General features: G+C 49.5%; 3 protein-coding genes across 11 annotated transcripts; 2 read left to right on the top strand and 1 right to left on the bottom strand.

The window, feature by feature from the left end:
• Positions 1-9,583: 9,583 nt before the first annotated feature.
• Positions 9,584-25,643, bottom strand: LOC127030125 (uncharacterized). 7 transcript variants are annotated; one of them, XM_050916126.1, is made up of 6 exons: positions 25,514-25,643; positions 21,600-21,705; positions 18,161-18,292; positions 13,090-15,055; positions 11,550-12,445; positions 9,584-10,448 (listed from the first exon to the last, which is right to left on the bottom strand). In XM_050916126.1, the coding sequence occupies exons 4-5, from the start codon at positions 15,017-15,019 to the stop codon at positions 11,574-11,576; spliced, it is 2,802 nt and encodes a 933-aa protein (XP_050772083.1). In that variant the 5' UTR covers positions 15,020-15,055; positions 18,161-18,292; positions 21,600-21,705; positions 25,514-25,643; the 3' UTR covers positions 9,584-10,448; positions 11,550-11,573. The 7 variants fall into 7 exon arrangements, with proteins under 7 accessions (XP_050772083.1, XP_050772081.1, XP_050772082.1 ...); XM_050916124.1 differs by having other exon boundaries at positions 9,584-12,445; positions 21,600-21,708; XM_050916125.1 differs by having other exon boundaries at positions 9,584-12,445; positions 13,090-15,077.
• A 110-nt stretch (positions 25,644-25,753) lies between these two features.
• Positions 25,754-46,200, top strand: LOC127030173 (zinc finger protein 707-like). 3 transcript variants are annotated; one of them, XR_007768317.1, is made up of 3 exons: positions 25,754-25,926; positions 26,408-26,611; positions 32,482-32,564. XR_007768317.1 is itself a non-coding variant. In XM_050916239.1 (3 exons), coding segments are annotated over exons 1-3 (342 nt in total). In that variant the 5' UTR covers positions 26,091-26,418; the 3' UTR covers positions 45,677-46,200. The 3 variants fall into 3 exon arrangements, 2 of the variants coding, with proteins under 2 accessions (XP_050772196.1, XP_050772195.1); XM_050916239.1 differs by lacking the exons at positions 25,754-25,926; positions 32,482-32,564 and adding exons at positions 44,784-44,930; positions 45,675-46,200 and having other exon boundaries at positions 26,091-26,611; XM_050916238.1 differs by lacking the exons at positions 25,754-25,926; positions 32,482-32,564 and adding an exon at positions 44,784-46,200 and having other exon boundaries at positions 26,091-26,611.
• LOC127030099 (zinc finger protein 84-like) lies at positions 45,704-46,861 on the top strand. The gene is made up of 3 exons (XM_050916052.1): positions 45,704-45,708; positions 45,758-46,645; positions 46,717-46,861. The coding sequence occupies exons 1-3, from the start codon at positions 45,704-45,706 to the stop codon at positions 46,859-46,861; spliced, it is 1,038 nt and encodes a 345-aa protein (XP_050772009.1).
• Positions 46,862-61,863: the final 15,002 nt, after the last annotated feature.

The raw sequence follows: 61,863 nt of genomic DNA, 5'->3' as shown, positions 1-61,863 counted from the left end.
AGCCCCGACCAGGGTTATTCTATCTACTACCCAAGATCCACAAACCCGGAAATCCTGGATGCCCCATCATCTCAGGCATTGGCACTCTCACTGAAGGACTGTCTGGATATATGGACTCTCTACTCAGACCCTATGCCACTAGCACTCCCCGCTATCTCCGTGACACCACTGATTTCCTGACTAAACTACAATGCATTGGTGACCTCCCAGAAAACACCATCCTAGCCACCATGGATGTAGAGGCTCTCTACACAAACATCCCACACACAGATGGAGTACAAGCTGTCAGGAACACTATCCCTGATGATGCCACAGCACAACTGGCTGATGAGCTCTGTGCCTTTATACTTACACACAACTATTTCAAATTTGATAACAATATATATCTCCAGATCAGTGGCACTGCTATGGGCACCCGCATGGCCCCACAATATGCCAATATCTTTATGGCCGACCTGGAACAACGCTTCCTCAGCTCTCGTCCACTCACACCCCTTCTCTACCTACGCTACATTGATGACATCTTCATCATCTGGACCCATGGGAAGGAGACTCTGGAAAATTCCACCACGATTTCAACAGCTTCCACCCCACCATCAACCTCAGCCTGGACCAATCTACACGGGAGGTCCACTTTCTTGACACCACGGTGCAAATAAGTGATGGACACATTAACACCACCCTATATCGAAAACCTACCGACCGCTATGCCTACCTTCATGCCTCCAGCTTCCATCCCGGACACATCACATGATCCATTGTCTACAGCCAAGCACTGAGGTACAACTGCATCTGCTCTAACCCCTCAGACAGAGACCAACACCTACAAAATCTCCACCAAGCATTCTCAAAACTACAATACCCGCACGAGGAAATAAGGAAACAGATCAACAGAGCTAGACGTGTACCCAGAAGCCTCCTACTGCAAGGACAAACCCAAGAAAGAAAACCAACAGGACTCCACTGGCCATCACATACAGCCCCCAGCTAAAACCCCTCCAACGCATCATCAAGGATCTACAACCCATCCTGGACAATGATCCCACACTTTCACAGGCCTTGGGTGGCAGGTCAGTTCTTGCCCACAGACAACCTGCCAACCTGAAACATATTCTCACCAGTAACTGCACACCGCACCATAATAACTCTAGCTCAGGAACAATCCATGCAACAAACCTCCGATGCCAACTCTTGCCCACATATCTACACCAGCGACACTATCACAGGACCTAACCAGATCAGCCACACCATCACTGATTCATTCACCTGCACATCCACCAATGTAATATACACCATCATATGCCAGCAATGCCCCTCTGCTATGTACATCGGCCAAACTGGGCAGTCTCTACGGAAAAGGATAAATGGACACAAATCAGACATTAGGAATGGCAATATACAAAAACCTATAGGAGAGCACTTCAACCTCCCTGGCCACACTATAGCAGACCTTAAGGTGGCCATCCTGCAGCAAAAAAACTTCAGGACCAGACTTCAAAGAGAAACTGCTGAGCTTCAGTTCATCTGCAAATTTGACACCATCAGCTCAGGATTGAACAAAGACTGTGAATGGCTTGCCAACTACAGAACCAGTTTTCTCCTCTCTTGGTTTTCACACCTCAACTGCTAGAACAGGGCCTCATCCTCCCTGATTGAACTGACCTCGTTATCTCTAGCTTGCTTGCTAGTATATATATACCTGCCCCTGGAAATTTCCACTACATGCATCTGAGGAAGTGGGTATTCACCCACGAAAGCTCATGCTCCAAAACGTCTGTTAGTCTATAAGGTGCCACAGGATTCTTTGCATGTTTTAAGAACCTGATTGGATTTCTGTGTCTGAAGAGGTTTGTGCACATTTTTTAGTTAGCTGGTGGCAACACCTGAATCCTCCCCTCCCCTGCTTTCTCAGCTCTTCTCTGGGGCAGGTGGTGGTGAAAGGGTTTGAGGGTACTCTCAGGTTACCCCTTCCAGGGCTCTCAAAGGGATTATGCACTTGGGTGCTGGCAGCATTACCAGCCTGGAGTGTGTAATATTAATCTTTGGGGTCCTTGCAGGCCCCCACCTTCTGCACTTGAAATACTAGAGCGGGGAATCAGCCTGTGACAGGCCCAAAAAAGCCTGAACTGAAGTAGTTAACCAGGAGTAACCCAAGATGATAAGAGAGCAGAAGCTAGAATGCTGTGCTGACCAAACTGCTGACAGGCGACTTATAATGCTAGTTGGGATATTTTAAGTTGGAACATAAGCAGATGTCTGACCACGGGAATGCCATGGTAACTACAGCTGTATATGCTAATGAACTGGAGGTAAGAAGATTAGTGACGTATGGGAGAGGGCACCCCTACATTAGTGCGGTGAGGAAATACAATGAGGAAAAGGGGCCAAAGCCCTACTGACTCTGCATTAGGAATCAGCTGTGTCTTGGCCTGGGTGCTTTGAGAGCCATAGCTCTGGGGAGGTGCCAGCGCGACGACCACTGATGATGGTGACAAGGAAGAAGCTGATGAGAAAAACAATGACTCATCAGTGGGGTTGTTCTGAGGGTGCTGGTGTGACTATGTGGCGGCTCAGATGTACATTCTGTGTTAGGCCCGGCTACCCGGCTGGGTTGGCAGGTTTGTAACTTAACTGTAGTAATAAAACGATTGCAAATTGCAAAGGCTTTTTCTGAGCGTGTGTGTTGCAACTCAACAGTAATTCTAATAATCCTGGGCCTGATCCCAGGCTAGAACCTACCGAGCCAGAAATTCTTAAGGCATCAATATAATTGATGCACAATCTCTAGATGGTGCAGCACAGGGCATAACTTCATGTGTGCTCACAGGCTGTCCTTGCATTAGAACCCGTTACCCTGAAGTGAGGCCCCAAGAGACAGAGAAAAGGCTTATTCAGGACAGCCAGGGAAATGATATACCCTGCGGCTCTGCCAGGATGATGTCATCGGCCCCACCCCCACAATCCGCCTAGCCAGTACAAGTGTGGAAGGGAAACCCCAGGGAAGGCTGCATTGCCTTGCAGCCCAAATGCCAAACCACAGCTCTCCCTCTTCCTTCAATTCTTTTGTATTACACCTAAAGATAGGCACAAAGAGCACTGCAAAAGGAATCGACTTGTGCAGAGGTTGGTCTGAACTAGGGCTGTCAAGTGAATACAAATACGAATTGCATGATAAACAAAATACCAATTATTTAAATATTCTGGGGTGTTTTCTACATTTTCAAGTACATTGATTTCAAAGACAACAAGAAGACAAAGTGCACAGTGCTCACTTATATTTATTTTTGATTACAACACACAGCGGCGGCAGCAGGAAGCAAAGAGCCCAGATCACAAGAGGAAGATTTTGGGGAGAGGGTGGGGATTTAATGACGGGGAGGAGAGAGAGGCCACATAGAGGAAGACTCACTGGCAGAAATGACAGAGGGGGAGGAGATCCAAGAAATGGTATAGGAGGATCCTGGGGTGGGGCAGAAGGGAGGGATCCAGGAGCAGAGAAGGCTGGAGCCAGGGAAGAAAGGGAGGGAGGGATGGGGAGAGGTCTGGGCCCTGCCTGAATTCTCACTCTTGTTCTGGGAGCACCACTGAGTGCATAGTGGTTCCCAACACCCTCCGAGCACAGCTGGGCGCTGCAGTGTAGACAAGACGGACCCAGGTCCCCTTTGAGCCCCAGGGGGTGTCTGTAGAGCCCTGCACTACTTGGGGGAAGTGGAATATGGATCAGAACCGGGTTCTACTGCAAACCCCACTCAGATGTTTGCCGGGCCAGAGTTGCTCAGACCAGGGATCAGAGTCTGTGGCGGGTGGTCTGATGGTGCAGACGGGTCCACAGAAGGGGAAGGGTGAGGAAGAACAGGCCACTGATGGGGAAACAGGATTGCCAACCGAGATGTTCAACAATCATGAGTCAGGCTCACCAAAACCCAGGAGACTGGCTTTAAAATCATGAGATTATGTATGAAGAAGAGCTTTGGGGTTCATTTTATTGGCCTTCTGCTTTTTGAGCCTTTAGGGGGCACTGGGGTCACATTCTGAAGCTTCCTCCACAGCCACAAGGGCTAGAAACGTCCTTTTCTTTGAGAATGAAGGCTAAAATAATCACATCTTCACATGCCTCCAGGAGCTGGGGCTTTAAGGAAAACAACCATTATCACGAGTGTTGGCAACACTGGGGAAGAGGGAGTGACCAGCAATGGGGGCAGCCAACTAGCAGAGAATGAAAACAGGACAGAGATAAGGGAGTTACAATGGGATCGTGCAACACAGAAACGCCAGGGACAAAAAATTCTCCCACCTCACTCCTTTCCCCCAGGTTCGATTTCTCTGTATCAGGAGACATGGGGGCTGCCGGGGGAGACATGGCTTTTGCCGGCAGATGGACCCCTCTGCCCCAGTGAATTCTCCCACCCGGCCATCTCAGGCCCCCTCAGTACAAGGAGCCCACCCTTCAGTTTTGCCCTGCACTCTACGTTGTCTAAAATGGGTGGAAAATGAGGCACATGTGTCTCATGTTGCAAATGTTTCAGATCCAATTCTTTCTAAAACGAGTGGGAGAAACGCTGCCCCCCAGCCGGGACTGCACAGAGAGCTGTGAGCAGCGGGACCTACTGTCCACTAGTCCCCTGCCAAGTCACTGCAGCCCGTCAGCACGTGCTTCCCGCCCATGTAGGGTGACCAGCTGTCCTAGTAAGTGGGACTTTATCTTATATAGGCGCCTATTACCCCCTACCCAGTCCAGATTTTTCACACTTGCTGTCTGATCACCCTAGGCCCATTGAAGTGAAACCACCCCCGTTACACACAGTGACCAATGGGACAGAGACCTTTATCTGCCCTGATAGGGTCCTACGCAGCATTACCTGGCGGAGGGAGGGGGGGCAGTGAGAGCGGGATTAGGGGATTTCCAGGTCCCATCAGGGCTACGAACTATGTTCTCAGACTCTCAAAGAAAAGGCAAACCCAGGAGCCTAGTGAGCATGATGGAGCCAGTGAGCGACAGGTACATCCCGGCCTTTCCTGCCCTGGGGGAGTCTCTGCCCATGGAGGGGAGTGAAACGGCCCCAGAGAGCAGTGCGGGGGCAGGAGTGAAAGCGTCAGGGTCCTGCTCTGCAATGCAGACTCAGCTGCATGGGGGGAGCTGGTCCCAGCACGATGGAGGGAGAGGTGGGGAGAGCTGGGGGAGAGGCATTCAGTAGCTGGGCCGGGGGAGGGGAGTGAGAGCCCAGCCCCAGCGATGGGCCCACTTTTCACCCCTGGACCCTCAGATACGCTCTACCCCGGCCACACAAACACACATCTTCTCATCTCTGCCTGGACCCTGCTCCCCCAGCCTCCACCCTCCTTCCTGCCCCTCCTCAAGCCTTCTCAGGGACCACTCAGTCCTTCCCTCTGGGCCTGCACGGATCAGTGCCCCAGGCGAGCTCCCTGGGCAGGGCCGTGTCCGTGGGGCTGTCTGGGAATCACAATAATCCCACCGGCAGCGCAAAGGGTCTGCGAGCTCACAGCGCAGGCTCCTAGCTGCCTGTCCTGTGCTCTCTGTGCTGCTCGTGGTTCCCAAGCAGCGCAAAGGGGGATACAAGGCAGGAAGAAGCAGAACCCAGAGGAGGGGGTGAGAAAAGGGCCCTCAGCATCGCAGAGCACAGACCGTGCAGGGAACAAGAGGGAGGAATTCAGCTCCTTTCCGTGCGTTACTCACCCAGACACGGAGCACAAGGTTCCTACGTTTATTTGTTATTCCAAGGGTTTTGCCAAATCAGCCTGGAAACAGTGCGAATGCGCGAGCTGCTTCTGACTGGCTCGTGTCACAAGCTGTAATCCCTGCTCCCTGACGGGATGAGTGTAACGCTTAGAAATGAGGTTTACCTCATGGCAGGGGAGGACGGGCCAATGACAATGGGCTGGGTGCCGGCGTATCCCACACACCTCCTGGCTGTGAGGCTCTGTCCCATCTAGGGGCACTGAGACCGGGGGCACAGGAGTCTGCTCTAGGCCCTTAGCTAACAGCCGGTTGGGTTTTAGCTCGTGCTGCAGAGGCTCCTGCATTAAGCTCTGGAGGCCCCAGGTTCGATCCCAGCTGCTGATGAGCGGGATCTGTTGGTGTGATACCTGCACCAAGGTTCTGCATCCCTGAGCCCCCTCTCCTAGCCCAGGGAAGCTTGGAAAACACCAAAACCCTTCTGCCCTGGCCTAGGGGAACAAGCGGTGGCACAGGCTAGGTCCTTGCTGCTCTACTGCTCTCTGGATGCAGCATGGAGCCCTGGAGGAACCAACCTCGTGTGATTCCTGTTCTTGTTTCCCCAGGACTCCAGCTTCAGCCCAGATGTCGGTGGAGGGGAGGCGGGACCAGGTCCTGGAACGTAATATCTCAGGAGATACAAGCAGGGGATTTCCAAACAGGAGGGGCCCAACTGTGGTATTTTAGGGTCAGGCCCAGGGGACAGCAAGGCAAAGGGGGGAATTCAGAGGAGACATGCTTGCAATAGCTCCAGCAATAGGTGACCAAGGTGGGACTGTGGCGAATCGCTTTATCCTAGGGGACTGGAAGGAATTGGATGGGAGGGGTCTGAGAGAGCAGGGGAAGGCTGGCAGGATGTGGGGAGCGGGGCAGAGAGGAGCTAGGTGGGAGGTGAGGAATCTGAGTGTGAATCCCAAGGGCTGTATGGCTGGAATGAACTGTCCCAGCTCCTCTCACAGATGGGCTGGGCACTGAAGAAATAGATTCCAGATGTGTCTGTAGGTTTTCTTCACCAGAACAAAGCATAAGGAGAAATGGCTGGATGATGGTTCTGGGAGAATGAAGACCTGGAGTAGAGGGGACAAAACATCAGGCCCATGGATCAAAGAGTAACTCCATTTGCTGAGCCCCCTGTGACCAGCGTGTCACCACGCAGGGTCTCACTGTGCCCTGCCCTGTGTTTGGAGAAAAGCCACGTGCACGACATTTATAGGCATTTTAAGAAGTTTCATCAGGCTGGTTCCAAGGAACAGAAATTAACTGTTGCTGGGGACTGTTTTCTAGAGTGAGAGACTGAAAAGAAAGGGGACAGTAACTGTGTTTTAGTTAAAGCAACAAATCGTCCTGTGGCACCTTATAGACGAGGGGTCAGCAACCTTTCAGAAGTGCTGTGCCAAGTCTTCATTTATTCACTCTAATTTAAGGTTTCACATGCCAGTCATACATTTTAGCGTTTTTAGAAGGTCTCTTTCTATAAGTCTATAATATATAACTAAACTAGTGTTGTATATAAAGTAAATAAGGTTTTTAAAATATTTAAGAAGCTTCATTTAAAATTAAATTAAAATGTTCATCTTACACCGCCGGCCTGCTCAGCCCACTGCTGGTCTGGGGTTCTGTTCATCTAGGCCGGCAGTGGGCTGAGTGGGGCCTGCAGCTGGGACCCCAGGTGGGAAGGGTGTGGCAGCCAGAACCCCAGACCGGCAGCAGGTTGTGTGGGGCTGGTGGCCGGGACCCCAGACCAGCAGTGGGCTCTGCGGGGCCAGCAGCCAGGATCCCAGACTGGCAGCAGCTGAGCCCACTGCTGCTCAGGGGTTCCATCCGCCAGCTCCTGCCAGCTGGGATCCCAGCTGACAGACCTGCTCAGCCCGCTGCCGGTCTGGGGTCCCGGCCCTGCCCACATACAGTGGGTACCTACCTTCTCCCTGGTTCTGGCCCATTCTCTTCCTCTCTCTGCACTGAGCTGAGGGTGGGAGTGGACCGAGCACAGGGCTGGGGGTGAAGGGTCTGGCCAGGAGCTAGAATGGGGGAGGGGCCTCAGGGTTAGGGTAGGAGGTTTGGGTGTGGGGGCACTTACCTGGGCAGCTCCCGTTTGGTGTGAGGGGTGCAGGTGGGGTGGGGGCACTTACCTGGGCAGCTCCCATTTGGTGTGAGGGGTGCAGGTGGGAATGTGAGTAGGGATGCAGGAGCTCCCGTTTGGTGCTCAGGGTGGGGATGGGGATGCGCGGGGTGCATGGGATATGAGGGTCCAAGAGTTAGGGCAGAGGGCTAGGCACATGTGAGGGGGGTGCAGGTGTCAGGGTAGGGGGGCTGGGTATGTGTGGGGGTGTCAGAGTCAGGGCTGGGGTCATGCGAGGGGGTAAAGGAGTCAGAGGGCTGGGTGGTACAGGGCTCAGGGCAGGGCTCAGGGCAGGGCCCTGGGGGGTAGGGCAGGGCTCAAGGCAGAGGGCTGGGTGACTGCCCCCCCCCGCACTCCCAACCGCCCCCCCCCCCACTCCTTGTCCCAACTACCCCCTCTTGGGACCCCACCCCCATCTAAGCCTCCCTGCCCCTTGTCCCTTGACTGCCCCCTTGAGACCCTACCCCCTACCTGTCCCCTGACTACCCCAACCCTTATCCACGCCCGCGCACCCAGACAGAACCCCCCAGACTCCCATGCCCCATACAACCGCTCCCCACCCTCTGACAGGACCCCCAGAACCAGAGGTGGCTCTAGACATTTCACTGCCCCAAGTGCGATGGCATGCAATGGGGGACGCTCTGCCGGTCGCCGGGAGAGCAGCAGGCGGCTCCGGTGGACCTCCCGCAGGCGTGCCTGTGGAGGGTCCGCTGGTCCCACGGCTTTCATGGTCTACCAGAGCTGCGGGACCAGCGGACCCTCCACAGACACACCTGCGGGAGGTCCACTGGAGCCGCCTGCCGCCCTCCCGGTGACCGGCAGAGCGCCCCCAGCGGCATGCTGCCCCAAGCACACGCTTGGCGCGCTGGGGCCTGGAGCCGCCCCTGCCCAGAACTCCTGACCCATACAACGCCCTCCTGCTCCCTGCTTGCCCAACCCCTCTCCACACCCCTAACTCCTGATAGTCCCCCCCGAATTCCCAAATCATCCAACCCCCCCAGCTCCTTGTCCCCTGACCCCCCCCTCCAGAAACCCCCCCACCCTAATTGCCTCCCGAAGACCCTCCTTACTCCCTGTCCCCTGACTGTCCTGACCCTATCAACCCCTCACCCCCTAACAGACCCCGGGACTCCTATGCCCCATCCAACCCCCCCCCCAGCTCCCTGATTGCCCCCTCCAGAGACTCCCACTCCTAACCACTCCCCTGGGATCCCACCCACCCTGCTCCCTGTCCCCTGGCTGCCCCCACCCTGACCCGGACCCCTTATCTGCTGGGTTCCCGCTGATCCGGAGCCCTGCTGCCACGCGCGCAGCACTCCGAGGGGCGGGGCAGGGCTGCATGCGGCAACGGGGCTCCAGATGACCGGGGAGCGTCTTTTCCTCCCCACGGAGCCAAAGGCTGCCCCGCGGGAGCGCGCACCCCGACTCCCAGAGTGCTGCGCGCGGCGGCAGGGCTCCAGGGGAAGGCAGGGCAGGGGCCGGCGGCTTGCTGCGCTGAGCCCGGCCCTCCAGCCCAGGAGCGCGGACCCTGCAGCTTGCCACGTCGGCAGGATTTTTAATGGCACCCTGGGGTCCCGGCAGGCCCCAGGATGCCATTAAAAATTGGCTCGCGTGCCATAGGTTGCTGACCCCTGTTATAGACTAACAGACGTATTGGAGCATGAGCTTTCGTGAGTGAATACCCACTTCGTCAGACGCATGTCATGGAAATTTCCAGAGGCAGGTATAAATATGCAGGCCAGAATCAGTGTTTTATTTAAATATCCAAATTACCTCCTCATCCATTGATATAATCCAGATCCTTCACACACACACCCACCCACCAACCCACACACACCCACACACGACATCACGTTGCCAGCCCCAATTGCAGAGAATTACTTTAGAACTGCGCCCTCGTTGCTCTTGACATTTCTTCGCAAGGCAGAACCCCGGCCATTCGTTAATTTCCCTTTGAGTTCACTGCACTCTGTTGGCATCTTAACCAAATGTTAAAACCGCCAAAGAGCGCGCCAGGGCTCTGGCTGAACTCCCTGAGCTGAACCCCTGTCTCACTCCAAGCTGCTGGCCGCTCCAGGGGCTGCCAGCTCCCTTCGGATTGTGACGGTGAGCCAGCTGCAGCCGGGCAAATGCTGTCTTCGCTTCTCTGGGTGCTGGCTGCAGCTGCTGCTCCTCTTTGTAAGGATGAGCTGTACTCTGCTAGTGCAACGAGTTCTCCAGTCTCAGCGTGCTCACCATCACTCACTGATTCATAAACTCAGTCCCAGGGTTCCCATCCCTGTGCTCAAACACAGGCTCCTCCCTGCCCATCACCTGTCTCTTCTAGTCCGTAAACACTGGATGGCCCCAGGTCGCTGGGGGTCATGTGAATAAAGGGCAGAAATGGTTCCCCGGCTACCCAGTCCATAGGACACTGGCTGGGGAACCAGGTAAGATGAGGGAGAAGATTCCAGCTGGGACAGGGACTCCCAGCAGCTGGGAGGGTGGACAGGATGATCGGAGCCTTTCCTTTGATAACCCAGGCAGAGCCAGAGGAGGGTGGAGAAGACTGGAGCTGGCTGCTGTCTCCTAACACCAGAGATGGGTCACCAGATTCTGAAAAGTCAAATGGTCAAATCTATTAACTGTCCAAAACATTGATTAATGCAGAGCTAAGGCTGCCCAGTGCTGCCTTGTGCCCTTCCCCAGTGCGGCGAGTGGCTAAACCTACACCTGTAAAACCCAAGAAATGAAGGTAAATGTCATTCCCACAGAGCAACCTTAATTCTGCCCCTTGGAGCTGGCAATAGCCAGTGAGAACGGTTCAGTGATGGTGTTGCCATAATAAGCAGACATGAAGGACTAAGAAGATGGACCATTGCTCATGTTGTATTCCATAGATCCGAATCCTACAATTCATCTGCATGCACTCGACTACCTTCGCTCTATGAGGTGCAGCTGTACTGAGTGGGGAAGAGATTCGCTGGAGTGGGCTGGCAGAGCTGACCCTGGGATAGCAGGAGAAGTGCAGGTGTACTTTAAAAGGGTCAGTTATGCTTCATTGCAGTGCTGAGTTCTGCAGGCTCTGCCAGTAGAAATGCACATCTGACTCCGGGGCTTACTGCGGGGTCAGCGAAAGCCACATCTCCCAAGGAATCCTCAGGGCAAGGGTGAAGCCGTGGGAACATTTTGCTGTTCTAGGGTGGTTTGTGTGGAGCAGGCTCGGTTTCTGAGTGTAAGTGAGAGCTGCTCACTATGCCTGACCTACCCCAGGGTCCTCCCTTAGTAACAGAAGGTGGCCAGATTTGTCCTACATTGCTCATCAGTGCTCTATCCTGAAGTGTTCTGTAGCATCTACAAAGGTAGAGAGCAAATGTGTATTATTGGCCCGTTGGGACTTCACTCAAAGAGGGCAGAGTTAAGGTTATGTTGTGGGAGTAGCGTGTACACTAATGTTACATTTCCTGCTTTTCATGGGGGTTAAATTGGCACAGGGTTTCAGAGCAATCTAAATGGTAAAAGCAGCTTCTTATTGGGGGGCTGTATCTGAGGAACCCCAAGACCAAACGGCCACAACCCCCCACCCCTAGCTCTGCCCCCAGCCCAGATGAGGCACAGCAATTTTCAGGACAATCCAAGTCCATATGTGGATTTTAAAGAAAACAGAAAACTGGCAGTTAAAAGGAAGCCAGTCTCAACTGCTCCGGTCTAACTCACTTCAGCCAGTTCTAGTCGGGGTATTTACTCGTTTTCTCCCCAGTGGGTTCTCAGATGTCTGCTGCGGGTTGATTTCTGACTGAAGCTTTTCCCGCATTTGAGGCACTTATAGGGTCTCTCCCCAGTGTGAACTTTCTGGTGCCTGGTCAGGTTTGAGCGCCGACTGAAGCTTTCGCCACACTTCAGGCAGTTATACGGTTTCTCTCCCGTGTGAGTTGTCTGATGTCTAACAAGACCAGTCCTATCCCGGAAGTTCTCCCCACACTCGGGGCAGCTGTAAGGCTTCGCTCTCTCTCCAGTGTGGATCCTCTCATGTCTAAGAAAGGATGACCAGTTACAGAAGGTTTCCCCACACTGAGAGCATATGAAGGTTTTTGCTTCTCGGTGGACTCTCTGGTGGCCAATAAGGTGTGATCTCTCACTGAAGCTTTTCCCGCAGTCAGGGCACTTATAGGATTTTTCTCTCGTGTGGATTTTCTGATGTTTTTTCAAGGTTGGGATGCCAATAAAATTTTTCCCACACTGAAGACATTTATGAGGTCTTTCTCCTGTGTGGGTTCTGCGATGTATAATAAGGTATAAACTCCGACTGAAGCTTTTCCCACATTCGGTGCATGTGTTTTTCCCCTCCCCTTTGGAGGATCTCTGGTGCATCATGTTTTTGCTAAGATTCTTCAAACTACCTTCACATTGAGTGGATTTACCCGTGTTCTTCCCTGGCTGGTTTCCCTGCTGTCTCTCTGGGCTGTGCTGAGACCCACCAGCTTTTCCATGCTCTGGACTCCAGGACACAGTCGCTTCAGATCTATCCAATAAAGTTCTGTGAGTTTCAACTTGCTCAGGATCTTCCTGCTGAGGATTCTCTTCCACATTCTCACTCATCATCTCCTCACCTGCTGGGACAGAGAGAGAGAGAATCCAGACATGAGTCATTCCCTGCGGTGGAGAAGGACAGGAGAGAAACAAGCCCAAATAGCACTGGAGAAACTGAAAAATCAGGAGCAGAATCCTCCCCAAACCCTTTCCCAAGGGAGAGAGAGAAGGGGACAAATCTGGTCACCACATCCCATCTGAAAAATCAGAGGTAGTGAGGGCAGGAGAGAGGGAGCTACTGCCAAGTGTCTAGAGTTCTAGGAACAACTCTGACCTGGCTAAGATGAAGCAGACCCTGGAGGACTTTAGAAGTAGGGTTGCCAACTTTCGAAATGCAGAAAACCAAACACCCTTGTCCCGCCATCTGCCCGGAGGCCCCACCCCTGCTCACTCCACCCTCTTCCCTCCATCACTCGCTCTCTCCCACCTTCGCTCACTCGCTCAATTTCACTGCAAGGCCCGAGCAGGCACCAGGAGAAGGCCAGGAGCTGCAAGGATCTGAATGTGGGAGATGGAACGTGTGACTCAAATACCCTTCGCCTCCTCAGGGAGAGATTTTAAATGCTACTGTCAATTAAACTTTTTAACTTCTTCTGCAGTGTAAAGAAGATACAAACAAAATAAAACAAACCCAGGTTTAAGGAGCGTGGCAATTGAAACAACTTACATTTATACTTCTGTTCTTTTCTTGCTGCCACCACAAGCTCCTTCGCTGCTTTTGTCTTCAAAAATCCAGCAAACTCGGCACATGTCATTTTATAGTTGAAGTGCACAAATAACTCAGCTTTCACCATGTCCACATGGAGCTGATTCCTTTCGTTAGTCCACAAGTTCTTCATAACACTGAAAATGCGTTCCACAAATGCGTTGGTGGGTGGTATAGCAAGCACGTGCTGCACAATTTTAAGTAAGTTCGGGGCCTCCCAGCGCTTAAAGAATTCTACCCATACCTCAGAGACATTGATTCGCTCTTGTTGCTGTGGGGACAATATCGATTCAGTACCATTTGTCAAACTCTTTAGGGTTGGTAGCGCATCATTCAATGAGCACATTTCTGTAAATAGTTCATCTCCGTCTACTTGAATGTCCCAGCTTGTAGTCAAAGCACACAGTTTGTCTAGCTCAAGAGGTCTGTCCAGATTGAGTGGTGCACACAACACATAGAAAGAGTTTTCGCTGAAATCAAACCACTTTTCCAGGTACTGTAGCATGCGTGCGTAAGCCTGTTGGGCATCGCCAACAAATTTATTCTGCCCATCAGGTGGCAGTTTTTTCAAGAACTGTGTCACCTTGTACCCATAGAAGCCTTGCTCTTGTCGATTCTGAATCTCACTTCTCAGCCTGCTGAATACGCCATACAGTTCAGTTACCTGAATGAAATCACTTTCAAGAACCTTTATGGTGTTGTCAAACTGGCTCAGAATGTTGTGCACAAAGTAGATGTACAGCTCGGGAAGCGTAATAATGTCATCATTGGATGCTGCATCCTCTTGCTCAGAAAGAAAGGTCCATATTGTGCAGCTCACTTTTTCCTCTCCTTTGTTCACAAAGTAAGATTTGAGGGCAGGCCAATGCTTCAGTAACCTGTCTACGGCAGTGAAAAGAGTCAAAAAACGTGTAGGTACATGGCGCAAGATTTCCGAATATTCTGTCTCCAGGAAGTCAAAGAACTCTTTAAGTTCACTAATATTCTTTGCACTGGATGAGAATTCACTGAAAACCTTGATGACCAAATTCTCTACATCATAAGAGAGCATTTTCAAGCCATGTTTCGCTGTATTGTGCACTATCTGAGTGCTGCAATACCCTGGCACAAGGTTTGGTAAATCCAACATTTGTTTTAGGTGCACCAAAACAGACTTGTGTTTTCCAAAATTGACAGATGCGTTGTCTGCTCCATATGCCACAATTTTATTATGTATCAGACCAGCATTTTGAAGACAACTTCTTAAGTTGTTTGCGATTGCCTCTGATGTTTCATCTGCATCCTCGAAAAAGTCTACGATACATGTGCAGGTTCCCTTATCTTTATTAAAGTAGCGGAGGGCAACTGGGAATAATTTTGTGTTCCCTTTATTAGAAGCATCTGTCACTACTGAAAACGATGTAGAGCCAATGTCTTGCATAGCCAGTTTTAATGAATGGGGTGCCAATACTTTCTCAATCAAAGCCTCCGCTTTTCTCCTTCCACAGTGAATTTTGGAAGCTATCTTGGAATCAGTGAAAATGGAGGGGTACAGTATATTTCCACAGTCTTGAGAATGGTAGCTGTGGTGGTGTTTAACTCCATGGTATGTTAAGAGTAATTCAGCCATGCACACCTGTTGTTCTTCGGAAGTATCAGTCTTTACGAAGAATTTATCGATTGGACTGGACTGGACTTGTCCTCGTACTTTGATTTTGTGACTCGCTGTCTCTGCATGATGCTGGATAGCTTTTACAGAATCAAAGTGAACCTTGAACTGAACACGACAAATAGAACAGAATCCCGACTCTTCATTTGCCTTTGTAAGCCAATCTCGATACTCTGGGAGTTCCAACCACTCATCTTTAAAAGGGCACAGCCTTTGAATCTTTTTCTTTTCGGGTTCCGCCATTTCACATCGCACTAGTGTGACTGCAGCATAGTTTAGCTGATAGATAAAACAGTGTTGACTGTGGATGGCACAACGCTAACTATGTTGCTGACCATTGATGCCAGCTGACTAGATCCTTAACTCTTTAAAGGCTAGTTGGTCCCTACTGCTTCTGACTGTGCACTGAAAAAGTTATTCAAGATTCAATCAAATATATTGTTTTGACAGATATATTATGCTAATATCTGGTTTTATTTTTTACAGCACACTACAAAACTAAAGAAAATTATGGTAACCGGACTTATGGTGTCCGGTCAATACTGATGGCACAGGTCCCCTTAAAACTGGACTTTTTCTATTCTATTCCATTGTATCATATTAGCTTCTATAATTTGTCATAAGCTATTTTTTCTGTTTTCAATGGAGCTAGAGTTAACACAGGTGTTTTGAACAGCGTGTGTAACATCCAGTTCTGCAAAGACCTCTCTAGATTTGCATCAGCTCAGTTAGCACCACCCTGGGAACAGCATGAAGTGCTGCAGCTGGCACATCAAACTGAAAACGGCATGCTCACAGCGTCACCATTTTTCATGATTAGTACAGTTTTATTAAGTCATGACAAAATGATGTGAAATAGGATAACAATATAATTTACATTGGATAGCAGCTACTCTCAAGATTAACAAAACAAGGCACTAGCATGTTAATATATTAACTCAATTGTATTAAGATAATATATTCAGAATTTTGTTTGAACCTTTCAGATAATTAAAAGACCCACCCAGAAGAGAGCAGGGCATAGTTTAAAAAATATCAATCTGCCATATATTTGTAAGATGAGGATTTTCAATGGTCATCATCTTGTCCTGACGCTTACCTTGTCACCTCATCTCAAAATATCCCCATATTGGTGATGGGCACTTGCAATGGGGTGCTACTTTATATGGGTGCCAAGTGACCTTGAGACTTGTGACCATACCAAAAACGGTGGTTTACCTGCACAATCTGGAGTAAGGGCAACTCTTGTTTTATAGGATTTGGACCTTTTATTAGAATAGTGGTTATTGCTAAATGTTGTACAAAAGAGGTCACAAGCTAACTGGAGAAAATGCATGTAATAATTAAACCACCCCCACCCCCAAAGCCATGTTTTAAAGGTTTTATACACACACAGATAAAGGAAAACAATAGCACATTACATGTAAAATTGGTTATAAATGGCCCTAGGTAGATTTCAGTAACATCAACTGCATTCTGCTAGCTAATTATCATTACTATTAAACATCCACCTTAGTGCAAAATACTGCATAGGCGCTTTAGGGCTCAGACTAATCAAGAATCAAGATTAGCAAATGATGCAGGTCATCTTTTCCATAATCAGTTGATACAAAGCTGCCACTCACTGCTTTTTACCACCGAGTAATTTATATTGGAAAAAACAAAAGGATCTGAAATACTGGATTAATTACATTCTTATTACTTGGGGACCAGCCACAAGTCTCGCCATTCCAGTGCAAAAAACTAGCTGTATACAGGACAGAGAATTAGATTCAATCCAGTGATAAATCTTCTAGGTCAGTGCTTCCTAAACTTGGGAGGACGTTGGGGAAGGGAAAGCCCCTGGCAGGCCAGGCCAGTTTGTTTACCTGCCCCATATGGAGGTCTGGCTGATCGCGGCTCCCACCGGCCGCGGTTTCGCTGCTCCAGGTCAATGGGAGCTGCTGGAAGTGGCACGGGCTGAGGGACGTACTGGCCGCCGCTTCCAGCGGCTCACATTGGACTGGAACAGCAAACCGAGGCCAGTGGGAGCAGCGATCGGCCGGACCTGTGGATGGGGCAGGTAAACAAACTGGCCTGGCCCACCAGGGGCCATCCCTGCACAAGCGGCGTCCCAGGTTTGGGAAACACGGTTCTAGGTTACACCTTTTATAAAAAGTGCTACATGGTTCCACCTTAAATGCTCACACATTGAAGTAACGTTGTAAACATTACTTACTTGTATTACAAAGGCACTTTCACCAGACAATTATGCTAAGCAATGTACACATCTCTAACATACAGTCCCTGCCCCAAAGATCTTACACTCTACATATTAGCCGAAAGGTGGATCTAGAAAAAGACGGGGGGAACAATGGCAGTGCAAGCTTCTCTGTGCTGCCCTCACCAACGTGCCTCAGCTGTGCAGTGGAGCCTCCCAGCCACGAGAAATCTTGATGCTCGATTCCCACTTCTGTCTCGTTGCTGTGAGTGCCAGTTGGAACGAGAACGTGGGCCTGTCACTAGGGCATGATGCTGCAAGTGCTTCTTCACCTGAATATTCTTATGGAACCGAATGGGACCAATTACAGCTGGATTCACACCCTTGATCTGGAGAGGAAAGGGTGTGGCTCCCCTTACCAGTTCTCTGAGCCTCCTCGTTTCCCAGCCCTTCACTGCTGGGAGACTGGTCTCCACACTAATCGATGAGGCTGCGTTTTAGTCATGGGTATTTTCAGTAAAAGTCATGGACGAGTCACGGGCAGTAAACAAACATTCACAGCCCCTGACCTGTCCATGACAGTAACATTATGATATAGCCCCAAGCGAACTGACAACAGGAGCCCTTGGAAGAAATTCCATCCAGGGAAAAAAAAATCTCAAAAAAGGAGAAATGTTCAGCAGATCAACCTCAGGGAGATAAAAACAGCTGGTGAACCCAAATCCCTCCAGCGTATTTCTCACAGCCACTGGAGCGCCCCTACAGAATACAACTGAATTGGTTGGAATTACTTACCAGCTGTAAACAGCTCACAAGAATGAACTTGCATACAAGATAATGAGCCGTACCACAAGGCCACGTTACTCCTCATCCATCGTTAGCCTTTCCTCTGCTCTGCCACCTGGCTATCAAGTACCCCTCTGCCTGCTGCCACCCCCTTCCCGACAAAGGTTCATATTTAGCTCCTGAGTTTGGAGTTAGATGTTATCATATCTGGTGTGGGCAAGGTTTTCCTTATATAAGAGCTCTCCTTTACCAAGAGTCCTCAAAAAGAATTTCAGAAATTAAACCTACATGTCCTAGTTGTTATTAAACATCATGTATATTTTCTTAATCATGTATGATTGTACATGAACGTCTTTTTGGGTACTAGAAACAACTTTTTCAACATTAATTTTACTTACATTTGCTGTTTCAAATTTAGAAGCAGAAACACAAATCCTGAATGATTCAGCTTGAATTGTTCTGTTCTTCGAGCTGGACGTCTCCACTCTGTAGCTACGCTTCTTTGTCTACGTCACCCATCACAGTAGTATCTAAGCACATAAATGTTAAATTAGTGGACTTTTATAATCCCACTGTTATTTTTACTTTGTAATATCACTTCTAAATATATGTGGCAATTTTAGCAATGGTGGGACATTTCATAGACTCATAGACTCTAGGACTGGAAGGGACCTCGAGAGGTCATCGAGTCCAGTCCCCTGCCCTCATGGCAGGACCAAACACTGTCTAGACCATCCCTAATAGACATTTATCTAACCTACTCTTAAATATCTCCAGAGATGGAGATTCCACAACCTCCCTAGGCAATTTATTCCAGTGTTTAACCACCCTGACAATTAGGAACTTTTTCCTAATGTCCAACCTAAATCTCCCTTGCTGCAGTTTAAGCCCATTGCTTATTGTTCTAGCATTAGAGGCTAAGGTGAACAAGTTCTCTCCCTCCTCCTGATGACACCCTTTTAGATACCTGAAAACTGCTATCGTGTCCCCTCTCAGTCTTCTCTTTTCCAAACTAAATAAACCCAATTCTTTCAGCCTTCCTTCATAGGTCATGTTCTCAAGACCTTTAATCATTCTTGTTGCTCTTCTCTGGACTCTCTCCAATTTCTCCACATCTTTCTTGAAATGCGGTGCCCAGAATTGGACACAATACTCCAGTTGAGGCCTAACCAGCACAGAGTAGAGCAGAAGAATGACTTCTCGTGTCTTGTTTACAACACACCTGTTAATGCATCCCAGAATCACGTTTGCTTTCTTTGCAACAGTATCACACTGTTGACTCATATTTAGCTTGTGGTCCACTATGACCCCTAGATCTTTTTCTGCCATACTCCTTCCTAGACAGTCTCTTCCCATTCTGTATGTGTGAAACTGATTGTTCCTTCCTAAGTGGAGCATTTTGCATTTGTCTTTATTGAACTTCATCTGGTTTACCTCAGACCATTTCTCCAATTTGTCCAGATCATTTTGAATTTTGACCCTGTCCTCCAAAGCAGTTGCAATCCCTCCCAGTTTGGTGTCATCTGCAAACTTAATAAGCGTACTTTCTACGCCAACATCTAAGTCGTTGATGAAGATATTGAACAGAGCCGGTCCCCAAAACAGACCCCTGCGGAACCCCACTTGTTATACCTTTCCAGCAGGATTGGGAGCCATTAATAACTACTCTCTGAGTACGGTTATCCAGTCAGTTATGCACCCACCTTATAGTAGCCCCACCTAAACTGTATTTGCCTAGTTTATTGATAAGGATATCATGCGAGACCGTATCAAATGCCTTACTAAAGTCTAGGTATACCACATCCACTGCTTCTCCCTTATCCACAAGACTCGTTATCCTATCAAAGAAAGCTATCAGATTAGTTTGACATGATTTGTTCTTTACAAATCCATGCTGGCTATTCCCTATCACCTTACTACCTTCCAAGTGTTTGCAGATGATTTCTTTAATTACTTGCTCCATTATCTTCCCTTGCTCAGAAGTTAAACTAACTGGTCTGTAGTTTCCTGGGTTGTTTTTATTTCCCTTTTTATAGATGGGCACTATATTTGCCCTTTTCCAGTCTTCTGAAATCTCTCCCGTCTCCCATGACTTTCCAAAAATAATAGTCAGAGGCTCAGATACCTCCTCTATTAATTCCTTGAGTATTCTAGGATGCATTTCATCAGGCCCTGGTGACTTGCAGGCATCTAACTTTTCTAAGTGATTTTTAACTTGTTCTTTTTTTATTTTATCTTCTAAACCTACTCCCTTCCCGTAAGCATTCACTATATTAGACATTCCTTCAGACTTCTCAGTGAAGACCGAAACAAAGAAGTCATTAAGCATCTCTGCCATTTCCAAGTCTCTCGTTACTGTTTCCTCCTCCTCACTGAGCAGTGGGCCTATCCTGTCCTTGGTCTTCCTCTTGCTTCTAATGTATTGATAAAAAGTCTTCTTGTTTCCCTTTATTCCCATAGCTAGTTTGAGCTCATTTTGTGCCTTTGCCTTTCTAATCTTGCCCCTGCATTCCTGTTGTTTGCCTATATTTATCCTTTGTAATCTGACCTAGTTTCCATTTTTTACATGACGCCTTTTTATTTTGTAGGTCACACAAGATCTCGTGGTTAAGTCAAGGGGGTCTTTTGCCACATTTTCTATCTTTCCTACCCATCGGAATAGCTTGCTTTTGGGCCCTTAATAGCGTCCCTTTGAAAAACTGCCAACTCTCCTCAGTTGTTTTTCCCCTCAGTCTTGATTCCCATGGGACCTTACCTATCAGCTCTCTGAGCTTACCAAAATCCGCCTTCCTGAAATCCACGGTCTCTATTTTGCTGTACTCCCTTCTACCTTTCCTTAGAATTGCAAACTCTATGATTTCATGATCACTTTCACCCAAGCTGCCTTCCTTGATTGATTTAAAATTTGGACGTGTTTTTTAATATATGCCCTGAACACTAAAGGGAAATCTCAGTTAGGAATATCAGATACTGTGGTGGCTAGAGCAAACAGGGTCCTTAATTAGTTAAGGACACAACTTGCTTTTCATTCCAGCAGCTACAGGACCTTCATTCATTGCCTGTGCACTGTAGTTTGTTTGGGAAGTTTTGCAGCTTTAACAAACAGGCTTGGCACTTGCTTAATTCTCATCCCAACCTCTAGCTTGCTCCCTGGCCCGCCGAGGTTAGCAAACACAGTGGGGGTGGCAAGGGGCAGCCCATAGCACTGCTATATGCCCTGGCCACAAGCAGGGCCAGGCCACTACACCAGGGCCCGGGATTGGCAGAAGCCAGGGGTCTGAGGCTAGAAGGGCCCCACTGGTGAGCTGGGAGGAAGCCGAGGCACGCAGTGCTGGCAGGATGTGGGGCCCTATGGGAGAGGACACGCAGGAGAACCTGCTGGCCACAGGGCCCCGAGAGGGGCTGTCTTGTCCACCTCTCCTCCAGCAGCTCCATTCCCAGAATCCCTTGCGGCACTCCGAGATGGGGATACCTTGAGCTCCTGGGTATGGGCAACAGGGAGAGAGAGTGCAGGGTTGCCACCAGGGCACAGACCGCAGCTCAAGCCTTGGCCAATGGGAGTTGCGCCTGCAGGCCGGGGCAGCACCTGGAGCCCCGCTGGCGACCCCTCTGCCTGGGAGCCGAACATGCTGTCCGTTTCCCAGGAGCGGCGCAGAGCAGGGCAGGGACCCTGCTCGCCCTGCTGCACCTCGCCAACGGGACAGCCACTGGGGTCCCTTTTCGACTGGGTGTTCTCGTCAAAAACAAGACGTCTGGCAACCCTATTTAGAAGGCACTGGTGGGAGTTACAGCTTTGCTTGCTGATTCTTTACTGTGTCAAGTTATTTGATTCCTCACCCGTGTGGGCACCTCTCAGCACTCTCTTTCCTCAGAGGCCTGGAACTCTAGAACCTCTGGCTCTTCACCCCACTCCAACCGGGAAACCACCTCAACCCTGAAAATCCTGCTATGGAGAAAGAGAACAAATGAATCTGCGGGACATTTCTCACAAAGCATGTTCCGTGATTTTAAACCTGAGCCTGTTTTAAAGCAGTAAAATCCTAAATACACACTCAGCTGTATGTCTTCATCAGTCACATTTCTTTCCAAATACAGACAAATTCCTGCAGTTCAAAAGGTGTATGTATGAGGGGAGGGGGAGCTGAGAAAACGTTATATAAACATTTAAAAAATAGTGGGAAAGGGAGCAAGGTGTGAGGAGGTTTGCTTTTTTAAATCAACATTTGAGGATGAGATAGAAAACAGCAAAATCTGAGGAGATTTGATATTAAAAGTCGATAACTGGAGAAAAATGTGAGGGGATTTTATGTCCTTATTCAATAACTAGGGAGAAAAGAGGTAACTACAGAGGAATTTAGATCAGCACTCAGAATCAGAGTGGATATTCAATAAGTAATAGGTACGATGGTAAGAAAATCGCAGGCTGTGGCTTTGTTGCAGAAAGCACAATGTTTAGCACACACTGCAAATGTGAGCGGTGTTGCGACCACGTGCACCAGGTCGCAACACCCACCTACATTCCCTGTAAGCTGCACGGCCGCGCACCAGGATCTCAAGAGCCGCCCAGGCAGGTGGGGCAGAGGCGCCCCTCCCCTGGCCCACCCGAGCTGCTGGGGAGAGGGGCCCCTCCCCTGGCCTGGCCTGGCCTAAGCCCACTGGAGCTGCCGCTCCCTGGGGGTTGGAAGAGTGGGGCACTGTCAGCTGAAACATTCCGGTGACCCAATTTTGGGTCCCGATCCACAGGTTGGAAAGTTTGATCTAGAGTACATGGAGCCCCCTCCCCGAAGGCGTGGGAGCATGTGTAATTCCATGTGCAAGTGAATGACAGAAAGGTAAGAGACGTGTCGTTCCACGCGTAAAAATCTACAGAATTGTAGTTTCAGTCATGTCACCCTCTGCGCTGTAGTGGGGGACTCGATGTCATCCGGATCCCAGGGCCAGGTCCCACAGTTTGTGGACATTTTCACTACAGTGTCATCGGAACTGGGTTGAGTCGGGTATCACTCGAAAGGCCTCTCTCCCATGGACACGCTGGTACCAAGCATGTTTTTAATTTTTTTTAATTATACTTTAACACAGGCATGTCGGCACAGGCAGCCTCACAAAGAAACTCTGGCCCTTGACTGACTGTCCTATGACAAGATGGGGGAGGTAATATCTTTCACTGGGCCAACTGCAGCATAGATGCAGCAAAGAAGAGCTGTCTTACAAAAAAAAGAGGAGTGGGTATTTGGGGAGACATGGGCTTAAACTGCTGCAAGGAAGGTTTGGGTTGGACATTAGGAAAAACTTTCTAACTGTCCGGGTGGTTAAGCGCTGGAACAAATTGCCTAGGGAGGTTGTGGACTATCCGTCACTGAAGGTTTTTAAGAACAGGTTAGACAAACACCTGTCAGGAACAGTTTAGTTATTAACAGAGAGCCATGTTTTCCATAGGACGGATCGGGGCAGTCACCCCGGGCCCTGCGCTTTGGGGGGCCCTGCTCCTCCACCCCGTCCCTGCTTCAGTGGGACCTGGCGGGGCCAGGGCAGTGCGGGAGTGGGGGCCCTCAGCTGTGCTACCAGCCCAGCCCTGCTGTGCCCTGCCAGTACCTGGCGGCGCTCAGGGGCAGGGGCTTGGAGGAAGGGGTGGAATAGGGGTTCGGCTGGGCAATGGCAGAGCAGGGGCTTGGGGGAAGGGGTGGAGTAGGAGTGGGGCCTAGGGTGGAGTGTGGGGGTTGTCCTGGGCCCCACACCTCCCTAGGAACAACCCTGGTTATTACATGGTCCTGCCAAGAGTGCAGAGGACTGGACTAGATGACCTCTCGTGATCCCTTCCAATCCTGCACTTCTATGATTCTATGCCATATTTTATCTTCTTTCTGCCTTTTTTCCCCCTTTCTTGCTGTTTTAAAACTTTCCCGATTATCTCTGAAAGGTGTAACTAGGTCTATGATTATAGTTTCTCTTTCTATCATTCATATTTGGTCACCTTTGTGAAATTGTTTAATCAACTTTATTTAGAATGGCATTAACCACAGACTTCATGCATGTGAGGAAGTGGGCTGTAGCCCACGAAAGCTTATGCCCAAATAAATTTGTTAGTCTCTAAGGTGCCACAGGATTCCTCGTTGTATTAACCACATTAAAGTTATTTTTCTCTAATGCTTCTATATATGTGTTAATACTTCTTTATTCTGCTGTTACTAAGGTCTGGGCTGTAATACAGACTTACATCAATCCATACCCGGAATGGCATCGTTATATCAACCTAACCCCTAGGCCGTGGATACACTGGCACTTTACAGCGCTGCAACTTTCTCGCTCAGGGGTGTGAAAAAAACACCCCCGAGAGCAGCAAGTTACAGCGCTGCAAAGCGCCAGTGTAAACAGTGCCCCAGCGCTGGGAGCGTGGCTCCCAGCACTGTAAGCTAATCCCCACGGGGAAGTGGAGTACCTGCAGCACTGGGAGAGCTCTCTGCTGGCGCTGCGACCACACTCGCACTTCAAAGTGCTGCCGCGGCAGCGCTGTACAGCTGCAAGTGTAGCCATACCCCTAGAGTAGCCAGTGCTAGGTCAGTGGGAGGGTCTCCCGTCTCCTCTCCCGGAGGTGGATTCACTATCCCAATGGGAGAGCTCTCTCCCGTCAGTGTAGAACGTCTTTACATTAAAGTGCTGCATCAGTGCAGCTGTGCCAATGCAGGGTTTTACATGCAGACCTGCCCTACGATTTTGTAAATTATTCAATGGCTATTTAGAAATGCACAGGCTGCATTTAAATTCGTTTCCTCTAAGAATGCATGTTAGCACTTGATTCTTCTGTCATTAAGACTATGAACACCTGTTTGCAGGACTTGATTTAGAATTGCACTAAATGTACAGAAACCATATATTTTTTCTCTAAAAATGAGGAGATGGCATCAAGGCTATATTTACTCCTTTCATTGTAATGCTTCCAATAAGGATATATTAGGTAGAGAAGGTACGTGAAAGAGGGCTCCTTTATATATAGGGTGACCAGATGTCCCAATTTTATAGGGACAGTCCTGATTTTTGGGTCTTTTTCTTATATAGGCTCCTATTACCCCCACCCCCGTCCTGATTTTTCACATCTTCTGTCTGGTCACCCTATTTATATCCCAGGTGAGTGCTCTGACCACTGGGCTAAACGCTACCTCTTCCTTGCTAAAATGGCATTGGCACCGAAGGCCAAGAAAGGGTTTGCAGTTAAGATTCCCACGCAGAGGGTGGTGCCTCCCTACAGGCTGGATTTAGGGACCTCTTTCTAAGAGCCAAGTGCGGCCCTATCGTATTTAAAAAAATAGGACTTAGGAGCCTTTGAAAAACTGTTCCATCCAGCCTGCCAAGGCCACAAAAATATTTCATCGCCCAATGAAATCAGTGGAAAATGTTGCATTCGATGAAGTGGGCTGTAGCCCACGAAAGCTTATGCTCAAATCAGTTTGTTAGTCTCTAAGGTGCCACAAGGACTCCTGTCTTTTTCAGTGGAAAACAGGGTGTCCAGATGTCCCGATATTCAGGGCTTGTTCTAATGCAGGTGCCTGTAAAACACACACACACACACACAGTCTGGTCACCCTCACAAGAGCCTACAAGTCTTTGTGGCTCTGGGCCGCAGCGATTTCCCTTCCCAGCCCCGCCCCAGACTGAAGCAGGCTCGGCCCGAACCATGGGGCAGTTTCCCCAGAGCCTGCGGGGGTCCGGCCCCGGGGCCCCACGAAGGCAGGTTTCCCCACGCGAGTCTCGCTCACCTTCGCTCTGCGCTGGGGGCCCCGCCGGGAGACGGGCCCGGGAGCAGCAGCCGCGGGAGGGGGGGTTGTTGGGACGCGGGCGGGGCCGGGCTGAACGCGGCAGTGAATCCGAATCACTTCCTGCCGCGGGACCCGTTTCCATGGGACACCGGTCCCCGGGCGGAGCCGCTGCTGCTCCCAGCGCAGGGTGCGGGGAGACTCAATGACTGCCCGGCCGGGGGCCCCAGCCCCGACCCGGAGCCTGCAGGAGACGGAGGGGTGGGGCAGCCGGAGGGTTCCCGGCTGGGAGACGCGCGGCCGAGGGGGGGTCCCCCAAAGAGGTCCCTGCTCCGCCCCTGTCGCTGGAAAGAGACCCTGAGTTGGTTCTCACACTCCCAGGTACCAGCTGCATCTCCGGCCTCGGGCAGCCCAGTGTCCAGCCCTGGGGCTGGAGGTGTGCACGGTGGACGGACGGACGGACAGACACACACACACACACACACACACACACACTCTCTCTCTCTCTCTCTCTCTCTCTCTCTCTGCTTTGGAGAGGGGGAGGGGAGAGAGAGAATAGTTTTCTGGTTAAAAGCTCGTTGTTCTTTCTCAGCAGTGTTGTTGCCTTTTGGCGACACGTTTTCCCAGTGAATCCATAGGCGGGACAAGCTGGGCTCAGACCTGGACCCCATGTGGCAGCCTCAGCACTTGTGAAAATCAGGCCAGGTACTGAGGGAACTGGGTACGGATTAAAGAGCCGAAATGTAGATGCTTCTTCATAAACCTTAACTCAGGCGTTTCCCCAGGACAGCAGAGTCTGGAACAGCTGTCTGCAGGGGAAGAATCTGAGCTAAATGGAGGATTGAAATGGACATAAGCCCCTTCTGAAACCTCCAACTTCCCTTCTCACCCTGTCAGGCCGCAGAACCATGTCCACGTTTCGCTGGAGATCATCCCATCCTGCCAGGTGCCTGGGAAGGGAAATGGCTGCAGCAGAGCCGGTGACCTTCAAGGAGGTGGCTGTGTATTTCACAGTGGAGGAATGGGCCCTGCTGGACCCAGGTCCGAGAGCTCTGTACTGGGATGTCATGCAGGAGAATTATGAGACCATGACCTCGCTGGGTAAGGATTCCTGTCCCCTGGGGTATGAGAAGCATCTGGGTCAGATTCTGTGCAGGGATCTTCACTGGTCCCCCAGAATTCAGGGGGATCAGGCCATGTAATTTGCAGCTCCTGTGTCTAAGATACTGTTCCTGGGTCAGGGAATGGTCTGGACGTCAGTGGCCATAAGCCGATTATGGTGGGGAGAAATGGAAACTTACATGGAGGTGAGAGATGGGGACAGATTCAGAAAGACAAGTGGTAGGTGGAGGGGAATGGGAGTTAGGGGGAGGGGCAATAGGGAGCACAGAGAATCCCTGTTGGGGGGGAGGGGCACACAGAATCACTGGAGGGGAGAGATGTTATATAGGGAGTAGGGAGCGGGGGGATGGGGAGAGGGGAAAATGGGGGCACGTAGAGCCTTTGCCATGAAGGAGAATGAGATGCCCTGCTATGGGAGAGGGAGGGAATGGGGCACACATCACACTCCCTGGAAGGAGGCAACGAGGGGCTGCAGTGAATCCCAGAAATAAAGGGAGATGGGAGGGTGGCATGTGGGGAGCATGTGGAGGAGGAATGGAGGGATGCCAGGAGCCCCCGGTGTGTGCAGCAAGCTTGGGCTGCACAAGCAGTGCAGTGCGGAAGAAGTGTGGGGGCTGTTCTCTGCACAGACACAAGAGAGGAAGGCTGCTCTCCTGTTTTAGGAACTGGCCGGGGACTCAGGAGACAGAGTAGATCCCTGGTTGTGCCACAAACTCCTTGTCAGTCACTTAGGCTGGTTTCAGAGGGACCAGAGGGAGGTGACTTGCACACCTCTCCCCTTATGCTGCTTTGAAAGTCCCAGCCGTGGTCTCTCTGGGCCTCGGTTTCCCCTCTGTGAAATGGAGATGAGACTCTGCCCTTTGCCTGGCTCGCCTATTGACAGCGAAAGCCCTTTGGGGCAGGGACTGTCTCTCACTGTGTGAATATTGGGGGCTTGCTGTCAGAGGAAGGGTGACCCAATGGTTGGGGCACTGACCTGAGACTCTAGTTCAGTGCCCTGCTGTGCCCCTGACATCTTGCCTGACCTTATGCTAGTAACCTGGGGCTAGATTCAGAGAGGAACATTGAGCATTGCCAGGACTCCCAAATCCGGCATTATGTGCCTGCGCTCCCTGTTTCAAGGAGAGATGGCACGTCTGGATGAGATTCACAACTCCCGGCAGCCTAGGTGGCACCTCCCCCAACCTAGCCAGCTAGCGATGCCCATCAGAGGGGGGTTTGCACAGCCCTGCCCCTCTCTGAAAGAAACGCCTAAATCCAGTCTACAGGGAGGCATCTTGCTCTGCCTTGGAGTCTCAGCTGCAAGCGTGGGCTGCGGGCGATCACCGGCTCTAGCCCCCTCTGTCCCAGAGATCTCTGGTGTCTCCTAGTGCTCAGACCCTGTGCTAATGGTAGGGGACAGACAGGTAAGTGCCACTGACAGCACAAAGGGGCCCTTATTCCGGTTGGGGATTCCAGCTCCTGCTGTAATTAATACTCCCTTTCCCTCCTGCAGCAGCAGCAGTGGCAGAGGGTTACAAGAATTCCTTGTGCTGAACTCCCTGACTCTGCTGGGATTCCTCATCGTCAGTGCTCCACTGTTCTCCCTCCCTCTTTAGCAGACACCCCAGGACTAGAGGGGGCTGTAAGGAGGGGCCCTGCAGTGCCAGACGGTCGACAGCAGCAGTGGGGAACTGATTGACATGTCTGGCTTATTCTTTTGTTCCTTGTCCCATGGCCTGTGTGGAGTTTGCATTCAATCAGTGCTGCCATTGTTTGAGGTTCATGACTTTCCAGCAGTGACGCATGATGGGAACTGAACAGATTTACAGGGCATTGTGTCTGCGTGTGAGACGCGCTGTGAGCAAGAGGTTACTCCCGGTCTCTGGGGCTCTGGTGCACAGAGCAGCTCGAGTGGATATACAGGGCAGTTCTGTCATTTGACAACCATGCCCAGTCCAGGGTGTAGCCAGCTGCACTGTGGGAGCAGAGAAGGAAATGAGCTCGACAGATTGAGAGGACATTTTGTGCTGCTGTGTTTGAGGAATTATCTGTGCGGTTCTTACTGTCCGCAGCGCCATGAGCCTGGTTCATCACCATGTCAGACAGTGTCTCTGTGCGCTGCTATGGGGAGCTTTGGGGAATCAGTGGCCCTGGAAAGGGCCAAAGGGTGGTGGTGGAAGCCATCTGAATATGAGCATCCAGTGTGATGCTGTAGCTAAGAGAGTTAATGTGATCCTGGGGAAGCTAAACAGAGGACTATGAAGTAGCAGTAATGAGGGGCACTTCATTAGTTGATCATATGGCATTAATTAGACCATTAGTGGGAACTGTGTCCAGTCCTGGTGTTCACACTGCAGAAAGGATGTTGACAAATTAGCACGGGTTCAGAAAAGAGCTGCAAGAATGATTAGAGGCCTAGATAACCTGCTTTATAGTTTCATAGTTTATAAGGCCTAATCGGATCATTGTGATCATAGAATCATAGAAGATCAGGGTTGGAAGGGACCTTAGGAAGACATCTAGGCCAACCCCCTGCTCAAAGCAGGACCAATTCCCAACTAAATCATCCCAGCCAGGGCTTTGTCAAGCCTGACCTTAAAAACCTCTAGGAAGGAGATTCCACCACCTCCCTAGGGAACCCATTCCAGTGCTTCACCACCCTCCTAGTGAAATAGTGCTTCCTAATATCCAACCTAAACCTTCTCCACTGCAACTTGAGACCGTTGCTCCTTCTTCTGTCATCTGGTACCATTGAGAACAGTCTAGATCCATCCTCTTTGGACCCTCCTTTCAGGTAGTTGAAAGCACCTATCAAATCCCGCCTCATTCTTCTTTTTTGCAGATTAAATAATCCCAGTTCCCTCAGCCTTTCCTCATATGTCCTGTGCTCCAGCCCCCTAATCATTTTTGTTGTCCTCCGCTGGACTCTTTCCAATTTTTCACATCCCTCTTGTAGTGTGGGACCCAAAACTGGACACACTACCCCAGATGAGACCTCACCAATGTCAAATAGAGGGGAATGATCACATCCCTCAATCTGCTGGCAATGCCCCTACTTATACAGCCCAAAATGCTGTTACCTTCTTGGCAACAAGGGCACACTGTTGACTCATATCCAGTTTCTCGTCCACCGTAACCCCCAGGTCCCTCTCTGCAGGACTGCTTCCTAGCCATTCGGTCCCTCTTCTGTAACAGTGAATGGGATTCTTCTTTCCTATATGCAGGACTCTGCACTTGTCCTTGTTGAACCTCATCAGGTTTCTTTTGGCCCAATCCTCCAATTTGTCTAAGTCCCTCTGTATCCTAGCCCTACCCTCCAGCATATCTACCACTCCTCCAAGTTTAGTGTCATCTGCAAACTTGCTGAGGGTGCAGTCCACACCATCCTCCAGAGCATTAATGAAGATATTGAACAAAACCAGTCCCAGAACCGACCCATGGGGCACTCTGCTTGAAACTGGCTGCCAGCTAGACATGGAGCCATTGATCACTACCCGTTGAGCCCGACGATCTAGCCAGCTTTCTATCCATCTTACAGTCCATTCATCCAGCCCATACTTCTTTAACTTGCCAGCAAGAATACTGTGGGAGACCATATCAAAAGCTTTGCTAAAGTCAAGGAATAACATATCCATTGCTTTCCCCTCATCCACAGACCCAGTTATCTGCTCATAGAAGGCAATTAGGTTAGTCAGGCATGACTTGCCCTTGGTGAATCCATGCTGACTGTTCCTGATCACTTTCCTCTCCTCTAAGTGCCTCAGAATTGATTCCTTGGGGACCTGCTCCATGATATTTCCAGGGACTGAGGTGAGGCTGACTGGCCTATAGTTCCCCGGATCCTCCTTCTTCCCTCTTTTAAAGATGAGTACTACATAGGGGGAGGAATCGCTCAGTGGTTTGAGCATTGGCCTGCTAAACCCAGGGTTGCAGGTTTAATCCTTGAGGGGGCCATTTAAAGATCTGGGGAAAAAAATCTGTCTGGGGAATTGGTCCTGCTTTGAGCAGGGGGTTGGACTAGATACCTCCTGAGGTCCCTTCCAACCCTGATATTCTATGATTAGCCTTTTTCCAGTCATCCGGGACCTCCCCCAATCGCCATGAGTTTTCAAAGATAATGGCCAACTGCTCTGCAATCACATCCACCAAGTCTTTTAGCACCCTCGGGCACAGCGCATCCGGCCCCATGACTTGTGCTCATCCGGCTTTTCTAAATAGTCCTGAACCACTTCTTTCTCCACAGAGGGCTGGTCACCTCCTCCCCATGCTGTGCTGCCCAGTGCAGCAGTCTGGGAGCTGACCTTGTTTGTGAAGACAGAGGCAAAAAAAGCATTGAGTACATTAGCTTTTTCCACATCCTCTGTCACTAGGTTGCCTCCCTCATTCAGTAAGGGGCCTGCACTTTCCTTGAGTTTCTTCTTGTTACTCTTAACATCTCTTGCTAGCTGCAACTCCAAGTGTGATTTGCCCTTCCTGATTTCACTCCTGCATGCCTGAGCAATGTTGTTATACTCCTCCCTGGTCATTTGTCCAATCTTCCGCTTCTTGTAAGCTTCTTTTTTGTGTTTATGATCAGCAAGGATTTCACTATTAAGCCAAGCTGGTCGCCAGCCATATTTACTATTCTTTCTGCACATCGGGATGGTTTTTTCCTGCAACCTCAATAAGGATTCTATAAAATACAGCCAGCTCTCCTGGACTCTTTTTCCCCTCATGTTAGTCTCAGGGATCCTGCCCATCAGTTCCCTGAGGGAGTCAAAGTCTGCTTCTCTGAAGTCCAGGGTCCGTCTTCTGCTGCTCTCCTTTCTTCCTTGTGTCAGGATCCTGAACTTGATCATCTCATGGTCACTGCCTCCCAGGTTCCCATCCACTTTTGCTTCCTCTTGTCTGACCTCCTCTGTTACAAAGGTTAATAGGAGTACCCTGAATTCCTGTTTAAACAGGGTGATTCTTTTGGAATAAAACTCCGTTCTTGATATAAAAATTTCCAGTGATGGTGAAACCACCAGAGCCCTGGGTAAGTTTTGTCCAATGGTAGGTTAGCCTCATTGTGAAAACTTTACAACTTATTTAAAATTTAAATATCTCTCGCTTCGACTTCCAGCCATTGGCTCTTGCTGTATTTGTGTCTGCTGTATTAAAGAGCCATCTATTGTTTTATTTCTGTTCTCTGTGTAGGGACTTTTAGATTGTTATCAAGTCACCTCTTAATCTTTTCTTTGATAGGCTGGATGGGTTGAGCTCCTTTATAGGACCTGTTTTCCAATCCTTTTATGATTCTTGTGACTCTGAGGCCTGTCTAATTTTTCAGCATCCTTCTTTCATTGTGAGCACAACTGTCAAATACAGAGGTAATATCACCTCTCTAGACCTCCCCCAGATATGCCTCCAAGGATGTCTGTAGCCACTTTGCTCACAGCAATGCACTGCATCCCAGGATAGAGTTCCCATCCTACCCGTATGGCCTACGTTCCTCATTCTCATGGTAGAACTGCACATTGAACAACACCGAAAGCCTTGCCCCCAGCATAGGAAGTGATCCCAATTGCTCTGTGTCAGGGACCTGCCTTTTTCGTTATTGACCACAACCCCAATCTGTGTGTCACTGGAATGGGGTTCCCACTCACCACGAGGGCGCCTCCTTGTGTCTAGGTCAGGGAATGCAGCTTTCCTGGTATCAGCTGCCGCTTTGCTTGCTTATTGCTTGCTTCACTCTCAACTAATCTTGGGCCTCCCTCTCTCAGGTGATGCCAGGTCACCTGTTTGGCCTCTCACAGCCTGATTATCTCTAGGAGGGCTGGGTTGGGGTGCACACCATGGGACAGTCATTTGTAAATATTATCACTAATTACTTTGTTTTCTTCCAGGTCACTGATAAAAATGTTAAGTGGAGTAGGGCCAACAACTGATCCTTATGAGAGACTCACCTGAACCCCCCCACCACCACCTTTGTTTGCAATTACATTTTTAGACCTTTTCATACGTGCCACATTCATTTTGTATCATTCTAGTTTTGTTAATCAAAATGGCATGAGCTACCAAGTCAAATGTCTGAGGACCAGATTTTAACTATATTGAACTGTCTAACTCCAGTTGGGAGCACAGTAAATGAACACTAATGGTATTACATTAACATACTGTATTTATCAGTCAATCATGTAATCTCATAAAAAAAAAAAGGATACCAGGTTAATTTAATATTTATTGAACCCTTCTCCTTTTTTCTGTATTATCATTCTATCCTTTCCATGTAGTAATGAAACAATACTAGACCATTGTTATCATTCCAGTTCCTCCTAATATACTTTTAAAAGTTCCTTCTTATGCTCCTTTATTCTGCAGACTAGAGAGTTTTCTTTGTGTCACTTTTGGTTCCCTTATCAATTTTGTACAATTCCCAATTTCTAATTTATATCTATTGCTATTGTTAGGTAATAAAGCAAGTCCTCACTCACCTCTCCAGCACCCGAGTTCGTGCGGAGTTGGTATGGGGCACACAATTCTGTCAGAGACCAGACACCAATGCGTTGATCAACGGGCTCACACTATCCTTAGCTCTAAAAAGCTTTAGATTAAGTGTGGCCCCTTTATTAGGGGTGAGCATCAATATTTATACACAGAAGTAAACAAAGTGATTAACAAAAGATAATGGTCATGCATAATTAATCAAGATTTTACAGGAAAAGCAAGTTAACAAGTAAATGCATAGAGATAAAGGCTAATGGCTACTAGGGAAAGGGGGTGTCATGAGTAGTTTGCAGGTCAGTGCTTTGTTCAAAAGGGTTCAGGAAGGATTATGCAGAGACAGTCAGTCTGGGTGTGTTTTGGCTCCCCAAAGTTCACCAAAAGTTTAGACCCAACATTCCTCCATTTGTAGCTTTGAGATAACTATTAATCAAAAAGCTACACCCTATTTTAAGATCTCAAGGGCCGCTTGGCAATTTTAGCCTGGGCCAATTTGAAGAGAGTAAGGCTTTTAGCTGAAGTGGGAAAAGAATAAACTGACTTACATGAGTTTATGAGGGAGGGGACACACTGAATACAGCAACACAGTATTATAAGGACTACTATGGCCCCAACAACACCCACCAAGAGTTTTTTTTTTTTTAACCCACCCAAATCCGGGCAGCCAATTTCATAAGGCTCCCCCAATTATAAGGTGGCTGGCCAGAGGAGTAGTTTTTAGCCATTTCCCTTAGGTGTTTGGTACGTTGAAAAGTGTTAGAGTAGGTGTCATTTACAAAAACACAGCATTCTTCATAAGCAGAAAATAAACTAAAAAAGCATAAAAAAACATACAGTTGTCAGAATAAAGGGTCCTCTCATTTTTTTCGAGTCAATTTAAGTCTAATGTCTGAGAGAGGTAAGCTGGTCCACTGGTCGAAGGCAGTGTCCTCAGTGGTGACAAGAGCTGCTGGTCCGTCACTGTGGTCCACTACGGCTGGCTTGACGTGGGAGTGGTGGATCCAAGATTTGCATCCTTTCAGGAACACTGCAGTCTGGGTTGTTAAAAGAACCTGGTGGGGTCCAGTAAACCTTGGCTGGAGGGTGTCGTCACGAACGAACTTTTTGGCCCAGACGAAGTCCCCTGGTTGGAACGGGTGGATCTGTTCCTCCAGCGGCACGGTCTGGGAAAACTGCGAGGCTTTCCAAAGGGTACGGAGGCGAACCTGTAGGGAGAGAAACTGACACGCGGTTAAATGATCCCCTCCCAATAGTGAAACATCAGCACGTGGTAGCGCCCCGCCTTTGAAAGGGGGGGTGTTCATAGAGCAGTTCAAAGGGGGATAATCCCAATGCGCGGGTTGGGCGAGTACGAAGGTGAAACAGGACCAAGGGAAGTACCTGAGGCCACTTTAATCCTGTTTCCTGACAGTATTTAGCCAATGTAAACTTAAGTTTCCTATTCATACGCTCAACTTTCCCGCTAGACTGGGGGTGGTAGGGTGTATGAAAGGAGTGTGAAATGCCCAGTCCTTGTTCTAAACGGCCAAGGACATGACCAGTAAAGTGAGGTCCGCGATCTGAGTCGAGCACAAGAGGGATGCCAAAACGGGGTACAATGTCTCTAAGGAGAATCTTTGCCACTGTGGCAGCAGTACAATTAGCAGTATGAAAAGCTTCAACCCAGGAAGTCAGAGGGCAAACCAAAACAAGGAGGTGCTTTTTCCCAAAAGCCTTTGGCATATCTGCAAAGTCAATTTGAAGATGTTGAAATGGAGCAGCAGGCGGAGGTCTTCCACCCTTAATTTTGTTAAGAGGTGGAGCAGGTTCATTACGCTGACATGTGCTGCATGCTTTCACTATTGATAGGCAATAGGGTTGAATGCCTGGAGCATACCAAAAGCGAGCGATGGTGTCCACGAGGGCGTGCGTGCCGTAGTGACCCCCTTTATCATGGTGCCAGCGAACTGCCACGGGGTATGTGGAGCGAGGGAGGCAGGCTCGGCCATCTGGCATAAGCCAGGTCCCTTTGACCAGAGTGGCCCCGAGGCTCTCCCACGATTGTAGTTCAGCAGCGGGTACTGGTACGGGGTGCGGTGGAGTAAAGGAGGAGGCTGCAATAGCCAATGTGGGCATGGCTAAAGGTAAGGTGGCAGCCTTCTTAGCGGAGGCGTCAGCCAGGGCATTTCCACGGGTAACGGGGCTACTATCTTTAGTATGGGCCCGGCAGTGAACTACAGCCAGGACAGAGGGTTTTTGGAGGGCGTCCAAAAGCTTGTGGATGAGGGGGAGGTGCTGAATGGGTTTACCGGCAGCTGTCTGGAAACCTCGAAACTTCCAGAGGTGGATATGACAATGCACAACTCCAAAAGCATATTTGCTATCAGTAAAAATGGTAACGGTCTTACCAGCGGCCAACTGGCAAGCTCGGGCCAGGGCATAGAGTTCAGCGGCTTGGGCTCCCCAGTTGCCTGGCAGTGAGGCGGCCTCTTGAATGTCCCATTTAGAGGTGACAGCATAACCAGTGAAACGCTTGCCATCAACATAGAAGGAGCTTCCGTCCGAGAAGAGGATGCAATCGGGGTTGTCCAGTGGCACGTCAAACAGGTTGTCTCTTATCTGTAAGATGCTGTAAACTACTTCCACACAGTCGTGCTGATCCTGGAGGACTGGCAGGTCAGGAAGCAAGGTAGCTGGATTAAGGGGCCCACACCTTTCAAAAATTAGGTTAGTGTCTTCTAAGAGTTCGGCCTCTAGCTGTTGCTGACGATGGGCCGAAAAGACTTGGGTTGTGCCCCTACGCAGAAGGGCTGACAAGGCATGAGAGGTCCAAACCGTGGTAAAATGACCCAGGGTTAGGCTCTTTGCCTTTGTGATCAGCAGGGCAGCTGCTGCCAGAGTCCGGGTGCAGGATGGGGTTCCCTGAGCGACAGGGTCGATTTGCTGAGAGTAAAAAGCAAGCGGGAAATGGTGGGGCCCGCTCAGCTGGGTAAGGACACCACTAGCAATTCCGCCCCTCTCGTGGACAAAAAGGTGAAAGGGTTTGCTGTAATTGGGGGGGCGGAGAGACATGGAGAAGGCCACACTGTCCTTGAGTAACTGAAAGGCTTGAATAGTGTCCGGGGACCACTGCAAAGGGTCAGGAGCAAGGTTAGCAGTGAGTCGGTGGAGCGGTTTGCTTAACTCCCCGCAGGACGGCAACCAGGGGCGACAGAAGCCAATTAATCCTAAGAAACCTCGAAGTTGTTTCTTGGTGTTCGGTAGAGGGCAGTTTTGAATAGTCTTTATGCGGGCTGGGTCCATCTGTCTTCCCTCTGGGGTTAACAGGAAGCCCAGATATCGGACCTTTTGTGAGACCCACTGAATCTTTTTAGGGTCTACCTTGTGGCCTCTGGTGTGTAGGTATAATAAAAGTGCCTTACCATCGATGCGGAGGGCAGCTTCTTCGCGATTACCTAATAGGATGTCATCTACGTATAGGACCAATGTGGATCCCTGCGGACTGGTGAAACCTTCCAAGTCGTGGCGGAGGCACTGGCTGAAAATCGTGGGGCTGTCTCTGTAGCCTTGAGGAAGTCGTTGCCAGACATAACTTTGTCCCTCCCAGGTGAAACCAAAGAGATACTGAGAGTCTGGGTGCACAGGAATGCTGAAAAAAGCTGATTTTAAGTCAATAACAGTGAACCACTCAGCATCCCAGGGGATTTGGCTGATGATAGTAGCTGGGTCAGGAACTACTGCATGAAGAGGGACCACATACTGATTAACAACTCGTAGATCCTGTACAAAGCGCCAACGAACAGGGTCTCCGTCCTTTTTAGGAGGCTTTTTGACAGGCAGTATAGGGGTGTTACAGGGAGTGCGCTGAGGGTGGACTAGCTTTTGTGCAATGAATCCCTCGATAATGGGGCGGATGCCCTCCCGGGCTTCCAGCGACAGGGGGTATTGAGGGACTGACGGGGGGGTTAAGGAAGGCTTCACCTGAATCCTTACGGGCTCTGCCGAAAGGAGCAGGCCAACATCAGTGTCAGAAATTCCCCAGAGGGTTGAAGGCAAGTCAGTGAGGTCAGGGGAGAGAGAGGGGGGTGTTTCCCAATTACCCTGAGTAGGGGCCGAATCTCCTAACACTGTCATCAATAATCCTACCCCTTCAGGAGTGCAGGTTAAAGTAGCCTCAAGCTTACAGAGTAAATCCCGGCCCATCAAAGGGATCGGACAAGCTGGGGAAAAAAGAAAACGGTGAGGAAAACATTTATCAGCATAAATAACATTCAAAGGCAAAGTGAGTCCCAGAGACTGTGGGTTGCCCTCCACCCCAGTCGCAGTTTTAACCTCAGAGGATAGCCAGGGAGAGGGGGCATGATTTAAAAGAGAGAAAGTAGCCCCAGTATCAATGAGGAAAGAGACAGGCAGTCCCTGGACTGAAAGGGTTAAACGAGGCTCTTTGCTGGGAGGGGAGAAAGTGAGAAAGGAGCCGGCTAAAGACATTAAGGAAATAAGACCATCACATTGTTTGTCTTCGCCCCCGGGGTACCGTCATTGAGGAGGCTGAGTTTGCTGCAGCTGCTGCTGTTTCCCGTAGTTGATCCAGGCCTGGGGAATGGGCTGAGCTGGTGGTGCAGCTGTAAAGGCATCTCTCTAACTATACTTTTATTACTTGCAAGAGATTTGACAGGGACATCCTCTGGGCTATCCTCAGGGGGGGGGCATGCACCCTGCTGTATCTGTTTGGACATTAGCCTAGTAACTACTCCTCCCGAGGTTTGCCCCTCCATTTCCTCCTCATCCTTCTGCAGAAATTCCAATTTGGGATTCTGCAGATTCCCCTCTGCTACATGGAGAGAGTCCCCCTGCGGAGGAATAGGGGCAGGTGCAGAGGGGACCAGCTGACGAGTCAAAACACGCCGTGGTTTACACCCTTTATCGAAATAACCTGGAGGGGGTTCACTCTTGGGAGAGTACCTGACTGCCATAATTTTTAAAGATTTCCACAGCTCTGCTGCTGTGTTCCAACAAAGCCAGTAACATAACTGTCCCGGATGGTCTTTTTCGATCTGGCTCTTTACTCCTCTTAAGGCAGCCTGTTCGAAAGAGCCATACGAAGGCCACCTCATCTCCGGGTCGGCCAATACCGCGGTATACCCAGTCCAATTCCTTACACATAGTGTGTACAACTTCTTCCTAGACATTCCTGTCTGTACTGGGAGTTTCCCTTCGTTCCATAACTTATTTACAATCCCCAACGGACTCTCAAGAGGCACGCTAGTCCCTTGACCCATGGTGTCTGACAGGAGCCCTCCAACTGGCGTTTACCCTGCTGTCCAATACACGACCCCTCAATATTGAATTGGCTGGGAGAAATCTCCTGTGGCGCCTTGCCAATTCATATATGAGTGGTCTGACCACTGGACAGAGGTACCGCACCAGAAGGAATCCCGGACGAGCCCCCAAATTGTTAGGTAATAAAGCAAGTCCTCACTCACCTCTCCAGCACCCGAGTTCGTGCGGAGTTGGTATGGGGCACACAATTCTGTCAGAGACCAGACACCAATGCGTTGATCAACGGGCTCACACTATCCTTAGCTCTAAAAAGCTTTAGATTAAGTGTGGCCCCTTTATTAGGGGTGAGCATCAATATTTATACACAGAAGTAAACAAAGTGATTAACAAAAGATAATGGTCATGCATAATTAATCAAGATTTTACAGGAAAAGCAAGTTAACAAGTAAATGCATAGAGATAAAGGCTAATGGCTACTAGGGAAAGGGGGTGTCATGAGTAGTTTGCAGGTCAGTGCTTTGTTCAAAAGGGTTCAGGAAGGATTATGCAGAGACAGTCAGTCTGGGTGTGTTTTGGCTCCCCAAAGTTCACCAAAAGTTTAGACCCAACACTATCAGTTTCCCCTTTTATCGTTTGTTATATATTTAAAAACAATATATGGCTTCTTTTATTTGTGTGTGTGTATATATGTGTGTGTGTGTCTATATATATATATATATGCTTCTGTTTCCCATTTAGCTGGTGGTTTTTGGTTAATTGGCTTTACTATACAATATGTCCTTCCTTTTTCTTTGCGGAATTGTGGCTTTCTTGGAAATCTAGTGAAATGTTATTGCAGTTCTACACAAGCATTTGCTTTTGTTTCTTTGTAAGTTCATTCTCCCAGCAGTTTTGCCACATAGTTGTTTGTAGCTTTGTGAAACTAGTCTTTCTAAAGTGTGTGTATAGATATAGATATATTCTTGGTTTAGAGTTGGTTCCATTTCCACATACCCAATGCAGAGTGAGCTGCATTGCCATATTGGAGCATTACCTTTGGATTAAATTCTCCTTTGTAACTGAAAGGTGTTGATAAATTGCACTGCAAATAAAATAAATAAAGAATGGAATTCTGCAGTATTACCAAGGGAGGAGTGAACTCTTTCATATGCTTTAACATCTCTCTTTTTCAAAATGTCTGTGTAGTGTGATTTAGGCTATTTGCACATAATAATGCCACAACAGAGGTGTTTAATGAAACTTTGATTGATTACAGCATTTTGTTTCTTTTTCTGTATGTGGTGGGTAAAATCCTTACACTGTAGTAATTTTTACATTGTTGAAGAAATTGGGCAGGTTTAGTCTATAAGAGAGAAGGCTGTAGGGGCACATGATAACCGACCTCAAGTATGTAACAGGCCTTTAAAAAGAGAAGGGTGATGAGTTGTATCACATGTTCACCGAAGGACAGGACAAAAAGGTATGAAGCAGTGGAGATTTCAGTGAGATATCAGAAAAAACTTTCTAATGCCAACAGATATATTGTCACTGGAGAAGATGATGTAGGGAGGTTGTGGATTCACTGGAGGTTTTAAAGAGGAGTTGAGAAAAACCTGTCATTAATGGTGAAGTTTGCTTAATCCTCATTAAGCATGGAGGGAGTGTGGGGGAGCTAGACTAGATGACCTCCCAAGGTCACTGCCAGCCTTACATTTCTGTGATTCTGTTTCCAGTTCCCCTTTCTCTATGGAGATGAAGTCTGCCACAGAGTTCCCCTGTGTTGGATGTAACACCTTTGGAGTTGGACATTTTCATCTTTTTAAAGAAATTCTGAGGGCACTTTATGGTGAGATGCTTAATGAGCTCAATCTGTTTTTCTCAACAAAGAGAAGGTTGAGTTCTGACCAGTCCTACTCAGAAAGGATCTGGAAAAAGGGGTAGACAATGACGTGGCAAAATTTGCAGATGATAGAAAATTACTAAAGATAGTTAAGGCCCAGGCAGATGGCGAAGAGCTGCAAAAGGACCTCTCAAAGCTGGGTTACTGGGCAACAAAATAGCAGATGAAATTTAATGCTGATAAATGCAAAGCAATGCACATTGGAAAACATAATCCCAACTATACATACAAAATTATGGGATCTAAATTAGCTGTTACCACTCAAGAAAGAAATCTCGGAGTCACTGTGGATAGTTCTCTGAAAACATTCACTCAATGTGCAGCAGCAGTCAAAAAAGCAAACAGAATGTTGGGAATAATTAAGAAAGGGATAGATAATAGGACAGAAAATATCATCTTGCCTCTGTATAAATCCATGGTACGCCCACATCTTGAATACTGTGTGCAGATGTGGTCACCCCATCTCAAAAAAGATATATTGGAATTGGAAAAGATTCAGAAAAGGGCAACAAAAATAACTTGGGGTATAGAATGGCTTCCATACAAGGAGAGATTAATAAGACTGGGGCTTTTCAGCTTGGAAAAGATACGGCTAAAGGGAGATATGATTGAGGTCTATAAAATCATGAGTGGTGTAGAGAAAGTAGATAAGGAAGTGTTGTTTACTAGTTATCATAACACAAGAACTAAGGGTCACCAAATGAAATTAATAGGCAGCAAGTTTAAAACAAATAAAAGGCAGCGTTTCTTCACACAACGCACAGTCAACTTATGGAACTCCTTGCCAGAGGATGTTGTGAAGGCCAAAACTATAACAGGGTTAAAAAAAAAGCTAAATAAGTTCATGGAGGACAGGTCCATCAATGGCTATTAGCCTGGATGGGCAGGGATGGTGTCCCTAACCTCTGTCTGCCAGAAGCTGGGAATGAGCGACAGAGGAGGGATCAATTGGTGATTCCCTATTCTGCTGATTCCCTTTGGGCACCTGGCATTGGCCACGGTCGGTAGACAGGATACTGGGCTAGATGGACCTTTGGTCCAACCCAGTACGGCCGTTCTGATGACTTGATCCTTGTACACAAAGGTTAACATGGGAAATAGGACAGGGGTCTTCAGTCTAGCAAATAAAAGGAGAAGAAGCTGCTATAGTGGGAAACTGAAGCCTGATCAGTTCAGGCTAGAGATGAAGTGTAAATACAGAGCAGTGATGAGAATTAACCACTGAAACATCTTACCTAGGGGAAACATCTTACCCAGGGACCAGCTGGATTTTCCGTCGCTTGAGAAATGTACATCAGCCCTGGAGATCTCTTTGTAACAATGTGGTCTAGCTGAGTGGACGAACAGGTTTCAGGGGTCCCCCGAACAGGGCCAGTGTTAGACTTGCTGAGGCCCAGGACAGAAAGCTGAATCCCGAGGCCCTGAGCCTGCCACCTGGGGCTGAAATCAAAGCCTGAGCACGCTGAGGGTGTGGGGCCCTGGGCAATCGCCCTGCTTGCTGCCCCCTAACGCTGGCTCTGGCTTTATATGCAAAAAAAAAAAAAAAAGGTGGTTGTGGCACAGCTGGGCCGGGGAGTTTTTAAAACATGTTTGGGGGGCTCAGAGAGAGAGAGGCTGAGAGCCCCTGATTCAGCTTAATGAGATGATATGGATTTGCATTTATGGACACAAGTCAGATATTAGGAATGGCAATATACAGAAACCTTGTACGACTGGGATAATCATATTCAGTAAATCATAACCTTTCCAATGATACCCTGCAAGAGCCATCTTGCATAAACTATATTTCAGTTAAAAAGCGACAGATTCCTGTGGCACCTTATAGACTGATAGTTGTATTGAAGCATGAGCTTTCATGGGTGAATACCCACTTCGTCAGACACATTTCAGTTATGTCATATTCCTAGCATAAGTATGTTTTCATAAAGCACATGAAATGCCACATCACACACACCACACAAGGAAGTTCTTTGCTCTCCTCGCTGCACTGCGGTGGGGTCTAGTGATCATTTTTCCCGGCCCAGGGTGGATGTTCCTCTCTTGATTTCCTCACAGCTTGAATTAGGCACCAGCGAAAGGCGGCAGTAAAGGACCAAAGCCCCAGTGAGCCAGTTGCTGCCCAGACACATAGTGAAGGACAGTCTCCACTCCAGAGAGATCCCCTCCCGTCTGGCTGGCATTGTGGAGGGACAGGAGCGTGCGTTGGGACGGGGGAGTGGCAGTGATGGGGACGTAGTTGTACCCTCCATAGCTAGAGCAGATAGCAACACAGCACAGATCCCCAGGGAAGTACGTTGGAGCCATTCCCTAGGCAGAGTGGAGGAACTCTTACTCCAGACCAGTGTGTCAAGGGCTTTGTACGATTTAAAGCCCAGTCCCCATAGGGTGGGGTTGGCGAGAGGAAGGAAGTGAAATCAGGAAGGCCAAATCACACTTGGAGTTGCAGCTAGCAAGAGATGTTAAGAGTAACAAGAAGGGTTTCTTCAGGTATGTTAGCAACAAGGAGAAAGTCAAGGAAAGTGCAGGCCCCTTACAGAATGAGGGAGGCAACCTAGTGACAGAGGATGTGGAAAAAGCTAACGTACTCAATGCTTTTTTTGCCTCTGTCTTCGCAAACAAGGTCAGCTCCCAGACTGCTGCACTGGGCAGCACAGCATGGGGAGGAGGTGACCGCCCCTCTGTGGAGAAAGAAGTGGTTCGGGACTATTTAGAAAAGCTGGACGAGCACAAGTCCATGGGGCCGGATGCACTGCATCCGAGGGTGCTAAAGGAGTTGGCAGATGTGACTGCAGAGCCATTGGCCATTATCTTTGAAAACTCATGGCGAATGGCGGAGGTCCCAGATGACTGGAAAAAGGCTAATGTAGTGCCCATCTTTAAAAAAGGGAAGAAGGAGGATCCAGGGAACTACAGGCCAGTCAGCCTCACCTGAGTCCCTGGAAAAATCATGGAGCAGGTCCTCAAGGAATCAGTTCTGAAGTACTTTGAGGAGAGGAAAGTGATCAGGAACAGTCAGCATGGATTCACCAAGGGCAAGTCATGCCTGACCAATCTGATTGTCTTCTATGAGGAGATAACTGGGTCTGTGGAGGAGGGGAAAGCAGAGGACTTTAGCAAAGCTTTTGATATAGTCTCCCCCAGTATTCTTGCCTTCATTAGTGATCTGGAGGATGATGTGGACTGCACTCTCAGCAAGTTTGCAGATGACACTAAACCTGGAGGAGTGGTAGATACGCTGGGGGGTAGGGATAGGATATAGAGGGACCTAGACAAATCAGAGAACTGGGCCAAAAGAAACCTGATGAGGTTCAACAAGGACAAGTGCAGAGTCCTGCACTTAGGACGGAAGAATCCCATTCACTGTTACAGACTAGGGACCAAATGGCTAGGAAGCAGTTCTGCAGAAAAGGACCTGGGGGTTACAGTGGATGAGAAGCTGGATATGAGTCAACAGTGTGCCCTTATTGCCGAGAAGGCTAACGGCATTTTGGGCTGCATTAGTAGGGGCATTGCCAGCAGATTGATGGATGTGATCATTCCCCTCTATTTGACATTGGTGAGGCCTCACCTGGAGTAGTGTGTCCAGTTTTGGGCCCCACACTACAAGAATGATGTGGAAAAACTGGAAAGAGTCCAGCGGAGGGCAACAAAAATGATTAGGGGATTGGAGCACGTGACTTATGAGGAGAGGCTGAGGGAACTGGGATTGTTTAGTCTGCAGAAGAGAAGAATGAAGGGGGATTTGATAGCTGCTTTCAACTACCTGAAAGGGGGTTCCAAAGAAGATGGATCTAGACTGTTCTCAGTGATACCTGATGACAGAACAAGGAGTAATGGTCTCAAGTTGCAGTGGGGGAGATTTAAGTTGGATATTAGGAAAAACTTTTTCACTAAGAGGGTGGTGATGCACTGGAATGGGTTACCTAGGGAGGTGGTGGAATTTCCTTCATTAGAGGTTTTAACGTCAGGCTTGACAAAGCCCTGGCTGGGATGATTTAGCTGGGGTTGGCCCTGCTTTGAGCAGGGGATTGGACTAGATGACCTCCTGAGGTCCCTTCCCTCTCCTTGGTCCGGCAACATCTATTGTCTGGCACAAGTGGAGCATGCTGGCGGTTCCTGCCCTGGAGCTCTGATGTGGCCTCAGGTCTGTGCTGCTGGCCCCTCTGCAGACACCCGGGGTCCCAGCTGCCAGCCCCAGGTCCCCCTTGGTCCCCTCTGCAGTTGCCAGGTTCCTGGCCGCTGGGCTCAGCTCCTGGTCCCGACCCAGGGCTCCGCCGCTGCCCCCAGCTGTGGTCCCAGCCTTACGCCTGTCCATGCCCCTCACTGCCCCAGGCTGGGACCACAGCTGGCGGTGGCTGCGGAGCCCTGGGTCAGTGCCAGGAGGAAAGCCTGATGGCCAGGAACCTGGTGGCTGCAGAGGGGCCGGCCGATGTTGACCTCCTCTGGTCCGGCAAGTTCCCTGGTTCATCATGGTCAGGTCCTGAAGATACCGGACCAGGGAAGTGCGACCAGTAGCAGTGACATGGAATGAACCTGATCAGCGTTTGTTTCCTTGCACCTTACCAGGATTTCCAGTTTCCAAACAAGACCTCATCTCCTGGCTGGAAGGCGGGGAGGAGCTGTGGGTCCCTGATCTCCAGGGCTGTGAGGAAAGGGAGATCCCAAGTGATGCCCACACAAGTGAAGAATCACCCAACTCAGAAACCAATTGCTGTATCCTTTTAGCAGACATTACTCATGCATTTTCATTACGCCTGTCTGACCCTTCAGCTCCTGCTGTCATCTGTACTCAAGGGGTGTGGAGGAAGGATGGGTCCCTTTCTCTCTTCTCTGGAGCAGGATATGGGTGGAGTAGGATTCAGCTCTGAATAGTTCAGTATCCCCAGCAGTTATTTGGGTGTCTTCCCCTCTTTCCTGTTCCCTTTTGAGGTTCCCTGTCCCCCGGCACAGGAACTGACTCCTGTCTGGATTCTCTCTCTGTCCTAGCAAGTGATGGGACGGTGAGTGAGAACGAGGAGAAGAATCCTCAGCAGGAAGATCCTGAGCGAGTGGAACCACAGGGAACGGTATCGGGAAGAGGTGAAGGGGACATTTCCCAGAGTCCCAAGCAGGGAGAAACCCATGAGAGTCAAAGCAGTGCAGAGAGGCAGCAGGGAAACCACTTGGAGGAGACACTGGTTAAATCCACTCAGCAGAAGAGGAGTGAAGAAAGTCAAAGAAACTGTTCAACAGAGAATCCACACTGGAGAGAAAAGCTTCTGGTACAGATCAGAGCTTATTAGACATCAGAGAATCCACACGTGCAAAAGCCCTTACAAGTGTCCAGACTGAGGGAAAAGCTACAGACACAGGTCAACCCATAGTGGGCATCGTACGCTGCACACAGGAGAGAAGCCCTATAAGTGTCCTGACTGCAGGAAAAGCTTTGGTCAGTGCTCACTCCTTACTCAGCATCAGAGACTCCACAGAGGGGAGAAACCCTACAAATGCTGTGAGTGCGGGAAAAGCTTCAGTCGGAACTCAAACCTATCACATCACAGAACTCACACAGGAGAGAAACCCTTTAACTGCGGGAAAAGCTTCAGATACTGGTCAACCCTTTTCAAGCATCAGAGAATCCACACAGGAGAGAAGCCCTATAACTGCCCTGACTGCGGGAAAAGCTTTGCTCAGCACTCAGCCCTTAATAAACATCAGCGACTCCACGAAGGGGGGAGACCCTACAAATGCAATGAGTGTGGGAAAAACATCAGCTGGAAACATCTCCAATCACATCAGAGAATCCACACAGGAGAGAAGCCCTATAAGTGTGCTGAGTGTGGGGAAAGCTTCAGGAACAGTTCAATCCTTATTCTCCATCACAGAACCCACACGAGAGAGAGACCCTATGAATGTAGTGAGTGCAGGAAAAGCTTCCGTCAGAAGAACGCCCTTCTATCACATCAGAGAACCCACACAGGAGAGAGACCATATGAATGTCTTGAGTGCGAAAAAAGCTTTAGGAACAAGGCACACCTTATTAGACGTCAGAGAACCCACACAACAGAGCGACCCTATGAATGTAGTCAGTGCAGGAAAAGCTTCCGTCAGAAGAACGCCCTTCTATCACATCAGAGAACCCACACAACAGAGCAACCCTATGAATGCCTGGAGTGCGGGAAAAGCTTCCATGAGAATTCACAATTTCTATCACATCAGAGAATCCACACAGGAGAGAAACCCTGTATCTGCCCTGACTGTGGGAAGAGCTTCTGTCAGAACTCACACCTTCTATTACATCAGAGAATCCATGCAGGAGAGAGACTTTTTAACAGCTCTGACTGTGGGAAAAGCTTTGCTCAGTGCTCACCTGTTTTTGAACATCAGGGACTCCACATGGGAGAGAAACCCTACAAATGCAGTGAGAGTGGGAAAAGCTTCACTCGGAAGTATTCCCTTCTTTACATCAGAGAACCCACACGGGAGAGAGACCCTCTAACTGCCCTGTCTGCGGGAAAAGTTTCTATGAGAGAGCAGCTCTTATTCAACATCAGAGAATCCACATGGGGGAGAGATGCTATGAATGCAGTGAGTGTGGGAAAAGCTTCACGCGGAAGTATACCCTTCTCTTACATCAGAGAACCCACACGGGAGAGAGACCCTAGAAATGCAATGAATGTGGGAAAAACTTCCATCAAAAAGCACACATGGTATCAAATTAGAGAATCCACACAGGGGAGAAACCCTATAATTGCCCCATCTGTGGGAAAAGCTTGAGCCAGAGCTCACACCTCCTATTACATCAGAGAGTACACGCAGGAGAGAGGCCCTTTAACTGCTGTGACTGCGGAAAACCTTCAGTCACAGGTCAGCCTTTGTTTCTGTCTGGAGAATCCACACAGGGAAGAAACCCTTTTAATGTCCAGAACGGGGGTAAGCAACCTGTGGCACCAGTGCCAAAGGCGGCACGTGAGCTGATTTTCAGTGGCACTCACACTACCCAGGTCCTGCCCCCTGGTCTGGGGGGCTCTGCATTTTAATTTAATTTTAAATGAAGCTTCTTAAACATTTTTAAAACCTTATTTACTTTACATACAACAATAGTTTAGTTATATATTATAGACTTATAGAAAGAGACCTTCTAAAAACGTTAACATGTATGACTGGCACGCAAAACCTTAAATCAGAGTGAATAAATGAAGGCTTTCACAGCACTTCTGAACGGTTGCTGACCCCTGGTCCAGAATGTGAGGAAAGCTTCAGTGTGAGCTCAGCCCTTCCAGCACATCAGAGAATTCACAGTGGAGAAAGACCCAATGAATGTATTGATTGTGTGAAAAGCTTCAGTCAGATCGCATCACAGAACACACATGAGAGACACACCCTGCAAGTACCCTGGTTTCGGGAAATGCCTTATGTCACAGCTCAAACCTCAGAACACATAAGACAATCCACAAGCAACACAAACCCAAGAAGCATCCTGGCTTGCAATGGGACAGGTAAACAACACTTCTGCCAATTCCCACGAATCTCAGTGGGTCAGACCAGATGTGCTGGCGTGGCCATGTAACGAGGACACGGCATAATTATTAAAGCAGAAAATGAAATCGCTTTCCCAGAGCAGAGCTGTTTAGAACTGGGGGAGGTTTCAGTTGAATATTAGGAAACACTGTTTCACTAGGAGGGTGGTGAAGCACTGGAATGGGTTACCTAGGGAGGGGGTGGAATCTCCTTCCTGAGAGGTTTTGAAGGCCCAGCTTGATAAAGCCCTGGCTGGGATGATTTAGAGGGAACATGGTGTGTGCTAAACCTCCCCTCCATCAGATATAGGAACCTCTCTCCATCTGTGACTGACAAAGCAGGAAAGGTGGATGCTCCTCTGCCGTGGGGCTTGCTCCAGTTGGTGGATTCAGAAGCCACCTAAGTCTGCACAAAACGGTGGGGAAAAATCGCCTAAGAACATTACCGGACTAAGTCTAGGATTTGAATCAGACAATGTTGTGACTAAAACTGAGGTGGTGCTGATTTCACCTGCCACGTGTGCACTCACAACAGCCAGAGTTTCTGTTCCCACTTGTCCGTGTGGTGCTCAGCTGATCTTACTGCCTGAACGAGCTGCCCGTCAAAGCTTTGGTTTGTGGGAATCCATCGCTTGGGGGCTAATTTTCTTTGGTTGCCTTGTTTCAGCTCTATTCCTAACTTTAAGAGCTACTCAGGGCCGCCCAGAGGATTCCGGGGCCCTGGGGCCGTCGGCAGCAGGCAGTTCCGGTGCACCCTCCGCAGCCATGCCTGCGGGAGGTCCGCAGGACCCGTGAGACCGGCAAGCGGCAGGGGGCCCCCCGCACGGCGAAATGTCTGGAGCCAGCCCTGTTCGGCGGCAGGGGACCCTTCCATTCTGGAACCCGCCGCCGAAGTGCCCCGAAGACCTGTGGCGGGGGCCACCTGCCGGCGAATTACCGCCGAAGCGGGACCCGCCGCCAAAGTGCAGCCCGCTCTTCGGTGGTAATTCGGTGGCAGGGTGCCCCCGCCGCGGGTCTTTGGGGCACTTCGGCATCGGGTCCCGGAACGGAAGGGCCCCCTACCGCCGAAGACCGGGTTGCACTTCGGCGGCAGGTCCCGCTTTGGTGGTAATTCGCTGGCGGGGGGTCCTTCCGCCCCGGAGCGGAAGGACCCCCCCGCTGGTGAAGACCGGGAGCAGAAGAAGCTCTGGGGCCCAGCCCCGCAAGAGTTTTCCGGGCCCCCCAGAGCGAGTGAAGGACCTCGCTCCAGGGGCCCCGAAAAACTCTCATGGGGGCCCCTGCGGAGCCCAGGGCCTGGGGCAAATTGCCCCTTTCCCCCCCCCCCGCCAGGTGGCCCTGGAGCTACTGAGAACTGGGAACTCTGCCAGTAACTGTATTGTACAATCACCCACGGAGCTGCCTTTGCATTACCTGCTTCCTTACGCTTGTCTCCTTTGGGACATCACACCATGTGTGAGAGCAAGAACAGCCATCTTCTAACTTCACAGTCTCACTTCAATCTTTGTGTACATGAATACGTCTACGTTAATTTTAACACTGTTGTGTGTTTCTAACTACAGAGTTGTTTAATGGATTCCTGCTTTACACTCCAGACTAGCCTCGTGGGAGCTTCATTAATTCCTGTTTTACCTTTGCCTATTTTCAATTTTAAAAAAGCAGGGTACATGGTGGTAGTTCTCTTTCTATATTTGAATAATACAGTGTTCGCCCATGGATGTGTGGTATTATCTTTAATACAAAACTAATGATGTAATAATGGCTGTTTTAGCTTTCATGTAGTTGACTCTCCTTTAAATTCTCTGACCTCAGCCAACCTAGCTAGTTTCATCCAAATTCCTTTTTAGTTTAAAGGTTTAAATATCAGGTTAATTATAGTTGTTGTAATCTAGTTACTTCACTGAGTTTATTCTTATTTACCTGATACTATTTCTTTATAAAGTTCAGCTGCAGGGCCGTCCCTGGGGGGTGCAGGGCCCGGGTCAGAAGTCATGTCACTTCTGGGACTGACCATGCCGGGTAGGGGCGTCTGGAGCAGGCGGTACCTCCCCAAACAGCCAGGCACGGCCCTGCCCACAGTCGGGACCCTGAGGAGCAGCTTCAGCAGCGCCGCTGGGCTCCAGGCCGGGGACGGGGGCCATGGTGCCCGCCTTCCAGAGGCTGCAACGGTGCCACTGCATGCTCCTCCTCCCCGCCCCCCCAGTGCTCTCTCCAGCCTCTATCTTGGGTGGAAGGAAAGGAGCTGGGTCAAGTCTCTTCCAGCCAGTGGTTCTCCTGTCGCCCTTGTGGCACTGGCCCACAGGGCCCCCAAAGCACGGGGCCCAGTGTGGTCGCCCTGATTCACCGTCCCCTAGGGACGGCTCTGTTCCACTGTTGAACTATTTCGCTACTAGTTCATCTTAATTAGGATATATAACCTGCTGGTGCTCTTAGTGAATACCAGTGTGGATAATGCACACAGTTCTTTGGATGTTAAACCTAGTTTTATACCACTAGTCCATTAACTAAAGCTAACCAACCTTGTTTGAATTTACTATTTCAGGATGTCATGTTTAGCACAGAGGTTAAGTTTAGCTATATTGTATCCTTTGATTTATTTACAGTTTTAATCTATTGTATCTCATTTGTGTAAAATTTGTTTATTTAATTGTTTGTTGGTTTCTTCCTAATTGATTAAGTAATATATTATTTAAATAAATATTTCTCTATTTCAAATTCAAGTTCAATTGTTTATTTTGGGACTTCCCTTAGTGCAGAGGAAAAAGAATCCTTGGGAAATGTTTCTGTGGATACATCCTAGATGCACTAATAACCATAATCAATAATGTCATGTTTTCATTTCCTTTACCTAAGCCACTCAGACAAGAAGCAATTAGCAATTCCATCTAATTATTCTTTCTCCTAGTTATCAGTTTTAATAGTTGTTTCACTCTGTTGGTGATTTTACTTTGAATATTACCTGGTTTTACCCCATGCTCCTGTCATTCTGGGAATCCGTCTGCATCCCTGGCTTATGAATCATTGTCCTGTGCACTGGACAGGAGAAAGGAGCTGCTTAACTCTATTCTGAGCCGTTGCAGTGAAATAGGCATTTGGCAGACCACAGGGAAGGAGGAAGAGCATCCTAAGAAGGCTGCAGTTTGTGGAGCAGTATCTGCCTCTTGTTGTAGGTGTTTGCTGCATGTGATGGGATCTCCAGGTATAACCCAGAACTGGGGTACCGCTGTGCTCCCCTAACTCTCTAGCCTGGACTGTCTCTCACACAGCTTTGCTAGTGACAAATAGCAAACCCCTCCAGGCACTGTTATCACTCAGCAACTCAGCACAACAGGTGGAGCCCCACACCCAACTAGATTACATGGATACTCCCAGAACTACTCACAAATCACACAGAGTAAGCCAATTACCCTCCCCCCCCATCCTTCAGCTGCCCAGCTTTGCACCTCAGAGCCATACTGGATGGCCTTGGTCAGAAGCCTGAGCAGTGTAAGTTCATAAGCCAGTCTGCCCCCCCGTCCCTCCGATGTGCAGAGGGCACGCACTGGACTTTGTAACCTGAACGGTGATTTCCCAAACACTTCAAGCGAAACACACTGCGTTAGGTAAAATATAAACCTGGTTATTTACTGCAGGAAGAGTTTTTAAGTGATTGTAAGTGGGAGGTGCAAAAGGTTTGAGATAATTACCAAAGAAAATAAAAGATAAGCAGCAGCTAATCGAAATCTTAAACCGTATTATGTTAGGCAGTATTTAGAACAAGCAGTTTTCTCACCCCACTGGATGTTAGTTTATAATAAGGCTCCATGTTTGTCATGGAGGTCATGGATTCAGTGATTTTCTGTGACCTCCATGACTTTTGCAGCAGCCTGGCTCCGGCGCACCTCAGGCAGTCCTTGCACCAGTCATACTGGTTGCTGCTGGGGCATCATGGGCCACCGTGCCCCTGCACCATCCCCCAGGAGCAGCAGAGTTTGGGCGTGGGAGGAGACAGGGTTGGAGCACAAGACGGGTGAGATGGGCTCTAGGTGGCGCTTACCTGGGGGCTCCCCGGAAGCGGCGACGTCCCCCTCGCTCAGCTGCTAGGCAGAGGTGTGGCCAGTTAGCTTTGCACGCTGCCTCCGCCCAGAGCATTGGCTTTGCAGCTCCCATTGGCCAGGAGCCACAGCCAATGGGAGCTGCAGAGGTGGGGCCTGCAGGCAGAGGCAACTTGCAGATCTGCGTAGCCATTCCTCTGCCTACCAGTGGAGCCAAGGGGAAGTTACCGCTTCTGGAGAGCCCCAAGGTAAGCGCCACCCAGAGCCCATCTCACCCGCCGCAAGCCCCAATCCCCTCCCACACCCAAACTCTGATGCTACCTGCGGGGGAGGCATGGTTCCCAGGCTGTGCGTCTTTGCCCCCCCCCCCAGCACCAGTGGGCAGAGCCGGCTCTAGGTTTTTTGCCGCCCTAAGCAAAAAAAATTTTGGATGCCCCCTCCACCAGTGCCCTCCCCCACCCACACCGCCTGCCTCCCCAGCCCTGGTCTCTCTCTTCCCCCCCCCCGGCACCCCTACCACCCCAGCACTGGGCTCCCCCACACAACCGTGACCTCCTCATTCACCACAGCAATCCCCGTTTACACCTCCAGTGGAGATCAAACCATTTCTCCTATTTTTATTTCACTTTAGTATAAATCTCCCCCCCCCATCCCCCGCAACCCCAACTTTACTGTTCCAAATGCATGTGGAAGGCGCAGGGACTAACCCTCAAACCTTGTACCCGGAAAGGGATGGGGAGCTAGTAAAGAGGGTTCGGGCAGAGGAGCGGGTGTGGGGGGCTCTACACTGGCAGAGAAGCTGGATGTGATGTACTCGCGGGGGGGGTATCAGGAGGGTTGGGGGAGAAGAGGTGCAGGGGAAGGGGGAGGTGCGGGAGGAGAAGGCTGGGGAAGGGTACAAGGGGAGAGGTGCGGGTGTGGGGGCACTTGGGGGCTCTACACTGGCAGAGAAGCTGGATGTGATGTACTCCAGGAGGGGGGTATCAGGAGGGTTGGGGGAGAAGAGGTGCAGGGGAAGGGGGAGGTGCAGGAGGAGAAGGCTGGGGGAGGGTTCAAGGGGAGAGGTGCGGGTGTGGGGTGCTTGGGGGCTCTACACTGGCAGAGAAGCTGGATGTGATGTACTCGCGGGGGGGTATCAGGAGGGTTGGGGGAGAAGAGGTGCAGGGGAAGGGGGAGGTGTGGGAGGAGAAGGCTGGGGGAGGGTTCAAGGGGAGAGGTGCGGGTGTGGGGTCCTTGGGGGCTCTACACTGGCAAAGAAGCAGGATGTGATGTACTTGCAGAGGAGGGGGGGTATCAGGAGGGTTGGGGGAGAAGAGGTGCAGGGGAAGAGGGAGGTGCGGGAGGAGAGGGCTGGGGGAGGGTTCAATGGGAGAGGTGCAGATGAAGGGAGAGTACAAGGAGAAGGGGTTCAGCAAAGGAGCGATGGGCGGAGGTACACGTGGAGGGGCTGTGAGTGGGATGGGGGGTGCAAGGGCTGAGAGAGGCAGGCGCTGACAGCTGCTTCCCCAGCCCCGTGCAGGTAGAGCTGAGAGGACAGACACTGATCCCACAGGTGCCCGAGCCGTGGGGGTCCCCTGGCGGGGCAGTATCCCCCGCTGCCCCGCTCGGAGTCGTCTCTGCCTCTCCCGGCCCAGGGCAGGCAGTGTGGGGCTGAGGCAGGAGAGGTGTGCACTGGGCTGGGTCTGGGGGCAGGAGGCGGCAGTTCCCTGGCAGCTGTAATTAATACTCTTTCCCTCCAGCAGCAGCAGTGGCAGAGGGTTACAAGAATTCCTTGTGCCGAACTCCCTGACTCTGCTGGGGTTCCCCATTGTCAGTGCTCCACTGTTCTCCCTCCCTGCTTTAGCAGACACCCCAGGACTGGGGGGGGGGGGGGCTGTAGGGAGGGGCCCTGCAGTGCCAGTCGACAGCTGCATTGGGGAAATGATTGTCAAGCCTGGCTAATTCTTCTGCTCCTTTTTTTCTAGACTTCCCTGTTTCTAGTTTATTTATTGCTAACAGTTACCCTTTTATCATTTGTTATATATTATAACTTCTTTTGTATATATCTGCTTTTGTTTCCCATTAACACAGGTTGTTGGCTGGTTGTTTCTAAACAGTACGTCCTTCCTTCTTCTTTGTGGAATTGTGGCTTTTTTGGAAATCTAGTGAAACATAATTGAAAATTAGCTTACTTAAATTAGCATTATATTAGCTTACATAAATTCTTTCTACCAGTCAGATGATTCGCCAGATAATTGTTTGTAGCTTTGTGAGACTGACCTTTGTGAAGTGCCTGTGTGTGTAAATAGTGATATATTCCTGATTTTGGCTTTGTTCCATTTCCACATATCAAATGCAATCTGAGCAATGCAGAGTGAGCTGCATTGTCTTGTCTGAATATTACCTTTGCCTTAAATTCTGCTTTGTAACTCTCAAAGGTCTTCATAAATTGCACTGCAAACCCCCCCCCCCCAAAATAGAATTCTGCAGTATCACCAAAGGAGCAGTGAATGCTTTCATATTCTTTAAGGTCTGTGTAGTGTGATTTGGGCTCTTGGCCGCATGATAACTCCCAAATAGAGGACTTTAGCAAAACTTTGATCCATTACAGGTTTTGTTTTTTTGTCTTTTTCTGCATGTGGTGGGTAAAATCCTTACATTGTGGTAATTTTTGCAACGCTGATGGAATTGGGCAGGTTTAGTCTATAAGAGAGAAGGCTGTAGGGGTCTGGTCCGGGAGAGTTGGCAATCCTATATGTGAGAAAAGTGGATCCTTCAACCCAAAGTCTCTGGGAATTGACTGTAGGTGAGAAACCTGCCTAGACTAAGACTGCAACTTGCTGCAGTTAACTTTGAGTGACAAGAAAGTGTGTTGTGTTTGTAACCTTTCAAATCCTTCTCACACTTCCTTGAAATCTCTTAAACCTACATTCTGTCATAGTAAACTTACTCTTGTTTTACTACAAAGCGTCTCAGTGCTGTTCTGTTGAACTGAAGTGTGGGAATTTGGATAAACTACCAGGTTGGTGTGTGACCTGTCTCCTTGGAGGCACCAAACTTAGTGACTTCTCTGAGGATTCAGTGCGAGAGACTGGGAACGGCTGGGGAGATGGCTTTGCGGAGACTCAGGGCTGTTGGGGTCACCCTGCAGGGAGTACCCAGGCTGTGGAAGCCAGCGTGAGGCCATTGCGCTGTGAGACTGCTGCAGGTGTCAGGGATCTGAGCCGAGCTGCACAGGACAGATGCAGGCCGTGAGGGACCCCTTGCAGGTCTGAGTGAGCCCCCAAAGGATCACACCATGAAAGGAAGTTCTTTGCTGTCCTCCATCTTTCCTGGCCCAGGGTGGATGTTCCTCTTGATTTCCTCACAGCTTGAATTAGGCACCAGCAAGAGGCGGCAGTAAAGGACCAAAGCCCCAGTGAGCCAGTTCCTGCCCAGACACGTAGTGAGGGACAGTCCCCACTCGAGAGAGATCCCCTCCCATCTGGCTGGCGTTGTAGAGAGATAAGAGTGTGTGCCTGGGGACAGGGGAGTGGCAGCGAGGGGGACATAGTTGTACCCTCCGTAGCTAGAGAGGGTAACAACACAGCGCAGCTCCCCAGGCAGAGTGGAGGAACCCTTGCTCCAGACCAGTGCCTCAAGGGCTTTGTACAATTTATAGCCCAGTCCCTGTAGGGTGGGGTTGGGGAGAGGAAGGAGCTGCTCTGGGTTTTGCTGCTCAGATGCTGGTGTTTGTAGTAACAGTGCTAGGGAATGAACATGATCCACATTTGTTTCCTTGCACCTTACCAGGATTTTCAATTTCCCAGCCTGACATCATCTCCCAGCTGGAACAAAGAGCGAAGCCGTTGGTCCCTGATCTCCAAGGACATGGGAAAGTGAGATTGCAATTGATGCTTGTTAGAGGGCTTATTCCTTCACCCTCTCACTTCCCTGGTCCTTCTGGCATGAACACAGAGCAACAATACCCGAAGTCCAAAGGTGCAAACAATTTGATGTTTATTGGGGTGAACTTCCAGCAAGCATGATTCCAGTTTCCTTCCTCAGTGTCCCCTTTCCCAGCTCTGACACCACAGAGCCTTGCCTGTGTCCCTGTTCCCATTCACTGTTCCCATTCCCCCCTGTAGCAGAGTCTCCTCCTGGCTCCTCCACAAACACAGTCAGAGGACAGCTGAAGAGCAGCACCTGTGTTCTTTTATTGTTTGTGTCTGTTCCCACCACCTGTTATTTACAGAGACCAATGCTCTGGGAGACTGCTAACTTCCCAGCCAGCAGGGATCTAGAGCCCACCCTCCTCCCTTTCCTGTCTCTGCCAGCTTTATAGGGCAGGCTGGCTACCCAAGCCTGCAGGTGGACCCTCTCTGGTAATCAGAGTGTGGCCCCCTCAGCCAGCCCAACTACTACCCTTCTTCCTCTGGAACAGGGCTAAGAGTGTCCTGGCTTGTTTCTCCTAGCCTGCACCCTGCTACACTCCCCCCTAGCAAACCATGATTCCAATTCCCCCAACCCCAATCCCTGTTCCCATTCCCCCCTTACTTCCTGACTGACTGCAGACTATGTAGTAAAACTTGAGTTCTGCTTAGCTATACCTTAACCAATCATTTTACTGAAATTTAACTAACCAATCCTAACATACTGTAACATGGTTATTTAACCAATTATATCCCACCACCTTAATTGGTTTACACCCAACAAAATTAATTATACAGCAGCCAGAAACAATCGCAGAACCAGACAGAGATTATACAGCCAAACAATAGGGAAGTGGAAACTACAGGGATAGAACAATACTGAAATGAGAATTTCACATCCCAGCTATTGATAAGCGAGTTCTTGCCAGACAGGATGCTACCAAACTAAGTTTCCTTTTACATTTTCTAGACTCTTCCCTTTCTCTGGAGGTGACAGATCAGAACACTTTTCCAACAGCCCTAGATTGCCTTCTTTCAGTGTGACTAGTTTGCAATGTGAGGAGGTGACCATTCACTTCCCAGTTTATGGCTGCCTCTGCTGCTTAGCCAAAGGCCTCAGCCTAAGACTAGGCCTCAGACTGTCACAGTGAGAGAAGGCCCTTACACCAGCAGACAGTGATTTTGATTCTCTCTTTTATACCTCTATAACTAGTGTGACAAATTTCCTCCTCTACCTTGGTGGGTCCTGCACTTATTGGCAGATTTGCTCGCTTCAGAGATCTTCCCCTCTGGTGGAACCTGCAGTCTGGGTCAACTCCTGTGTCTGATCAGGAGTTGGGAGGTTTTGGGGGAACCCAGGACCACCCGGGTTCCAGCCCAGGGCCCTGTGGATTGCAGCTGTCTATAGTGCCTCTTGTAACAGCTGCATGACAGCTACACCTCCCTGGGCTACTTCCCCATGGCCTCCTCCAAACACCTTCTTTATCCTCACCACAGGACCTTCCTCCTGGTGTCTGATAACACTTGTACTCCGTAGTCCTCCAACAGCACAGCCTCTCACTCTCAGCTCCTTGTGCCTCTTGCTCCCAGCTCCTCACACCCACATGCCCCACTGATTACCTGGGAGGCTTTTAACTAGTTCCAGCCAGCCCCTGATTGGCTTCAGGTGTCCCAATCAATGTAGCTATCTCCACTGCCTTTTAGAAGGATCTTAATTGGCCCCAGGTGTCTGGATTAACCTGGAGCAACTGCCATTTGGTTACCATGGTACCAGGGATTTGTTCAGCTTGGGGCTAACATACCTGTTCCTCACTACTTGACTGTAGCCCTCCAGCCTTGCCCCACCACACTAGCTACATGATAAGAACACACCTAAATTCTTAAAGGATAGGCCTTTGCAGACAGGCCTGAATATCTCTATCCTACCAGTGCTCACAGAGGTGAGGAATCACCTGAATCAGAAATTAATTTTTTAGCCTCATGGCAAACGTCACTCATGCATTTTCATCACGCCGGTCTGACCCTTCAGCCCTGGCCATCGTCTGTACTCAGAGGATGTGGAGAAAGGATAGGTCCACTCCTCTCCCTCCTCTAGAGAGGGTTTAGGGGCAGTAAGATTCACTTCCTGGTTTGTCAGTGTTCCCAGCAGTTATTTGGGTTTGTTCCCCCCTTTTGGGGCACCACGTTTCCTGGTGCCCTGCGCAGTTCCCTGCTGCTCCAGCCCCTGCTCTGGCTCCTCCTGCCCTGCCCCAGACCCACCTCTTCTCACCCCTGCTCCGCCCCAGCCCTGCCCACACTCCCCTGAGCTCTGCAGCAGGGCCAGGCCTGCACTCACCAGAGACCCGGCCCCAGCCACACCGCCAGTGAGTGCTCGGGGGTGGTTCTCCCCTGCCCCCCAAGCCAGCCCCGCTCCCCCCACGGAGGCCCCTCCATGGTGGGGGGCTGTGTTGGGCCCCAGAATAGCTAGGGACGGCCCTGACTCCAGTGCTGATGAAAGCCTTATTTTCTACACATTCTAGAATATCTCGCCCTGGAGCCTTATTTGGGGGCACTAACCTCCTCATGCCATGTGTGTCTGAAAATGTAAAGGCAGCTACAACCTTAGGACTATGATCAGACTGAGCCAATGGATCTCTCTGACTTTTCCTCTTTCTGTAGCCACTGCTTCAATAAACAAGGCTGCTCTCTGCTGGGCTTTTTAACCAACCTGGTTCCATCATCCTGAGCAGGGGAGAAGGGAGACAGTAGTTAGAATTAATAGAATGGAATCAAAGAATATCAGGGTTGGAAGGGACCACTTTCCTCTCCTCTAAGTGCTTCAGAATTGATTCCCTGAGGACCTGCTCCATGATTTTTCCAGGGACTGACGTGAGGCTGACTGGCCTGTAGTTCCCTGGATCCTCCTTCTTCCCTTTTTTAAAGATGGGCACTACATTAGCCTTTTTCCAGTCATCCGGGACCTCCCCCGTTCACCATGAGTTTTCAAAGATAATGGCCAATGGCTCTGCAATCACATCCGCCAGCTCTAGCACTCTCGGATGCAGCACATCCGGCCCCATGGACTTGTGCTCGTCCAGCTTTTCTAAATAGTCCCAAACCACTTCTTTCTCCACAGAGGGCTGGTCACCTCCTCCCCATGCTGTGCTGCCCAGTGCAGCAGTCTGGGAGCTGACCTTGTTTGTGAAGACAGAGGCAAAAAAATCACTGAATACGTTAGCTTTTTCCACATCCTCTGTCACTAGGTTGTGTCCCCCATTCAGTAAGGGGCCTGCACTTTCCTTGACTTTCTTCTTGTTGCTAACATACCTGAAGAAACCCTTCTTGTTACTCTTAACATCTCTTGCTAGCTTCAACTCCAAGTGTGATTTGGCCTTCCTGGATTCACTCCTGCATGCCTGAGCAATGTTTTTATACTCCTCCCTGGTCATTTGTCCAATCTTTCACTTCTGGTAAACTTCTTTTTTGTGTTTAAGATCAGCAAGGATTTCACTGTTAAGCCAAGCTGGTCGCCAGCCATATTTACTATTCTTTCTGCACATCAGGATGTTTTTTTCCTGCAATCTCAATAAGGATTCTTTAAAATATAGCCAGCTCTCCTGGACTCCTTTCCCCCTCATGTAATTCTCCCAGGGGATCTTGCCCATCAGTGTGTAGGAAGATTTTCTTTGCTGCAGACTTTAAAATCACACCTCCCAGCACCCTGCGGATGTGGCCTGTTAATTATGGTTGGTCACACTTTACACAGGACAATAGCAGGATATTTGAGATTGTTGAGAAGTTTTGTAGAGGTTAAGTTACAAGTTGTATTAACTGTCTGCATGAATGTGGAGTGTATGTAAAGGGAAGAAGATAAGCATGAAGGTCATCGTTAACACCAGATAGTCAAGGGAAGAGTGGAGAGACTTGAAGACTCCACGAGCTTATTGGAAAACATCATGCCTAATGAAGGGCAATACTGATGACCCTGAAACTAAAAGTAAATGCCCACAAAGATAAAATAATGCAGATGTCAAGACCTGGCCCTTCCCCCTCCTGGGAATGTTGCCCCCAACCCCAATTGGGATGCTGGCAAAAGGACTGGTCACAGGACTCATTACAACCTGACTGTGCAAAACCTTAGACTTTAATGGAAGGGGAAGGTGCACCAGGCAGCACAGGAAGGCCAGTTGGCTAATAGTTTTGAGGTTTAATATTTCCAGGAAATAAACCCTTTCGATCTTAAAGTCTCTGGTGCCAATGTCATTTTGAGCACTCTGGGGTGTGGGAAGCAGAGCAGGCTGAGAGACTCAGCTCTCATCCACCCAACACGGCAGCCCCTAGCAAGTTATTAAAGAAGAAAGTTATTAAATCCCCCTGTACAGCGTCTGCAATACAGCACATAACACGGAGTGGTGGAGCTCCCCTCTGCAGCAGTGTCAGGCTGGGTCTGCTCCTGGGTTTCAGGCACTTCACCACTACCCAGCATTCCAGCTCAAACATGCACAGATAGACTGGCTCTTTGGCAAAACCACCTCCTGGTCAGTATCTGGGGTCACTGCCCAGAACCCCATGCAAAGGCTTGGTGGTGGTCCCCCCAGTTCAGCTCCTCATAATAGGGCAGGTCCTGGGAGCACTTCCGTAGGTCCTGTCCCGTTCCTTGTGTTCTGGTCACTCTGCCAGAGCTCCTTTCTTTCGTTTGGTACCAGGCAGTGTCCCAGGAGTGACTTCTCTTGCATTCCAGTCGCTCACAGAGCCTGGCATTCGGTGACTTGTTCAGATGAACTGGGTGTGCTCCTCTCCCCAGAGGAGAGTCAAAGGATTCTCACTCAAGCAGTAATTCTTCAAACACAAAATAACATTTGTTTAAAGGAAATATTTAGTAACAATGTGTTAACAATCAAAGAAAGGACGGGCTGTGATACACGACTCCTAGCAAAAGAGTTTCATTGCATTTTGAACTCATAGTAAGGCAATGCAATAGCCTACATCAGTGGCTCTCAAAAACTTTTGTACTGGTGACCCCTTTCACACAGCAAGTCTCTGAGTGTGACCCCCTTTATACATTAAAAACACTTTTTTATATATTTACCACCATTATAAATGCTGGAGGCAAAGTGGGGTCTGGGATGGAGGCTGTCAGCGCTCGACTCCCCATATAATAACGTCGTGACCCCCTGAGGGGTCCCGACCCCCAATTTGAGACCTCCTGGACTACACAAACCACATAGCAGACACAATGTTGCATAATACAGTACACACAGGCCCTTCATACATATATATAAAGCCTTAATACAATGTTACAACAGTATGCAACTTATTCCAATACAATAGATTAATCCCCTATACATATGGCTAAAGCCACATTACAACATGACCCATTGAAAGGCCATTACTGAGGACATTCCATGAGTGGTGGGAATGCAGGTGACAGCTTTAAACTCATTCATCCAAATTTATTGCCAGTTGTACCTGCGCATTCGTTATGTTTAACAATCATTAAAACTGACTGTCCATTTTCTCAGTCCCTCTGACCCAGCAATTGATTTTCCTGCTCAGTCAAAATGATTTAAGCTCTTTGATGGATTTCTCTGCCTGCTTCTTCAATCTCTGTTTTCTGCTCTGCTCCGCCTAATCTGCTCCAGCTGCTAACCACCCTCCCACACACTCTCGAGTCCATCAGCTCTGTCTTATGCACAATTTTGATCCTCTCTGATTGATTGCTCTTTCACTGCCAATAATTAGCTTGGTTGTCTCCAGGTGGAGTGATACCTGTTCAGCCATTCAGCTTGACCTGTCAATCATGCTGGAGCTAGTTGAGAACCTCCTCCTCACCTGACTGACCCCTTTCTGGTATTTGGAATGAAGTTAATCTCACCGGCCAATGGGAGCTGTGGGGGCGGTGCTCACAGGTGCAGGCAGCACATGGAGATCCACTGCCCCCTCCCCCAAGGGGTGTGCTGAGATATGCCAGCAGCCAGCCGTTTCTGGGCGCAGCGTGGGACCACAGCATGCAGGCAGCCTGCCTGAGCCCTGCTACGCTGCTGGCTGGGAGCCACCTGTGGTAAATGTCTCCTGGTCAGAGCCTGCACCTCACACCCCCTCCTGCACCCCAACCCCCCTGCCCCAGGTCAGAACCCCTCCTACACCCAAACTCCCTCCCAGACCCTGCACCCTCATCCCCTGCCCCAGCCCAGAACCCACTCCTGCACCCCAACCTTCTGCCCCAGACTCAGCCAATGCACACCCC

Source organism: Gopherus flavomarginatus, chromosome 10, assembly GCF_025201925.1.
Source record: "Gopherus flavomarginatus isolate rGopFla2 chromosome 10, rGopFla2.mat.asm, whole genome shotgun sequence".
Taxonomy (NCBI): Eukaryota; Metazoa; Chordata; order Testudines; family Testudinidae; genus Gopherus; species Gopherus flavomarginatus.
Note: the sequence above shows the minus strand (reverse complement) of the source record. Positions and strands in the feature narration are given on the sequence as shown.

Excerpts from the sequence above, each read along its gene's own strand:
- LOC127030125 (XM_050916124.1), bottom strand. The coding sequence starts at position 15,019 with ATGGCGGAACCCGAAAAGAAAAAGATTCAAAGGCTGTGCCCTTTTAAA. Across the intron at positions 12,446-13,089 it reads AAAAGAACAGAAGTATAAAT|CAGGTGAGGAGATGATGAGT; the intron begins GTAAGTTGTTTC and ends TCTCTGTCCCAG.
- LOC127030099 (XM_050916052.1), top strand. Across the intron at positions 46,646-46,716 it reads GGGAAAAGCTTCACTCGGAA|TTTCTATGAGAGAGCAGCTC; the intron begins GTATTCCCTTCT and ends CTGCGGGAAAAG.
- LOC127030173 (XM_050916238.1), top strand. The coding sequence starts at position 26,419 with ATGTCCACGTTTCGCTGGAGATCATCCCATCCTGCCAGGTGCCTGGGA. Across the intron at positions 26,612-44,783 it reads TGAGACCATGACCTCGCTGG|GATTTCCAGTTTCCAAACAA; the intron begins GTAAGGATTCCT and ends GCACCTTACCAG.